At 48.5% G+C, this 51134-nt stretch overlaps 1 protein-coding gene and 1 pseudogene across 12 annotated transcripts; one reads left to right on the forward strand and one right to left on the reverse strand.

Annotated features, from left to right (window-relative positions):
- Nucleotides 1–2576: 2576 nt before the first annotated feature.
- Nucleotides 2577–40529, forward strand: LOC110318310 (tyrosine-protein phosphatase non-receptor type substrate 1). Of its 12 annotated transcripts, none has more exons than XM_029536090.1 (10): nucleotides 2577–2766; nucleotides 3477–3567; nucleotides 18170–18283; nucleotides 18801–19157; nucleotides 23544–23861; nucleotides 24321–24656; nucleotides 26588–26701; nucleotides 29339–29363; nucleotides 36093–36144; nucleotides 38216–40529. In XM_029536090.1, exons 2-10 carry the CDS (start codon nucleotides 3486–3488, stop codon nucleotides 38471–38473), a joined length of 1656 nt encoding a protein of 551 aa, XP_029391950.1. In that variant the 5' UTR covers nucleotides 2577–2766; nucleotides 3477–3485; the 3' UTR covers nucleotides 38474–40529. The 12 variants fall into 12 exon arrangements, with proteins under 12 accessions (XP_029391950.1, XP_021048919.1, XP_029391952.1 ...); XM_029536089.1 differs by lacking the exon at nucleotides 2577–2766 and adding an exon at nucleotides 2779–2948; XM_021193260.2 differs by lacking the exon at nucleotides 18170–18283 and having other exon boundaries at nucleotides 2577–2948.
- On the reverse strand, nucleotides 37497–37634 carry LOC115063780 (annotated as a pseudogene).
- Nucleotides 40530–51134: the final 10605 nt, after the last annotated feature.

Here is a 51134-nt window from a genome sequence, read left to right on the forward strand (position 1 = left end):
GAAGAAGAAGAAGAAGAAGAAGAAGAAGAAAAGAAGAAGAAGAAGAAGAAGAGAAAAAGAAACAAGAAAAAGCCCCTAATTGCTTAAGTCAAATCTCTTGTGTCTTAGCTTTGAAGTCCCCAATTCTTCCCCTCCTCTTGTTCATTCAAGTCTTCTCTCTGGCACGCTGCCCCCAGCACTGCAACACACACACACACACACACACACACACACACACACACACGGGAAGGGATGAACTTAGATCTTCACTGTATAGCTTCATATAAAAGAATTCCCTGGCTGCTGAGTGAGGAATGGACAGGAGGGAGGGAAGAAATGGGTACCAGGTGAGAGAGTACACATATCTCCCATTTTGCCTTTTGTAACTGCACTGCCCCTCTCTATGGTACCCTTGGCCCGACTCTATTCATCCCTTCCTGGAGCTCTGATACCCACCTGGCATGTGAAGCATTATGGGTTAATCTGTCAGCTCCTTGAGCACAGGGTCATGTGCCTGGTTTGTTCTTCCCAGCTGCCACATCTCAACTGCCCAGTGCACTGCTAGGCACACAGGAGACACTCAACGCACGCTGGTAAGTGCAGGAACCGTGAACGAATAACATCTGGATTAAAGCACCCAGACTGGCTGTTGTGATGGCTGGTTTGTATCAATTATCTGTCATAATCTGTGTGTGGACCCCAGGCAGGCTGTACCTTGCCCGTTTAGTTTTACACATTTGCCCACAAATCTCAGGGGACTCACAGCAACTGATGGGTGAGCACAAATGACTTTTATGTGGACAAATGTCAACTCCCCCACACTCAGATGTGAGAGTGAAGAGGGTAGTTTGGAAGCTCTGCTGAGCGCCTTTGCCAAAGACGCTATATATAAACAGCAGGTAGTACAATTATTATTCCTCCTAATCTCCCAGTTCCTAATCCCAGGCAGGTCACTGTCTGTGTGTATGTGCCCCAGAGCAGCACAGGGCAGGAGCAGCACAGGGCAGGAGGTTGCATCATCTCTGACTCCAGCAGTAGACCCTTCCTCCTCCAACCCCAGGCAGATTTTGGAGGAGGGTTTTCACAAGGCTTTAGTGGACACCATGGTCCTATCAGACACAATTTAATGAAGCTCAGCTCAGATGCTAGAACCAAGTTTTCATTCTTGCCTAGCCCCCTGACTCCATATTCTCTTCCTTCCAGCCACCTCTTATTCCAAGTATAGTGGCCCCTTGAGTGTATCAATCAAGCACGGTAGGCCCTACTTGAATCTTGCCTGCAAATAGGGGTTCCTATTTGCAGAACCAATTCTCTTGGGCTTCGGGACAACCCTCCAGACATGCTGGCCACATACTGTTGCCCTTATCTAACCAAGCTAACACACATGTGCACTTGTAACCTACACTCCCTACAAGACCTCCTCTGTTCATTCTTTCGACTTGTCTTTCCCTGCGCCTTCTCCCAGACTGCAAGGGAGTTCTTGTAATCCTCTAGGTCCAAAGAAATACAACTAATCTTCCTGCTAGGGCTGCCCTGTGATCCCTCAAGGATTGCTGCTGCCAAACACTTCTCAAACACTGTCCTTGCCCTTGGTACATGGTAGGCTCTTCTTAAAATGCAGTGCAAATATCAGCTCATGTAACTCTCCCAGTGGCAGTTCTGGGTCGCTGCTCATGTTGGCCTGGTCTGCTTTAAAAGAAGCAGGGACACAGAAACAAGGTCTTTCTCCAAGTCCGCAGCTTTCCAGACCAGGAGGAAAGATCTAAGGCTTGGAAGTTGGGTCCTGGGTTCAACAGCCGCACCCTGCCTACCTCTCAAAAACAAACAAACAGACAAACAACAAAAGAAGAAAAGAAAAAAAAACTAAAAAACTCCCAGGCTTTTGGCCATGTGTACAGAGGAGTGTGTGTGTGTGTGTGTGTGTGTGTGTGTGTGTGTGTGTGCCATTGCATAAGGGGCTTTCTACACCATTAGGCAATCATCCTCCTCCTCCTCTGTGCCCAAACATCCTCTTTATTGAGAGGATGGGCCAGTAGGGCCTGTCTTGCTTCATTATGTCCCTCAACCACCATCGTGAGAAGCAAAATTTGCTATCTCTGAACTTCCAACTCAGAAACTCTCCAGTTAATAAGAGAGGGTCTTGATTCCCCTTCCCTGCCTTGGTGCCCAGCCTTCTGCTGATTAACCAAGCACCTGACCTAGCTCAAGGAAACCCAGAGCTAGGGTACATTTTGCACCCAGAGGCTCTGTCCTTTGGGATTGGCTCTCCTGCCTCTCCTCTTCCTCATTAGGGTCACTATTTTGCAGCCCAGGTCTCTCCTAGCACAGTGCTGCCTGGACCCTCTCCACCTCCAATCTACATGGCCTGACAGAAGGCTTCTGGTCATCTCCTCCCTAGGCCTCTGGTCCGTCTCCTCCCTAGGGCCCTGCCCCTCTCCTTTCCCTGCCACAGCATTTTTGCTGCTCCTCTCCCCCAGCGCGTCTTTACCAAGAGGCACTGAAGTCCTTCCTACACACACGCTATTTTTGTACCATCACTCTCTCCTTCCTCTCCCCCTTCCCCCTGCATTTACTTCCTGCTTTTGCTATACCTCGGGGCCAGCTAGGAAAGATTTGGGCCCCTAGGACCCACGCCCACCCGGAGGCCGACCTTCGGCTTTGGGACACACGAGCAGGGCCTCTCGGGGAGGGGCAGAAAGCAAAGCTCCCCGCCCCCTCCACTCTCCACCCTTGCCAGCTCGCCTGCCGCGAGCAGCCTCTTGCCCACTGGAGACTAGAACTGGCCGGGTGAGAGGCCGAGACCGGGGGCGATCGGCCGCCACTTCCCCAGTCCACCTTAAGAGGACCAAGTAGCCAGCCCGCCGCGCCGACCTCAGAAAAACAAGTTTGCGCAAAGTGGTGCGCGGCCAGCCTCTGGGCAGAGGGAGCGGTGCTTCCACCGCCTGGCAGCCCTGCGCGCGGCGGCGCAGGTCCGAGCGGCTGGCGGGGACCCGCACGGGCAGAGCGGGCTCGCGCAGAGCCGAGGCGGGCGGCGCAGCTCGCGGGGCGCACTGGGGCGCGGGCGGGAAGGTGCGGGCGCGAGGCGGGGGCGCTCGGCCGGGCCGCCCTCGCGCTGGCCTCGCGACGGCTCCGCGCAGCCCGCACTCGCTCTGCGAGCTGTCCCCGCTCGCGCTCGCTCTCCGATCTCCGTCCCCGCTCCCTCTCCCTCTTCCTCTCCCCCTCTTTCCTTCTCCCTCGCTATCCGCTCCCCCGCCCCCGTGCCTCTGGCTCTGCGCCTGGCTCCCTCGGGTCCGCTCCCCTTTCCCGCCGGCCTGGCCCGGCGTCACGCTCCCGGAGTCTCCCCGCTCGGCGGCGTCTCATTGTGGGAGGGGGTCAGATCACCCCGCCGGGCGGTGGCGCTGGGGGGCAGCGGAGGGGGAGGGGCCTTAGTCGTTCGCCCGCGCCTCCCGCCCGCCTGCCGAGCGCGCTCACCGCCGCTCTCCCTCCTTGCTCTGCAGCCGCGGCCCATGGAGCCCGCCGGCCCGGCCCCTGGCCGCCTAGGGCCGCTGCTGCTCTGCCTGCTGCTCTCCGCGTCCTGTTTCTGTGCAGGTAAGCACCCTCAGCTCCTACTGCCACCCTCCCCAAGCTGCGGGCTCAGGCCCCGCACACTGCCGCTAAGCTAATGTCGACAAATCCCTGTAACGGGGGTTACAGATGCAGAGTTGAGGCCCAGAGAGGGTCAGCCACTTGCCCAAGGTCACATAGCCAAAGCTAGAAGCCGGGATAGAACTCTTCTTATCCGGATCTGCCTTGTGGACTGTGACTGGGTAGTCCAACGTTGGGCTGCGGGGTATAGGAATGAGTTGGTTTACCGTACCCTTTGCCCAACCTGAATGGGGAAGCAGGCTGGCAATTGCTTTGGGCAATCTGGCTCCTGGTTTCCCCATATGCTCCCTTGCTAGACTTGATTGGAGAGAGGGTCGGGGCAGAGGTTGGGCGCACTGTTGGGCCGTTGGGATGGGGGAAGAGTGAGCTTTCGCCCTAGTACCAGAGCAAGCAGGGTTAGTGTATGGAGGTGGAGACAGAAAGAGAGGCCCGAGTAATCCACGGACCCTTGGGAGACACAGTGAATTTACCTGTGGTGGGCACAGCCCTCTCTGGATGGTCTCCTTCCCGCTACCCCCCTGCCTTCCTTAGTCAGGCTTCCAGTAGCTCCCTGCAGTTCCAGCATGTACCTGTGGCTCTGAGCTTGTCTTCTTTGTTGGCCTACATCAAACACCTGGCTGTCTCCAGCAGGAGGGCTCTGAAGGCCGGTTGGCCAAGGAGTGAGGTCACCATTCAGGAGAGCTGCATCTTAAAGGGGTTTTGCAAAAAATCCTGGGTCTCTTCTGGAAGGCTATGAAGGCTAAAGCCATAGCTGGGGAGGGACAGGAGGGAGCCTTATTTCGTGTCTTCTTGGATTGGTGCTATGGACATAGGGGTCTCGCAGGGAGGTAAATCCAGCCATAGCACCCCATTCTCACCAACATTTGCCTAGAGCTCGGCACCTGATGGCAGTGTAGACGGGAGGAAGAGAGAGTCAGCCTCAGGGGAGAAAGGATAGCAGGGTGGGAAAAGTGGGGTGTTCAGGAGTTCTCTCTGGACTGCAGTGCTCCCCCGAAACCCAGGAACCCACTGAGTACTCCCCAGGAAGTGCTCCCCATTAGGTGCTCCCCACCAAGTGCTCCCACCCCATTCACAGTTTTCAGTTACCCTTGGATCCTTTCAGAGCTAAATGATGAATTTCACCTCTCTGCTGTGAGTGGCTCTGAGGTCCGGTCTGTTTCCTCCTGCCTTACCAGTCCCAGCCCTACCCTGTCATGCTCCAGGGCTTGGGAATCTACAGGCATCTCTCCGAAAGCTGGGCCCAGATTAATATCTAAGTGTTGGCTCTAGACCTTTTTCTAACTAGGGTCCTGTGGCTCAGTTCCTGGCAAATGAATAGTTAACGAGTGTTCAAACTAGCAGTCTGCCCTCCTGGGTGGGGGTGGGAGGGTTGGGGGGAGGTGGGAGGAGTGGGGAAGGACAGCACCTTTCTTAAGAGCATATCTATCCCCCTTCCCCACCCTCACCTATAAAAACAATCTATAAAATGATAAAGATTAGACCTTCCGTTTCAATCCACTCAGCATCAATGATTTGAAAAAGTGGGAGCGGTGGAGGGGCATAGATTAACTTCATAGTAAGTAAGCCTTGGGAGGTGAGAATGAGATTCTGCGGGAGGAAGAGATGGTGTGTGGTCTTTGAGCACCAGCCTCCCAGTGTCCTGCGCATAGACCCCTGGGCCTCACCATCAAATCCACATCTCTGCCCCAGGAGGTATTTCAGCCCCTACTGGACTCAGCCACCCTTGCCCAGAGCATGGAATTTACAGCACACAGAAGAGGTGGGACAGAAGGACAGACAGATAGAAGGCAGTTGTAGGTGGGACAGAAGGACAGACAAGTAGGAGGCAGCTGTCCAGTTTTCTAGGAAAAACGGATTTGTTAGAGCAAGAACCTCAAATATCAGCTTAGAGATTGGATTGAGTGACTGCTGTCTCTGGCAGAACTGTCGTCGTCCTATGAGGTGTCATGTGATCACTGGGCTTCACAAGATCACTGCTTGGGTGAAGGGAGCTGGTCATGTGAATTATTGCCTCCGGGAGGCAGGAGAGGAAGTTTCTAAAGATTGCACTCGACAAATGATGCCAAAGGAAAATTCTAAAAAGATTCTGGTGAAGTCACCACCGTGGGTTCTTGCAGCCCGTGTAGGGCTGACCCTGCTATTCTGAACGAACGAGATGGTGGCAGGCTTCACAGGATGCTTTCCTGGCCCTGGCTGGGCCAAGTTGAGGTTCCAGCTTAGAAGAGCAGGGAGCCCCTCCAGGGAGCCCTGGGACCCTTGGGTAGTCAGTAGCATGCTGATGGTGCCACTGTGCTTTCCTAAGCACTGTAGCTGACCTCACTTCCTCTTTCCTAGGAAAAAGGGGGAGGGATGGAGGTTATCTGGTATGTCTAAGGTCCAGAGGCTTTTACAAGGCCCATTGAAGGCTCAGTATTCTCTGGGCGCTTTGTGGCCATTAATCATCCGATTTTAGAGAAGTCCTGTGTGTTGAGAAAGGGAGAAGAACCCGTGTTTGTTGAGTGGCGAGCTGCATTCCAGGCCCAGTGCTTTGCCTGCAGTCTCATTTACCAGCAATGTGCTGTTTGGCTCTTACTAGCGATGTTCAGATGAGGAAAACTGAGTCCAAAACTTGTCCCAGGAGTAAGCAGTGAAGGAGCCGGAATTCTGGATCCGGCTTCTGCTGAGAGGAGTGAGTGTCTTGGGCGTATGCAGCCCACATTGTTGGGGTGAGAAGAGCCACCTGTAAGCAAAAGCTTTTGGTCAGGTTTTCCCGAAGCCCACTGAGCGAAGAACTGGTAGCCTCTTGGCTTCATGGGGAGCGATGTGGTTTGAACAAGAGGCCCCATCTGGGCTGGTGAGCTCTGGATTCCCTAACACTGGAACGTTCCTCCCTGCATCTTGCCCTTTGCAACAGATGGAGAACAGTGGGCGAAAGGAAGGGAGTCTAAAAGTGCCGAGTGGATCCCACACGCACCACCTCGCTACTTGCAGAGCCTGCGTGTGACAGCGTGTGACAGGTTATTTCTTATTTGTCATCATGAGCTGATGGAAGAGGACCCTCCTTAACTGTTTTCAGACTCCTGGCTGTGGACACAGCTCTGACTATATCATCATGTCACACCCCAGCTCAAAACTGGTGATGCCTTGGACCAAGTTTCCTTAAAAAAAAAAAAAAAAAAAAAAAAAAAAAAGAACAGCAGGGCCTGGGTGTCCCCCGTCAGACCTCAGTGACATGTTTTCCAACAAACATACATGTTCATATGCTATGAGGTAACAGGGCTTCTTCACTGCAGACTGAAGCCTGGTTGAACACTCATATACCCAGAAGTCCAGGGAAATTCTATGTGGGAGATTCCCCCCCCCCCCAAGCTGTTCCAGTGTGTTAGTAACAAGAGGCATTTGATTTATGCAATGTCTGTTAATATGCAAGCTAACCCAGTTTGGCTCTAGACAAACCCATGCCCCCCAGCCAGTCTCTTATCTCTCCACTTTTGCTCCCGCTGTTCTGCCAAGATGACCTTTCCTGTACTTCCTTGCCTCCCTTTGTCTCAATCCCCATCCCTCCAGGTTCCCTTCCCTTGCCTCCTGCTCAGGGGAGCTAATCCCCCTGACCCTCTCCCACGGTTTTATCTGTTCCTCTCGGAGGCTCCTTGTTACTTGTCCTTTGTTTTGTGACTGTGTGCATTGCGTGCTTACCTCTCAGATCTGCTTCTGCAGCCTCACTGACTATTAGCCTCACCATGTACACACAACAGTGCCAGGACCCCCTGGGAGGCAGGCTTGGTTCTGCCACCTACTTGAACAATTTGCCGAACTTCCCTGGGTCTCCTTTTTTTCTTCATCTATAAACCAGAGATGTCATTAACAGCTCTTTCTCAAGGAGTAAGTCAATTAATGCAAATTGAGATGATGTTTGGAGCATGCCTGGTATCTGTAAGCTATCAAGCAATCACTGCCTTATGCTTTGTGACTTGCTCATCCTGGTACCTGTTAGCTATCATGCTGTCATTGTTTTATGTTGTTGGACTTGCTCGTACCTCGAACTGGAATGGACTTTTGCAAAGCAACCAACTTAGCATGGCTCCTGCACATAGTGGGCATTCAGAAAACGAGGACCATGGGCTCAGAGAGCTCCTTTCCCTTGAAGCTTTCTCCTGGGGGATGGACAGGTTGTGAGGAAACCAGCTCTGCGATCTAATTGCCTTGTTAGTGCCAATGAGCTGTGGACCCAGCCTGACTCTAGGTGTCTCCCTCTGGACTCACACGTCTGAAATTGTGGCTTCGCAGCCCTGGAAAGCTGGAGGGGCTTGGGAGATAGCTGTTCACTGTGCAGAGGGATAGAGGGCTTAGCACAGGTCTCCAGACCCAAAGTCAGGTCGGGTCAGGCCACGGAGGGAGATGGCAGACCTCCTGCGATACGTGCGGACACTTTTAAAATAGGGCTGGACATTTCTACCGTGAAAGCCAGAGTTCTGACAGGATCCTGAGCTCTGTGAGAAAGTGCTAAAAATAATCATCACAACACTGGCCTCCGACCAACTGTGTGTGATCCTAGTGGGTCTCAGAGCTACCCTGGAGTATGCACCATTGATGATTGATCATCTAACCCCCCTGACCAGTGAGGGGATGATGGCTCAGCAAGGTGTCTGCATCAGATGGCCACCCAGATCAATCAACCTGAGCTTCAAAGCCCGTGCTTTAGATGTCTCCTTGCTTTGCCTGACAAGTACGGAGGCTGAAGACCAGGGCTTTTGGCACCCTGCTCTCTTGGGACATCTCTTATCTAGTGTTTATCGATCAGTGTATCCTCCAGGAGATGAGGACAGCAGATGTTTCCAAGATGTGCTCTCCCATCCACGTGTTGGAGAGGGTCTGTTACGCTGGCTGATGCTGTTTAACTGCTCACGAGGGCTTCCTGGAACCCTGGCAGGATGGGTTCCCTGCTGAGTGGCTTGCCAAGCTTTTGGTCCAGGAAGATGTGGAACAGCAGAGGCAGAGGTGGAGAACATACAGCCCGGTCGTCTGTGCCAGCTGGGTTTTCTAGCACATCCATTTGGGTCTCCAAAGCTACAGATCAGATCAGCAACTGGGGGTATGCAGTGCTGGGGTCGGGGGAGATTGGATGCTGGAGTGAACAGCTGGGGGACCTGGCTAGAATAGGTGATGGCCATACCAGGACTATAGAGCCATTGGCCCCATCTCTAAGCCAACTGTCAATGTCTTCTAGAACTGGGAGCATAAGGTTGCAGAGTATGCTCTGTGTACCCTGCTTTGACACAGAACACATGGTGTCTTCCCATAGCCTTCCACTTTTGGAAACTTCAGACATGTGCAGAATGAGAAGGACTGATAAGTGACCCAAGCCTTCACACTGAGGGGCTTTCTGCCATGCTTATTTCTCAGTCTAACTGGGTGATAGGAGCTGGCACAAGGAGCCTTGCACAGTGAACGCTAGACACAGCCATTCCTCATAGATGCTTAGATTGCATGTCTTCCTTTGGATTGTTATCTGACCCTCACAGAGAGCCAAAAAGGATACATTTTACCCATTTTTTAAGCAAGAAGACTGAGGTTCCTGAAAACCACCGTGGGCTTTTCCCAAGCCACTCAGCCAGAGAGAATTAAGTCTAGAACCGAAGCCAGGGTCTGTCTACTCTTGCCTGCTGTGCTGTCAATATTAGGGTTATTCTAATTATAAATATTTGTGCGGTGATTTTGAACATTGATAGATGCCAGTAGATCTAATGGCTGCTGTGTGCATTGGGTACCTGGAGATAGAACTGTGAACAAGGTAGGCACATCCCCTGCTCTTATGGAGCTGACATTCTAACGAGGAAGCAAAAACAAACTCAAGTCAACAAATGATGTGTTGTCTCCAGGCTGTTTCTTCCTCTGCTCACTGTTTAATTCTTTCTGCCCTGAATCCCCCAACTAGGATACAGGCTGTGTGAGGGTAGACACAGTGACCTGGGCCTCCTGGGACCTTAGCGCAGGACCTAGCCCACAGTGGGTGGGTTAATCTACGATAGTGAAATAATGGAATTGCATGACTAGGAAAACCTCCTTTTAAAGAGAAGGTTTAAAGATGGTGTTGAACAGGCAAAGACAGTTTCCCTAGCTGCCACCAAGTCTCTCCTGCAGGGCTCAGGCCATGGCTGCTACAGATCTCTTCCAACGTGTTGAGTTCCCAGGAAGCCCTTGCCAGTGCAGAGGAGTAGCCCCAGAACTTGGGATTAGATTCCACTGTGCACATCCTCCCCACTACAGACTCCATGGTGGCAGTGACCTCGCAGTTGCTGCCATGATGGTGTGGCATGGGAAGAACTGAGCATTTCAGGCCAGATGTGGTTAGGAGGACCCCATTCCTGTCTGACTTCCAACCAGGCATTCTATTAGTTCATCTGTCGAGGAGTAGTGAGGATGGACAGAAAGGGTGAGGGAGGCCCTGCAACCACCCTGCGGCCTGGACCATGTTTTTGTTCTCCCTGTCCCAATGGTACTTCGAAGTTGGGTGACGATGGCTCTGTCCTGCTGAGTCCATGCAGAGACTCCATATTTGAGGTCTGCCCCTCTCTGTTTAGCTTTGATGGTCTTTAGGTGCCTTTATGGCCCTGTTATATGGTAGCCTTGTCATGTGCTTTGGGGTTCTAAAGGGCAGGTAGTGTCCCCACCCCCCACCTCCACTGAAGGTAAACAGAAGGCTTCAACAGATCTCTCCAGTGGTGGTTCCCTGGCCAACTTCTCTGGCACAGGAGGCCATGCACCAGACACCCTCTCTGCGCACTCATTTCTACCTAACAGAGGGCCACGTGTCTCCTTTCTTCTCTGTGCACTGGCTTCTCCGTCTGCAATCTGGAAGCTATTCTCACTCTTCTCTCCTGCGGAGGCTGCAAAGGGTTAAGGGAACTACTAGCCGAGCTGGAAAAGCTCTATGAAAGGAATCAGTGAATCACATCAGCTTAGCTGGGGAGAAATCCCATCCGGAGAGCGCCTTGTGCTGGCTCAGTGCATGGTAACCACGGTAGATGATGTTTAATAGGTGTGTGTTGCTTTTAGAGAGGGCTTTAGTCTGGCCAGGGAAATGCCTGCATATCTTTGGCGGCCCAAGAATGTAGAAGCCTGAGTTGAAGGCCGCATCTTGAGAAAATGACCAGCATAGGGTTGTGCCAGCTCCCAGGCTTGAGGGCCCCATGTCCTCATATGGAGGAAAGACTGGTAGCAGCAGCTGTTGTCTTGTGGGGCCTTCTAGTCTGTCTATTGCCCTAGGAAGGCATGCCGGGCAGCACGGTGCTTGTTTCAGGGCAAGTCAGGACTGGAAGCTGGGAGGAGGCCCGTGGGTTCCTGACCCCCACCCTCACTCCCGGGTGGGAAGAAGGCTCTTAGGTTTCTCAGACATCACTCCAGTGGATGTGGCAGTAGTCAATTCAACCTCTCTCAGCTACTTCTGGTCCCCAGCAGTCCATGACAGTTCAAAGGGCCCTCACAGTACACAGGTGTTTGTAGTTTCTGTGTCCTCACCCCTGCCCCTGGGCAAACCACTGGGCAAGCCACGTGCGTTGCTTTGTCATCTTCAAGTTTTGCGTGACCCGGCTGCTGCTCATCCACAGACCCTGCGTGTGCATTCTGCACAATGTTTTTCGTTTGTTTGTCTGTTTGTTTGTTTGTTTGTTTTTAATGTATGTTAAGGCAGAGAGACCCTGTAGCCCACCCCCAGCTGAAGGACACATCCATGGCTTCTCTCCTCCACCTTTAAACACCAGGATACATGGGAGTCACTGCCTTCATTGAGCACTTGTCCTGGTGCTAAGTTCCCCAAGTGTGCGGGCCCCTTCCATCTGTGGCATAAACCTAGAATCAACACCATCCTCATTTTACAGAAGACAAGCCAGAGGTCCCCAGTGGTTAGGATGCTAACTGAATTCTCATGGGTAGGAGGATGAGAATCCAAACCAAAACAATAACTTTTAGCAAATGCCAGGTACTGCCCTAAGACTGAGAAATGAAACAGCGTCTCCTCTCTGAAAGTCCTTGCAAGTCTAAGGTCGGACACTAAGAACGTTAAATAAGTGTACAGTGTGTTAAGTAATAGATGATACTTAGAAAAACCAGCAGGGCAAAGCGTGGAGTGTGCCGTTTTATGCAGGAGGTAGGGAAAGTGCCAGATAGGCCTGATCGAGGGGACAAGCCATGTTTGTAGACAGCTAAGGAATGAGAAATGGACAGAGGCTCTGCGGTGATCAGAGTCTGGTCTGATTGCAAAAGCGCAAAGATCTGGGATCCTGGAGGCCACTGTAAGGGTCCTGGGTCTTGGTGGAGTGGGGGCTCAGCAGAAAGCAAAGGGAAGATGCCCCCGATTCAGGCCTAGAGGCTGCTTTGACCTGTGGAGAGATGAGGTGGAGACAGGGAAGTCATGGGTGGGGTGGGGTGAGAGGAAGGCAGAGTCCACTGTAGCTTGAGACTTGAGCCAGCAGGATTAGCTAATGGGTGGAGTGTGCGGCTTGGGAGGGAAGGTTGAGAAGCCATGTGGTTCTCCACTCTGCCCTCCACCACCGAGCGTGTGTTTTCAAGTAGGAACAGGACAGGATCGCTGCTTACAGATGAGGAAAGCTGCTTGGCCAAGTCACCGTTCTGGGGACAAGACATCCAGGCCTCTAGCCCCAAGCCAGAGCTCGCCACTGTCTGGGTATCTCGGGAGTCTGCTGCCTCTCAAAGAGGCCACCAGGGATGTGGCACAGTGCCCAGTCCTCAGAGATGCCCGTGGTGGAGATAAATTGGAAGCCCTTCCTGTTGACCAGGCCTCCTGTCTCTGACTCTGACGCGTTAGCGTGGGTGGTAGCTCCTCCTGCACCATCTGGCCACGTCCACCCAGTGCTCTGTCCAGTGGTGTCAGCAGAAAGTCCAGCGGTGGTCTGTCCCCCAGTCGTGTACAGGAAGTCATCCTCCAGGAATCTGGGTTGACCCAGCTCCTATCCCAGTTTGTCCGGGTCCCAAAGACTGTGCTCTGGTCCCAGGTGGAAAGGCCCTTGCCTCACTTCCGTGGCTTCTCCTGGAAAGCCTCCCATTACCTCACCTCTGTCAACCTGGGTCAGAGGCTGCCACCTCTAGGAGGTCTTCCTGGATTCATCGCCTTAGCATCATTTCATGACATCTCTTACTGATGTATAGTCATTGCTTGTGTCCAGGATACCCCCCCAGAGTAAGTGATCGGAGGGTAGGCCCATCTTCCTCATTTTCCTGTGGCATCTAGGACAGGCCCTGACAGTAGAGGAAGCTTTGTAAGCGGGAATAGATGGATCACTGGGAGGAAAACCACACAGCCACAGCTGCCAGAGCCCTCAGTGTGTCTGCCCTCAGTGTATATATGTATTCTTTTCTGTACAGTTACCATGCTTGCATTCACATCTTGTTTCTCTCTGTGTGTGTGGTGTGTGTGCACACACATGTGTGGTGCTGGGCACTAATTGGGGGCCTTAAGTATGCTGTGAAGCGCTCTACCACAACCCCAACCCTTTGTATGCTATTGCACAAGTACTGGCACCAGGGGCTTTTCTACCCTGCCGCTACCAAGTCGCAGCAGAAGGTATGGACAATAGCACTAGTGAAGCACACGCTGATTAAGTTCGCATTGCAGAATATCTGAGAGCAACACAGAAGGAGGAAAAAAATTGTTTCAGCTAGCAGTGTCAGAGACTAGGTCCATGGTCACTCGGCCTGGGCACTTGGCAGAGCAGCATGGCAGTGGGTATGTGTGACCGAGGAAGTGCCATTGATAGACAGAAAACAAAGGAACGCTGCTCTTGACTGGTTCTGTCCACCACCCCTTTTCCTTTGGAGTCCCTAGCCCAGGGGGCAGTGCCACCTGCATCCAGGGATGGGCTTGCTCCTTGGTGACTCCTGTCTGGAAATGTCCTCATACGCACACCTGAAGGTCTGCCTTCCAGCTCTTGCAATTGATTCTAAATCTAGTCAAGTTGACAGTGACAATGAACGGCTGCAAAGTGCTAGAGGGCAGGCGAGGAAGCACAAGTGACATAGTGACCCAAGGGAGGGGTAGCCTGCTGTTGTGGTGGGGGTTAGGGAGGGGTGGCCTGCTGCTGTGGTGGGGGTTAGGGAGGGGTAGCCTGCTGCTGTGGTGGGGGTTAGGGAGGGGTGGCCTGCTGCTGTGGTAGGGGTTAGGGTTATTGGGATACGGAGCTCTGGACTGCTGCTATGGTTTCTTCTAGGGATGAGGTTTTGGGAGAACTCACATCCTGGGTCACTAGGCCCTGCCTTCCTCCTCAGCTTCATTTCTGAACTGAGTTGGTTTTCTCACTAGAAACAGCACAGTCTCTTTTTCTTTCCCTTCTTATAAGATTGTTTTCATTTTTCTTCATCTTCAAGGCCTCATCCAAATATTGCTATTTTAAAAAGTGAAATATGTTTTCTAAGCCCATTAGTCAGGTCTCAGCCCACCTTACTGCATAGGTTGGTAGCACTTAGCACACTGGTTAAGCCTTTGACCCTTTGGCCAGTAGAAGAAAAAAAAAAGATTCCAGTTGACAGGACAGGGGGTCACTGGGAGTGGGTGGGGCAGAAGATGTAATCAGAGTAGCCAATCAGAGTAGCTAGAGCTGTTTCATCCTTCGGATCCGAGTTCCTGCTGAGTGCAGTCACGTGACTCCTTCCAGTGACTTCATAACTAGTGTGCCAGAGACACAGCCACGTAGCCCTCGGTCCATGTCCATGGGGATCCCATGATTCATCAGTGCCTTCCACAGCAACAAACACACAGGGTAGCTACCCCTCCCTAGAAACACACTCGGGTTCTCCTCATCACTTGCGTCTTTCCCTAAAGCATCACATGTTAGTTACAAAAAGGAAGGCTACTCTATTCAATGTAGTACTTACTAGAAAGTGATAAGAGAGTGGCTTTCCAGCCCACCCTGCCTCACTCTGGCTGCACTTGGAGCCCTGGCTCACAGAGATGCTGATCTTACCGATCTGGGCCGGTTCCTCTAGACATGTGGCTGCTCAGTCTACCAGCGGATGTGTGTTGAGCATCTGCTTTATCAGAAGCACAGTTATCAGGAGCTCTAGTCACAGTGATAATGGGCTGAACTGTCTAGGAGAAGTTCATTCAAAACACAGACATATATGGAACATGTGTGTTACGTGTATAGTTTTCTTTAAACAGAAGGAGACACCGTGTGTATTCTTTTGGACTTGTGGCACCAGAGCTTGGCCTCACACCAGCTGGACAGTACTCTTTCACAGAGTCAGGCCCTCCCACATCACCCAACCTAGAAAACCTGAAATTTATCCAAGGTAGAAATTAAAAAAGAAAAGGCAGCTTTATCAGTTTTTAGGTCTGTAGTCTAAGACAGTGGTATACTTAACAGTTACTCTTTACAGAGCCACAGCCACACAGAAAATACTGGCTTCTTAGACTCTTACTCCACGCAGGAGCTACAAATAGGCAGTACAAACCGGAAGTGAACCCCACGGAAGTCATCACTCATAAAAACCTACTCCCCTTGAACTTCAAGGTTTGAGATCCAACCAGATGTTACTTGTTAACCCTGATGGCCAGCATGGTTTGGTTGTGGTTCTGCAGTCTTTCAGGCCTGTGCTTTGAGCCCTCTGATGGCTTTACAGTAGGATCAGATGTTCCCTTTCCTTGGGCGTGACCCCCTGAGGTTTCCATTGCTCCACTAACACCTGAGTGAATGCGAAGTGTTTGCACGTTCCTTAGTTATCAGAAGGTGTGATTTTATGTTGTTTTCATTCTCTTATTTTAACTATAGCACATCAAAGTGTTGCCTGCAGTTATCTTTGCTAGTCTCTGTGAGGCTTTTTTAAAGGTTTTATTTTAAATTATGTGTATATGAGGTAAGGGTATGTGTATGGGAGTGCAGGTTCCACAAGGAGGCATCAGGTCCCCCTAGAGTTGAAAGTGGTTGTGAGCCTCCCCGTGGGTGCTAGGAACCAAAGCAGGTCCTCTGAAAGACGGGTACCTACCCAGACTCTGAGCCATCTCTAACCCCAATATTATTATTTAGTTTTCAGACTTTTTGTTTCTTTCAAATGCTTTACAATAGCTTGTTTGTTGGTTGGTTGGTTTGTTTTTACATAGCCACCATGCTATTTTAAATAGAGCCATGAAAAATGTTCACATTATCACAGTGGTTATCTATATAATTCATCTGTGGGATAAGGGGTCATCCACTTCCTCACTCCTGTCAGTTGCCTTTTGGGTTGTTTCCCACATTTTCAAGGTGCATAGAGGAGACCTACCTGTATCTGTGATCGGGCCCCTGAGGAAGTGACTAGCATGTGATGCTGGTCCACCCTGAGTACCGTTCCCCACCACCTGATCAGCAGTGACACCTACGGGGATGCTGTCTGGTTTAGGCCCCAGAAAGGCTATGCTCTCTGACAGGATGCCAAAAGGAGCAGGGAATGGTTTCATTGGCAATGCCAGTGTGCCGGCCCTGGGCTTGGCCCACAGGAGTAATTTTTACAACTTTGGCTCACAGAACTGAGCCTGCAGAGCAAAAGAAAAGCAAGCAAGCAGGCAAAAATAAAAGAAGAAGAAAACAAAACAACAACAAAAAAAAAAAAAAAAAAGGAAAAAAAAAAACCAAAAAAAAAAAAAAAACCTGTTGAAAAATACACATGGAGATTAAAATAATGTTTGACACTTACATCACACTTTTAAAATTCTTCAAACGCTTTAGAAACACTAGCTAATTAATTAAGCTGCCTAAATCTGCTTGTAGTTGGTTGAAATCTCCAGAGGAGCTAAAAAAAAGAAGGGGGGTTAAGGGGAGGAGCCAGCCCTCCCCAACCCCAGATTTTATTGTCACCTGCCTGGCATGTGATTATAGGCCTCTGGCTGCACCACAAGAATAGCCCTTCTCCAACTTGTCAGCGCCCAATTCTCAAGCTCCCGTGAGCGAGCGCAGCTCCCTCATCAACTGCTGACTCACAGTTGTGCTCCGTTGAGGATGGAGATAATAATAACTGAGCACCAGCTCCTGGGTAGCCACGGATGTGAGCGCCACTGAACAGATGAAGGAAGAGGCTCGGGGTGTTGCCAGGGTCACAGTGCAAATAAAACCTGTTCTTTCTCACTTCATCAATGTGTTCCTTCAGCATAGATGTGGTTTGGGGACAGGGTCCTCCTAGCTGGGATGGAAATCACAGAGATCTGCATACTTCTATTGGGGACACAGTATATACCCGGCAGAAAGAAGGCAAGAAACAGTTTCTAGTGGATCTACTATCCTAACGGTGGGGAAAATAGCAGTTGACAGCAAATTGGATATATAAAGGATACAGCAATGCGATGTTAAGTTTTAGAACTAGAAATACCAGCAAGTATACAGCAGGTGCTTATGCATAGCTTTGGAGCAATCTTCATGACAAAGCAGAGGGTACACACCAGTTCCCTGCTTATGTCTGATTGAATAGGAATCCACTTATGAATGCTGAGCTGGCAAGGGGCCTCTTTCTCTCCCTGGCCTGTGCACGTGGTGGTTCCAGTTCAACCGGTCTCACATGGTTAACTGTACACCCACTGGAATAGTCATGGCTCCCTGCTATTGGCAGTAGCTGGTGGTGTCACTGATGCTCTTGGGAGACTTCTGTCTCTTCAAGCCTGTTCCCTCCTTGTGTCTGTCACTTGCCAGGCCACCGGCCCTATCCTTTCTAGGTTGACTGATGCCGGCTGAGCCCCTGTTTCCACAGATCTCATTTCTTTCCCTGTAGAGTGAGAGTCAGGTTGTAACCAGGCTCATACTTGTAGGCTCTGTTCACATCTGCCATGAAAATTGGATCTCAAGGCAAGCCCTGGCTGGGGAAGGAGGAGAGGCAGGACAGTGAACAACTGATGACAGGCCCATCCCAGAGCTCTGAGTACCTGCAGTGACAGCAGAGCTGATCCACGGACCTCCCCTGCCTTAGGCTCTCTCCCCTTGACAGTGCAGCAACACCAGGCCATTGGCAGATGGGCAAACACAGTCTCTTTTACCCTGCCAACACAAGAGGGGCTACCCAAGGATCCTGCTACAGCCCAGTTTAATAGATAGAGTCACATTAGAAGCAGGTGGGGATCCCAGCTGGGGACCAAGATCACCTGACTCACTGTTGCAGTCTGCCACTCTTGCTGTCCTCATCCTCCCTCTCCTGTCCTCCCATCTGGGCCACTGTGTCTCTAATGTCTAAGTGCCTGAATGTTCATGGTCTACAGCCATAAGTTCAGCAAACCATTGTTCAGGAAGGTAGTTAGACCACTGTGCTTGGATGGCAAGGACTTTATCCATTGAGTCATCCCCTAGATGCTGCTTTATAAAAATAACTTATTTTATTTTAATTATGTATATCTATTGGTATATGCATGTGTGTGGGCACTTGTGAAGGCTAGAAGGCCCTGGATCCCCTGCACTTGGACATACAGACCACATGATATAAGTGCTGGGTATCGAACCTGGGGCCTGTGGAAGATCAGCAAGTGCTCTTAACTGCTGACCATTTCTCCAGCCCAAATACTACTTTTTAACTCATCAACTTTGTTTGTTTGTATTAGAAGTACATCAAGATGGGCTCATGCTACACATTTCACAGAAACGAAGGCCAAGGACCATCAAAAGCCCTGTCCATGCTAAAGCCACATCCACATCTCCGCAACACTTGGCAGAGGGTGAGCACCTGGGCTTAATGATGACTCCAAGTGATGCAGCCATATGCTACCGAGCCACACCTAAGACCCAGGTTCTCAGCTCTCCTTCCACTAGACTACTGAGACTGACTGCTCTGCTCAGGACTCAGGACTTTCCAGTATAGAGTCTCCCTCTTTGAAAAGTACCACACATCCTGGGATCTCCTCCATCTGCATCTCTGCTGGGTTTGTTCCCTCTGTGGGGAATTCAGCCTCCCATTATAACTGACAAATTCAGATTTGAATTCCAGAGCCCAGCTCAGACATGACACTTCTCCAAAGGGCTTGGGCACTCCACTATGCTAAGCTATGTGGCTTAGCACTTTGTGCTTTAGTTTTCTTATTAGTCTTGAGTTACAGGCTCATGTGGGGAATAACACATGCCGAACATTGTGCTGAACTCAATAGCATTGTGTATGTTCAATCAGTGAAAATCATTGATAAACTTGAGCCTGCAGGATCCCTTAAGGTGAATCATGGCTGCCATCTTTCTTTCCAGGAGCTACAGGGAAAAAAGTGAAGGTGATTCAGCCTGAGAAATCAGTGTCTGTTGCTGCTGGGAATTCGACCGTTCTGAACTGCACTGTGACCTCCTTGTCGCCGGTGGGACCCATTAGGTGGTACAGAGGAGTAGGGCAAAACCGGGAGTTGATCTACAGATTCACAGGAGATACCTTTCCTCGAATTACAAATGTTTCAGATGCTACTAAGAGAAACAATATGGACTTTTCCATCCGTATCAGTAATGTCACCCCAGACGATGCCGGTACCTACTACTGTGTGAAGTTCCAGAAAGGACCATCAGAGCCTGATACAGAAATACAATCTGGAGGGGGAACAGAGATCTATGTGCTCGGTAAGTAAGCCTGTGCCTTCTTCATACCCTGATGTGTAGCATCAGGTCAGAGAATAACATCTCGGATCCAGTGAGTGTGGCTCACAGCAGGTATAATGGGAGATCAGGTTCACGATCTAAGCTCAACCTTCAACAGATCAGAGAAGCTGAGGCCAGTTGTTAGCTCAAGGTTCCAATGCTAGCAAGTAAGAGGGCATCTTCATCCCTCATCTGTCTGCCCCACAGCCCTCTCTTCCTTTCACATGGTTCAAGTACCAGTGAGTACCAGAATGCAGATCCCGGCAGGCTCCTTGCTGCCCAGGCATTAAGCATCCCCACAGGTGAGCCCAGGACACAGGAGATGCTGAGAAAGTTCTGAACCTCTAGGAAACCCAGACTCTCCACCATCACTTTCACAAAGACTCAGGATGCCCCCTCCATTCAGAACCCGGGGCCTGTCAGTGACTGGGAAAGCTCTCCCAAATGTCAGTCAGGACACAAAGCGCCCCTCCATTATGTAAATGCCTCCATTTTACTCTGGCATCTAGAAATTCCACAATTTATTGTAGTCTTCTGTTGGTAGCGAATTCAGTTCTTCCAAACTGTGGACTTTTACAATAGTGCTGCCCTGGATCCCACCTGTCTAGGACAGAGACAGACGCCCACTGCGCAAGGCCTGCCTACATCACATAGGTGTGTTCGTTTTAATTTGTATAGATGGTATAGTTTTCACTCCAGGCAGCAACCGAGTCTCCTTGTCACCTCTGCACAGAAGCAGGGCAGGTAGCTTATCCTGATATGACAGACACCGAAGCTCCCAGGTACTGTGTCGCTTGCCCAGGCAACTACAACTAGCAAGGGGCTTCCTGCCCCATCTTCATCACGTGTGGCTTTGTGCTACATCTTCTTCATAGCATTTTCTCCTTAAGCCAGAGCGTACTCATACTCTAACTGTTCAGAGTGTATGAGGACACTGAATAGCCCCTTAGGAAGTCATGAGGAATTGCCCAAGACCTTGCCATTTGGAGCAAGGCTTGGCTTCTGTCAAGTCCTCAGTTTCTCTTTGTGTAAATAACAGTAATGGTTCCATTCTGGCTTCTATGAGCATCATGATGTTAACAAAGCCCTAGATGGGGTGGGGGTGGGGGGGGTCAAGGTCATTACTGAGGATGAGAAGTACAGTGGCCAGGAGGACAGGGAACAGGGTTTTAACTGGAACCATATCATAGATAAGCCACTCCTTTGCCTGTGTCCTGGGACAAATCCCTCCTTGTAGCTGCCTCAGTGGGCTCCTATGTCCATACCACTCTCACAGAGTATGTGGACAGAAGCAGTGACATCTTATCAAACCTTAGCCAGCACCTGGCTTGTAGGAAGCATCCCACCAGTGGGAGCTGTCCTGAACTGTGTCCATGTGACCTTGGGTGGGTCACTTTCCCTTCCCAGCCTCAAGTGTTGGTGGGGTTGGGGTGGGGTAAGTTGGTTTCTTTCCATCTGTCTGTTCATGTAACTCATCCAAGAGGCTGAAAAGCACTGCACACCTTGGATCTGCCATAGAGATTCTGCTGTAATTGTCCTGACATGGATCTGAAGTTTCTAAGTGAGTGTGTGTGCATGTGTGTGTCATCAGCAAGTGTTCTTACCTGCTGATCTGTCTCTACAGCTTGTGTCTGATGTTTCTAACCACAACCAGGCTGAGCTACGTGTCCTGAAACCACAGAAGAAAAGCTATGACTTTTATTGCGCCCCTAGCAAAGGTAGTGCCCATGAAGCTGGTACCTAAAAACCTTTTACGCTTTGGAAGAGCATGTGCTCTCTGGGTCCCAAGGATGAGCAGAAACATCTCCAGGAGCTGACCTCAGGATCCTGGAGATGCATCCCACACAGCTCTGACAGCTCTGCTTGCTAGGAGCAGGGGCGGGGTGCTGACCTCTACACATCTGTGTCTGAACAGAGACAAATTCTCTATCTCTAGTGTATTCCCTCCCTGCCTTGATGACCTCAGATGTCACAGATCCTTCCTCAGTTCTCCAGGCTTCCTAAATAGCTTATTTGGATGAAGCACCTGTGACCCCATTGGAGTTTTGAAGCAGCTAGCCTAACTCAGGTCCTGAGGGGATTTCTACCAAAGAGGAGAAAGCCATAATGTGGTGGCCTTATTGTGCCTTCTGGCTGCCAAAGAAGAAATGTGTGGTCTCAGAGCTAACTATAGTAGCCACTGCTGTTATTTACTAGGCACCTACTGTATTCCAGAAGTCATCTTTATGTCATCTTCCCAAGGTGATGGGTTTTTTGTTTGTTTTTTTGTTTTGTTTTATCAACTTTGTGTAAAGGAAACACAGATAGATTCTTGAAAGATTTTTCTTTTTAATTTTATGTATGTGAGTACAGTGTAGTTGTCTTCACACGCACCAGAAGAGAGCTTAGGATCCCATTACCATGGTCGTGAGTCAACATATGGCTGCTGGGAATTGAGCACAGGACCTCTGGAAGAGTGGTCAGTGTTCTTAACCACTGAGCCATCTCTCCAGGTCCCAGAAGATAAATATTTTTTAAGTACTAAATTAGTCATCCCAGTGGAAGAGTTGAAACCCACCCACTATGCTTTTGGCTAGTCCCACTCTCCTCTGAGCCTTGTCCTACAGAAGGAGTTCACCCTAACTACCTCCTCATGAGCTGGCGAGCACAGAGGGAACAGCCAGTGTCAGGCTCTAAGAACTCAATAGATGGTGACTTCAGCTTTTCCCTGGTATCTGTAGGATACCCAAATCCAAAGATGCTCAAGGCCTTCATCCAGGATGGGGGAAATTTGCGTGTAACCTACACACATCCTGCCATCTATTTTAAATCATCTCTGGGTTTCTTATAATACTTAATACGATGCAAATGCTATGTAAATAGTTGTTCTATGTGTTGTTTAGGGAATAGTGACAAGAAAAAGTCTGTTACTATTCAGTACAAATGCAGCTTTTTCAACAATATTTTACATTTGCAGTTGGGTTAGATTTAAGCACAGGGAGTCCCCAGGGCCTGACGGATGACTCTTCACTGCTGCTGGTGTCCTGATGACTTGACTTCTTCAAGTGACACCTCCTTTCTGTGCCCTCGACATAGTAGGTGGATATTAAGGATCAAGTATGTGTTGGCAGATGGAAACCTGTTGTGTTTGCTATCTGGAAGTGATGCTGGTTGCTTATGAGCAGTTTGAATTAATCCCCAAGGGACACTGCCTCCCTCCTAGTCACCCAAGGGTCCATTCAGGACCAGAAGAAGCATGTCTGCTTGCTTGGTGGGGCTGCTCACTGTCTGTCTCTTTACTAATTAGAAATCAAGAACCACCTTTGGCTTTCTTAACATAGAAGTGATCTTTGTTTCTAACTCTAAACAAAAGCTCTCCAGATTGAAAACAAAAATTCCCTTTACCCTCTCCCTTTCAAATATGGGACTTGGCATAGGTAAAGCCTACTAGGTTGTAGAGAGAGAAGAAGAGGAAAGCCCACATAGTGAATTCCTAAGTTCTTACAGGGAGAATATAAGAATAAAGTGCAGGGCTGGAGAGAGGATCACTGATTGAGGAGCTTGTACTGCGCTTACCATGGATCTTAGTTCAGTTCCTAGCACCCATGCAACCAGGTGGCTCACAACCGCCTGTGACTCCAGCTCCAGGGGATCCAGTGCCCTCTCTGCTCTCTTAAGGAACTCACTCATATACATAGACACATTAAAAAAAATAATTTTTAATAAATACCCGGGTCAAGGTCAGATCTGTGTGTCTTGTTTGAGAAGCATCTCTGTGTGTCTGTCTGTCATCTGAAGCAGGAAGTCTCCAGGGCCTCATCTCTTCCTCACCGCATCCAGAAAGCAGAAACCTTGCCTCCCGCTTCATACGCGTGGCTCTGGGACGTGCACACATCTCAGAGCAGCCCCTGGGATCCGACTGACTGTCCTACAGTGTTATTTGTTTCCTGTATTTACTTCTGCAGACACCTTCTCTAGGTTGGCAGAGTTTCCAGGAATGCAATTAAAAGTAGTTAAAGCAAAGCATGAGATAGGTCAGCAATCTTGGAAATCCCTGAAGCAGAGACGATTTAGACCTCGGGCCTGGAGTTCCTGGCCTTGCCTTACTGCCTGACCCCTCCATTTCATGAACCCTTTGCATCCTCCTCAGATAGAAGGCTAAGGACATGGTCATTCCAGCTTCATCAGGAGGGAGATTAATAAATAGCGTCACCAGGCTAGAGACACCATACAGTTTAGTAGTAGAATATGCACTTAGTGTGCATAAAGCCCTGGGGCCAATCCCCCATGTTCCAGTAATGATGACGGTATCTAGGCAGGCGACTTACACCACCAGTTCATTTGCTTGGCCATCACAATCATATTTCTTGTCTATAAATGCTCCTTTAGCCAAACCTTCTCCACCGGAGGTATCCGGCCCAGAAAACAGGGGCATACCTGATCAGAAAGTCAACTTCACCTGCAAGTCTCATGGCTTCTCTCCCCGGAATATCACCCTGAAGTGGTTCAAAGATCGGCAAGAACTCCCCCACTTCGAGACCACCGTGAACACTAGTGGAAAGAATGTCTCCTACAACATCTCCAGCACAGTCAGAGTGGTACTAAGCTCCAAGGACGTTCATTCTCAGGTCATCTGCGAGGTAGCCCACGCCACCTTGGATAGAGGCTCTCTTCGTGGGATTGCTAACTTGTCTAAGTTCATCCGAGGTAGATGTCCTTGACTTCTAGCCCAAGTACACAGCAGCCATTACCCTATGACTAGCACCATGCTGGGAGTTACATTTCAATGGCAACTATAATTCCTGGGCACCCAGTGTGGGCCACACCCCCTTTGCCTGCTAGTTTTCATTTATTTTGTTGTAGGTACTGCATGCATTGACATCATTCATTATCACCATAACAGTAGCTACCAGTTCCCAGACATGGCACCGATTGTGTTCTGGGTGCTGCGCTTAGTGCTACCAGTTCCCAGACAAGGCACCATTTGTGTTCTGGGTACTGTGCTTAGTGATTCCATTCACATGAGACCCACACTGTCTTGAGTACGCAACGCATGCCTAGCAGTCTTGTTTGTTTGCTGTGATGGTGGGAGAGGCTCAGCCCTGCAGCCCCTCCCCGGGATCACAGTGCAGCTTAAGGTGAGAGCTTTTCCCTGTACTGTTTCAGTTTCACCCACCGTGAAGGTCACCCAGCAGCCCCCGACGTCAGTGAGCCAGGTGAACCTCGCCTGCCAGGTGGAGAGGTTCTACCCCGAGGATCTGCAGCTGATCTGGCTGGAGAATGGAAACGTATCACGGAACGACACGCCCAAGAATTTCACAAAGAACACGGATGGGACCTATAATTACACAAGCTTGTTCTTGGTGAACTCATCTGCTCATAGAGAGGACGTGGTGTTCACGTGCCAGGTGAAGCATGACCAACAGCCAGCGATCACCCAAAACCATACCGTGCTGGGATTTGCCCACTCGAGTGATCAAGGAAGCATGCAAACTATCCCTGGTGAGGCCTCCACTCCCGATCACTGGCTTTCCTTTTTTTTTTTTCTTTTTGAATCTTTTATCATGATTTTATCTGTTTTTCAATGTTAAAGTTATTATATAATGCTTATTATAGAGAAGTCTAGAAGCTTATAAGCATAAACACCGTTTTAGAATGAGAACTGCTTCTCCAGCATTTAAGCTCCTAGATTCAGCACCAGTAAGAGTTTGGCTCCTGTGTGGATGGGTCTGATGACACAGTGGACCAGAGAGGAGGAGAGGGAGAGGGAGGAGTCTGTCTTTGCTTGCATCCTGCCTCCTGCTTTCTCCACCTAACAATTGTTTTGTCCCCATGGCCCCTCCCCTACCTCTCACTCTTTCTGGCCTCTGCTCCTTGCTGTGCCATCGCTTGTACCTCCTCTAATGTCTCATAGAGGCTGGCGATCTGGCTCAGGGACAGCCAGTACTGCAAAGAGTATCCTCGTTCATACCTTCTCCTAGTGGCCGTCTCCCTGGGACAGTCCTCCCGTGACTATTTCTAGACCAAGGTGCGTGTGTCTAGGACAGCTGCCATGCTCCACTGTCCTGTGACAGTCGGCATGTCAGCAGTGCCACCTCAGCCCCTCCAGTGTGCCGTCAATCAAGAGCTCTTCTTTTGAAAGTGGCCACGTGGCACCAGCTCTTTAGCACTGTCTCAATGTTTGCCGGCTCTACAGCTGATGCTGTGTATATAGCAGAGCCTCTGAAGGGGAGAGAACAGGGACCGTCTTTCCACTCATCCTTCAAAGGTGCTTCAGGAGTCCCTTGGGCCTGTGTTGTGTTCCTTTGATTTTACCCATGAATGATTCTCTAAGGATGTATAGACCGTGCAGGTAGGAAATGTCCATGATGGCTTTATCACTGATTGTGTAGCACTGTGTGATCTTGGACAAGCCAGTGCCTCTCTCTGACTCTCTGCTTGTATATGGACATGTTAAAAGGGATAGGTTTGTCAATCCTTGGTTGGTAAGGACCATGACTGTCTTACTCAACACCAGCTTTAGAGCACACAAAACAGAGTAGGGAATCAATAAATAAATACTTTGCTAGAGGATGAAAGGTTGGGCAGGTGGTTCTTCAGGTCATCCTCATGCAGTTGAATGATGTAGAGATTAGTTTTGGCCTCAATAATAGAGGAAACCAGCAGGAGACCGTGGTTCCTCTGCTGTGGATGAGGACGAGTTGGAGCACTTACTTGAACTCACATTTCTTTGTCACAAAGCCCTGCTCTTGACTTTACTGTGCTGTGGACAGCGGTTCTCAACCTTCCAAGTGCTGTGACCTGTGACTATGTTGTGGTGACCCCCCCAACCATAAAATTATTATTATTGCTACTTCATAACTGTAATTTTACTACTGTTACGAATTGCAGTATAAACATCAGTGTCTTCCCATGTTCTTAGATGACCCTTGTGAAAGGGTCATTCGATCCATCAAAGAGTCATGACCCACAGGTTGAGAACCACTAGTTTAGAACTTTGCCTGTCCTCTACCAGAAACATACACACTGTGGGTTAGGTCCTGGGCACACGTGTGAAGCCCTGGGTGCTGTGCAGAGCTCGTGCCAACAGCAGGTCCTCCACTGTCACCATCTTCCCAAGTCCCTCCCGTGACAGTTGGTTTCCAGTCTGTTTGTCCTGCTGTCGTGGCTGATGAGAAGGGATGCGTTTCCATTCCTCAGGATCGGTAGTATGGTTTCTGCCTGTGGCCTGTGCCTACTTTGTCTGTGGCTGGCAGCAGTGTGCGTTTTGCACTGCTCACGAGTGACCTGAATGGATAGTTAGGCAAGCTTAGAAGACCCAGCCAGGTGTCTATAGCTACAGATGACTCGGGGTGGGGGGGTGGGGCAGCAGGCTTTCATTGTTTCCTTATGGGAGTGGCATGCATGAAGCCCTTCTTCCTTGTGGTCCTCAGGTGATAATGCTACCCACAACTGGACCGTCGTCATCGGTGTGGGCGTGGCATGTGCTTTGCTCGTAGTCCTGCTGATGGCAGCCCTCTACCTCCTCCGGATCAAACAGAAGAAAGGTGAATGGGGTCTCTGCTTTCTCTCAGGGCTGTCCTCACAGGATGGCCCCTGGGTTCTTAAGTATACATGGCTTCCAGTGACAAGCAGCCCAGAAGGTCGTCTTGGGGGGTTGATGGAACAGCTCCACCACGATGGGTCATTCCTCAGCCATCCTCCCTCCTGGCTGCAAAATGACCATCACCACCCCAGGTCTTATGTCCTCATGGACCTGCTACTGAGGGAGAAGGAAACCAGGAGCTGTTATGGTGGCAATGGGGAGGCTCTTCCTGCCAGCCTCCGAGAGGGGATGCCTGAGCTGCTTGCAGCCTTCTGTGTCCCTTATCTGTGTCCAGGCTCCATGTTAACAAGTTCTCCAGTTAGAACTCCCAACTACCGCCAAGGGAATCCAAGTGGGAGAGCAGGCAGAGTTTCCATGTAGGAGATTAGGAAAGTGCCTGACACACAAATGTTTAACAAGGGCAGCTCCTCCAGCCAGGGTCATACCTAAGCCAGGGAAGCCCCTCACAGCAGCATGGTACGTGTCACAACAGCACGGTACGCGACTCCATAAGGGAAGGAAGGTGTGAGTTCTAGGCCTGACCTTGGAGTCAGGCAAATAAGGCTGCCGACTGTTTCGTCCTCACCACCGCGGCCTCTACCAGCTTCCCTCTCCCCATCTGAGATTGGTGTAGAATTGTATTTGGCCACAGCAACATTAGAGGAAACTGGCAGGGGGGCGGGGGGCAAGCGGTTCATCTGACTTGTTGGAGGTCACATGGATAATCAGGGGCAGTGCTTTGAAGAGTAGTTACGAGGCCCAAGTGAACTGCTGTGAAATGGTAGGTCGGCCACGTCCTGGGGCCTCCCAGTACACATCACCATGCTGGAGGGGACTGCTTTATGCTGGTTTTCCATGTTTGTTGTTGTTGATCAAAAGCAATAGATGTAACATTTTATGTCTCAACTCAGTACACTATATATATGTATGTATATATGTATATATGTGTATATATACATATATGTGTGTGTGTGTATATATATGTATATATGTGTGTATATGTATATGTATATATATATGTACATATATAGGAAACTAGCTGTGACCCTCACAAACCACAGTGTAAAGACAAGCAGCATCCCAAGCTGCCATCTTGTAGCTGAGTGCCTGGCTTAGGAGGAACCGTGGGGACCACCGGTCTCCCATCCCTTTAGCACCCCTCTGTCTCTGTACCACGCTTTCTGTCCCATCTGGACCAACTGGAAAGACTTACCTTTGGAACCTCGGCCAAACCAAGTCCTGCCTGAGGACCTGAGTCCTAAGTTTGTTTTTGTTTGTTTTGCCTGACTGTTGCTAGAGTCCCTTCAGAGGGGCACACAGGAGGGGCTCCTGTTCCTGTCAGGAAAGCATGTCCCTGGGCCAGCACAGTGTAGAGCACTTCGGCAGACACTGGTGACACCCCAGCTGTCTTTTCAGAGGCCCAGCAGTGGGAACTTATTGTTGTGTGGCACTGCATCAGTGCCTAAGGGATCAGAAGAGGGACAGTGACCTAGAGGTCTGCGGTCACAGGAGACCACCCAGCCCCTGAGTAGTGTGTGCAGAGCCCGGCTCCCAAACGTAGGCTCAAGCAACAGTGACAGCCAAAATGTCCTCAGCCGGGGCCAACAGAACTCCTGATACTTTGCATGGGATAATGCAATCAGCCCTGGGAGTCTCACTGGCCCATTTGACAGATGACTGATGACAGATTGACAGGTGACTGAGACATGGCAGCATTACCCAAACGTGTTCAGAACCTCATGGCTAGGAGGCCAGAGTTCAAAGCCAGAGAGCTTGTTCAGATCTCCTCCACACAGCACATCACGTCTCCCTCCTTTACCCTGAAAAGTCACCCCTTCTCCTGTCAGCTAATGCGAGTCTGGGATGAGATCCATTGTCTGGTTTAAAGTGAGGACCGTTCTGTTGTGCCATGCTGGCTGTGGCCTCCCTCTAGCCTGGCTCACCTGCGGATCCAGTTCCCTCGAAGCCCCAGCCTGCCCCTCCTCCCACCCAGCCCCCTGAGCTCATCATCCTTGGGTGGCCTGCTCAACGTGCAGTGCTGAGTCTCTTTCAGTGCATATGTCTTAATTATAGCTTTGTAACAAACTGGGAATCAAACTGCTACAGATAAATATAATCTCCCAGAGATAATCTGTGGGATGATGCCCTTCCTGCATCCCAGACCTAAAAGCCTGAAGCAGACAGTCTTGGAAAATGAGACTAGGTAAATAATGGATGCCGCGTGAGTTAAGGAGCTCAGAGATGCGAAGTGACCCACCCAGGGTCACACAGCAGATTAGTCAGAAGCAGACCTGCGACTTCCCAACTCAAATTCCTGTTCGAATCTACTCTCCAACCATGTGGGACCTAACTGGGGACTGCCAAGATGTTGTGCTTAAGTGGAGAGGAGCCCTAGTGGAGAATGGAGGGCCCCTAGGCCCTCTGAGACTGAAGGCTACAAGGGACAAAAGGGGAACACATTAGCCCAGTTTAGCCCTCTGGCTTGGCCTTTCCTGGACTGAGTCTCCCCCATACCCCTGAAGGCAAACCTTGGTTCCAGGAAAATTACACAGCAACTTGTTTCTGGTTAAATAACATCCTTTTCTTTTTTTTCTTTCAGCCAAGGGGTCAACGTCTTCCACACGGTAAGTGCATCCCTAAGCCATATCATACTTACCTATTTTATCATTTTTAATCTCTGTGTGTGTGTGTGTGTGCACGTTTGTGTGTGAGTGCAGACATGTGCTTGCCACAGCATGCATCTGAAGGCCAGTAAATACCTTGGCCGTGTATCTGAAGGCCAGGGAATGCCTTGGTCGTGCAGTGAATAGCTTGATCCTTGCCTGCACTTCGGATGAGATTGAGTCTCTTGCTCCACTGTGTTTGCCAGGCTAGCTGGCCGATGAGCAGGGGACTCTCCTGTCTCCATCTCTCCTTAGGATCTCTGGGATTACAGACAGACATAAGCAGCCATGCCTGGCTTGATATGGACTGTAGAGATCTCAACTTGGTCTTCATGTATAACAGGCACTTTACCCACTGAGCCATCCTCCCAGCTGCCTCCTTGTACTTAAGCAACCCCAAAATACTATAAATCACTAACCCTCACTTATATCTGTCCACATTCTTCTTTCTCTTTTATCATGTCTATTTTTGATTATTGCCTTAAAGGAATAGGTTTCAGGGTACATTGGCATTGGTAGCCCAGGCCTTTGCCTAATTCCCAGTGAGAGCGAGGGCGGCCTCCCTCCTCTCGCCATCTGTGCTCATGAAGTCCTGCACACTCTACTGGGCTCACCTCTCCAGGCCTAAGCCAGGTTCCCCTCCTTCCTTCTGCCAAGCACATCAGTAGGGTGTAGGCTGAGTGATCTGCGAGGGTGATGATAAAGACCATTGGAGGTCACAGCCCGATCAGGGGCTCAGGCGGTGACTTCACAGGACACCTTAGTGCAGTTGTTTATGTTCAAGGGGGTCTGTGGCAGAACTCTGCTCTAGGAGCTAGGGTGCAACCTGGCTGGGCTCAGCCTTGGGGAGGGATCCAGGAAGTGAGTGTGGAAGCATAGTCATTGAGTGTGGCTCCACACAGCAGGGGTGGGTGGCCATGTATGAGGGACTTAGGCAGAGGAAGCCACAGCCTCTGAAGAGATGTGTGAGCAGGCACCTGAAGCTTGGGGCTCTCACAGAGGCCTGGCACGCTTTGACAAGAGAACAGGTAGAACCATGCCTGGGGTTGGGAGGCCCAACTAACTGGGCACAGGAAGGCAAGAAATGAGGATGCTCATGCAGCCATGTGAGCTTCACCTCTTTTGGAGAAAGGCTTTTCTGGCTTGTAAGATGGGCCCTGGTGCTCCCCAGAAGAGTAGAACAGCACCCCAGAGTCCGCTGTGTGAAGGTGCCAGAGTGAAATATAAAACTGCAAATGGCTTCGTGTCAACTCAGGTGAGGCTGTGTCCTCATGAGCTGGGCAGATCTTTCCGTCCTTCCTCCATCATCCTCTCAACCTCCCTCTGTCCCTTCCCCCCTCCCCCCTCCCCCCTCCCTCCTCCCTTCCTCCCTCCTCCTTCTCTTCCTTCTGGAGTTTAGAATTGAACTGCGGATCTGGAGCAGCGGAAGCCAGTGGTATAGAGCTTGCAACTGTAGAAGAACTCACGTGGTTCCATGGAGAGATGTGATCTAGCTTTTATTTTACAAGTATCGCCTTCTCAGTGTGTAGAAGCTAGGTGACAGGTGAGGTGGAGCCAGAAGGGCCAGTGAGGAATGACTGGGCTGCTCTGAGAAGATGGCAAAGGCTTGGGCCAGGGGGAATGTGAGCTAAGAAGTGGTGGTCAGACTCTAGCTGTACTTTAAAGATAGACCAAGATGACTTGCTGATAAACTGGTTGTAGCGTCAAGGACAACTCACGTTTGGGGACAGGGAGGCATCTGTGTCCTGGTTGGAGGACCATCAGTAGTAGAAACTGTGGTTACACGTAGCAGGAGTACCTCACCTACTTTCAGGGGCTCTGGGAAGCTTCACCTGCCTGTGTCTGCCCAACAAGAGAGAGTGCACAGTGCCCCTGGGATGAACCTGGCTCCTGTTTTGGTCTCCCTGGCAGCCTCCTGAACCGACCCTGTCCAGCCTCACCGCCTCCGGCCCTGAACATGCTCAACACTGTCCTGTTCCCCACTCCCCCAGGAATCCTGTTCTCTCACCCTTGCTCTGCTTGCTACAATCCTTCACCTGGCCCAGTCTTTTCTAGGAGCAAACCTTGTCTCTCTCATCTGCTCAGAAACCTTCGGTTGCTTGCTGTGGGCCTTCAAGGTCAAGTCCAAAGGCCTTGGGCCCATCCCCCGTGCATGCACACTGTTAGTTCTGGCCATTCCGGAGACCTCACACTGGCCTCTTCTCTCTCCTGCCTTATAAGGGCTCCAGCTTTCCTCCTAGCATACTCACACTGCCTCTTCACACACACGTGCCATCCCGGGGCTGTACAGGATCTAAGGACACAGTGGGTTCTGTGAATGACTCCTCTGGAGTTGGCATCTTTCTTTCACCTAATCTTCCTCAGTGATGCCAGTCCTCTCAGGCCTCCCATGAGCCTCTGCTGCTCTGTCCGGACTTCCTGGTATACCTGAAGTGGCTCTGGGCCTGTCTGTGTTTTCTCAACCACATCTCTTGAGCACGGGGACTATGTCCCTCCTGCTCACAGCCAGCAGCTACCGCTCTGAGTACCATCCCTGGGACAGGGTACATAAAGGCGAATGAAAGAATGACTAAGTAGTTTCTGTCCCTCACCACTGCAGCGCCTGCAAGTTCTGAGCCCCTGGAACGCCTTCCCTGTGGAAGGGGTCGCTGCCTGGTTTTCCTGTTGTTCTCACTTGCTTTACTTTGTTAGATAGTCAGTTCTGGCAGACAGTGACACCATGAGATGACAGCCGCAGTCACAGCTTCTGTTTAGTGAGCACTTACTGTGTCCCACGCCCATCTGTCCCTTTACTCATGTCATCCCACTGGTGAGCGTGAGTTTCTCTTGCTATCCTATCCTCTTCATATCCTGGAAGGACAGGGCTTCCCAGACTTGTGAGTAGCTGAAGCCTTGGGGCTGTTCACACACAAACCCAACCTGAGCCTGTGATCCAGACCCCGTGGCATCCTTTGGGAGCCCCTGCCCCAGGAGATTATCACAGCTCCCCTTCCTGTGGTCGAGGCAGGCAGGATCTCAGGTATCAGTGTGGTGCCGAGCTGGCCCAGGTCTGTGCAGGATTTCTGGTACCGACACCGGCATTTCCCCATTGATGCTCCGCTGCCTCCTGCCACCTGGTTCTTCCTCCAGGGAAGCAGGACATTTTCTGCCCTTTCATATCATTCCAGCGTTAGTCTACCCAGGGAGCTAAATCACTAGCTTCTTTCATGTCTCTAGACCAAAGTGATGGTGGGGAGCAAGCTTTAATGGTGGTTTCCTGGGCAGCGGTGGCTCTAGCCCAGCATGCAATCAAATACTTTCTGAAAGACATTGGTGCTGGTGTAGGACGAGGCCTAGCACCTCAGAGAGGGTGATGGGGATCCTATGTCTTTGAACTCAAAGGACCCTGCAGGCTGCTGGCTGGCCACGGGCCCAGCCTTCTGATAGAACACTGTTACCCCCACCCACACGAGAGTGCTGTCTGCTCTTTTATTGGGCCCTGGGGTTCATTTAGACGTCTATTGTTTAACTGTGACAGTTCACTGCATTTATTCTCAGAATACCAGGACTACCCCAATTGTTTATTTGTTTTGGATTGAGCTCAGCTCGGAGCCAGACTTGAGTGGCACTAGGGAAACCCAGTGAGAAAACACTCAACCATTCATTCAGCAAGTATTTATGGAGGGAGTTCTAACCCATAGGCTAGCCCAGGACTAGGTGCTAGGGTTTCGCCGTCCCTTGGGAGGCAGCTTGCCATGCAAGCTAGAAGGTTAATAATTGATGTGCAGCAAGAACTAGAAAAACAAAAACAAAAAACAAAAAACAAAATGACCAGAGCCCAGGGTCGATCAGGGAGCACTCCCTACGTAGGCAGCAGTGGATGAGAGGCTCCGTGTGGGGTTATTGGGCAGAGTACACTAAACAAGGAGTAGCTAATGCCAAGGGCTTGAGGGAGGAGCATTGGTAAGGCTGCATTATTAGCTGGAATGCAGGGAATGAAGCCTAGAGAGGGGCAGGAAAGGGCTGTGCAGAACCTCACCGGCCAGGATGTGGAAGTGGACTGCACTGCATACAGTGAGGTTTCTGTACAGACAAACAGTTGCTTCTGCTGATGCTTCTCCTTCTCCTCCTCCTTTTCTTTTTCTTCTCTTCCTCCTTCTCCTGTTGTTTTGTTTTGAAGTGGGAGTCTCAAAGCCCAGGCAGGCCTTGAACTTGAAACCCTGAGTCAGCCTCCTGAGTATTGGGGTTATGGGGATGAGCCAACACACCTGGTTTTCACTTATCCGTTATAAACATAAGAAATGGAGGCAGAGAAACCAAGACCTGTCACAGCCTGAGGACCTGGGAGCAGCGTGATAAGATAACCAAATAGCAGAGTCTGATGTAGCTTTTGGAGATGGCCAGTTAGCCCTGTGGTGCTTGTATAAGGAAGAGAAGAATCCAGGATGTATCCCACACTCGTCTGAATCCCTCGTGAGTAATGGTGGAGCCAATTTTAAAACAGAACAGACAAATGCTTACAGTGTGGAATACTGCTCTGAAAGATAGGAATGATCTCCTGAGAACAGAGTTTGGGAGTTCTGTGAAGGTTCAGATAAGGCTGCTTAAAATAGGGTTTCAGCCGAGCACAGTGGTATATGCTTTTAATCCCAGCACTTGGGAGGCAGGGGCGAGTGGATCTCTGTGAGTTCAAGGCCAACCCAGGCTACAAAGTGAGACCCTGTCTCCAAAGAAAAGTGTTATAATAGGATTTCAAAGATCTGAAGGGAGAGTTCTCTGTGCAGAGGCCTTGGGGCTGTTTGACCGGCGCTAGCTTCAAGGTTGGGTGCCTGTGTGCTAAGGCAGTGTGGCAAGGAGGAACAGAAAGCAGAGAGGAAGATATGCAAGAAGATGTGAGGTTGCCATAGAGAACCAGCCCCACCAACCCAGCACCACTGGTGAAGCCTTCCAGGGAGGAGACACATAGCTAAGTCTTAAAGGGTACATACACATTAACAGAGAGAAAAAATAGTAAGGACTTTGTCCTGAATAGTTTTGTGTCAGCTTGACACAAGCTCCAGTCATCTGAGAGGAGGGAACCTCAATTGAGAACATGCTTCATTACGATTGGGTTGTAGGCAAGCTTGTGGGGCGTTTTCTTAATTAGTGATTGATGGGGGAGGGCCCAGCCCATTGTGTGTGGTGTAGGTGGTTTTGGGTTCTACAAGAGAGCAGGCTGAGCAAGCCATGAGGCACAAGCGGGTAAGCAGCACTTTTCCATGGCTTCTACACCAGCTCCTGCCTCCAGGTTCCTTTGAGTTACTGTCTTGACTTCCTTCAATGATAACAGTGATGAGGAAGCATAATATCAATAATATCTTTCCTCTCCCGGTTGCTTTAGTCATGGTGTTTCATCACAGCGATAGTAACCGTAAGGAGGACAGAGTTAGCTGAGACTGTTGCTGAAGCAGAAAAATGCAAAGCAGTTATAGCACTCATACGTGGGACATGGGATGGAGTAAGAGTGGCTAAGTGAGCAGGCTCAGCAGAACATTGTGTGTGTGTGTGTGTGTGTGTGTGTGTGTGTGTGTGTGTGTGTGTGTGTTTGTGTGTATAGTGACTGGATATGAACCAAACAAGCAACAGGGGCTGCAGAAGGTGGGATCTGGAGACTGGGGTGAGATCAGCATGATCCCCTATCTTTGCATACTGGATCCTGGAGGACTGTTTGGCCACATGAGTTACCTTATGATCCAGGCAGTCATGACAGCTCTATCAAACACCCTGCTGCCAAGCCCCATTGCTCATTCTGCCATTGTTCATGCTTGAGTGCCCTGAGTTTCTGGCTTGAAAATTGATGTAACTCCTACAGGACCCATCTTGGCTCGTCACCTTCACCGTGACCCTCCAGGGAGCCACACCTGGTCTCTGATGGCGAGACCAGGAGTATATCAGTGGTTGCTGTTGTCTATTAAGCACAGCACCTTGTTCCTTTTCTTTTACCAACAATACGTAGGTATATCTCTAACGTAGAACACTTGGGAAATGTGGAACGGGAAGGCGAGGGCCAGTACTCTGCAGCTCACCCCTGCTCACAGTTTCTTTCCAGTCCCCACACATTTTCATTGAGAGTGCCTTGCTCAGTGACTCAGACACGCCACTCTATTAGCATGAACAAGGCACTGAACCCTGTCCCCAGCACCACAAAAATAAAATGGAAACTTGTCATCTTCTTTTTGAATACAGAAGAATTTAGTTTATGCTAATTTCCAAAAAATACCCCACTGCCCATCGGCAGAACCCCAGGATATAAACTTACTTCCGTATATTGTCCAGGGTGCAGGCCTCTGTATATTCAATCCCCTCACAAGGTGCAGTTATGGTTCAAAGGGAGAGTATTATCCTTGTTCGTGATTTGTCCACCACCTCCAGGAAGGATTGGCCTGGCTTGTCCCCACGGCAGCGTGTGGAAGCCCTCTTCATCCCACCCTCCCTACTGTGTGCCTTTCCAGCACTATCATTTCTAAAGATCCTTCCAACAGAAGCTTTTCAAAAAGCCCGTGTGCTTTGTTTAGAATTCCCTCAGTAAGACTGGCTCCTGTGTCCAGACATTTGATAAGCACTTACGGTCCCTCCTCCGCTCATGTAGGAAGTAGGTCCCGAATGTGGTTCTGGTTGATTTGCATAAGCTCTTCAGATAGATATTTTTATCTGAGTCTCTTTCCATTTCAGGTTGCACGAGCCCGAGAAGAACGCCAGGGAAATAACCCAGGTACAGTCTTTGGTGAGCTGCCCTTCCTGGGAAACTTGGGGTGTGATTTCCTTGCTTCAGCCGGAGTTGCAGATCCAGTTCTAAATTAAGACTCTGGGCTAGGGAGGAGGATCTGTGCATTACTGAATCACCCATGAGTCCTCCGCATCCTTCTCCAGCTCCAGCTGGAGAGTCTGGGGCTCCTGGGTTCATTGTAAACCATTGCATAACATGGGGTACCAGTGTCCCACGTAAACGATACCCGGAGTCACATTCCAGCCTCCTTTGTTGCTGCACATTCCTGCTTCTGGGCCCCTGCTCTAGCCAGTTCTACCACTGGGAGCCATCATCAGCTCACCTTACTCTTCCCTGCCTGTCATGGCCTTTCTCACCTCTGTGGAGGAGGAGGGAAAAACCCTGTGTCACCAGTGACCTGGATGGATGACAAGATGTCCTTGACCCAGTAGCTTCTCCCTGCTCATTGTTGAGGAGATTTCATAGGCAGTGTTATTCGTTTATTTCCCAGATCCCTGAGCCCTGTTGTCTCTGTCCAGCAGTGTCACATATGGAGACACGGGGTTCCTCAGAACCTTTTAAAAAAACAAAACAAACCCAGTCCTGAACCTGGCATGAAAGCCTCAGCTTTCCTGCCATTTCCAAAGCAGTTGTCACCACTTTAGACATAATCTGCTGACAGGGCCAGGCTTGGAGAGGTGTGGGATTTGTAGGCCAGACACCTTTTTGTGCCAGCCCCTACCAGCCTTAGGCATGAGCTGAGTGGTAAGTAGCAAATATGAGACCGTTTCTAGTCATGGCAACCAGAGTTCTTCCCCCCCTGTTATTTTGTTTTTGTGCTTCCTTCTGGAATCTTCTGGGTAAAAGAATTAGTTACTGAAGCCTGTGGAAGTTCACATTCCAAGACTTACTGAGTGTGCAAATAAGTGTCAGGCCCTGGAGCAAGATGACCACTTTTCTCCTGGGGAGCCCACAGACTTTTTCTTTAGGCCCCCAATACCTGCCTCTGTATCTTGCCAGGGAGAGAGACCAGTTCAGTCTCCATGATTTCCCCGACAGCAGGACTCAGGGTAGAAGTACCACAGTGTGGGAAGTCCACCATGTTAGGCTCCAACTGGCTTCACTTCTTTTTCTCAGCTGAGTGACTTAGACCAGATCACTGAATTTATATCTGCTCCCTAGGTCACTTTTTTTTTTTTAATCTGTAAAATAGGGTCAGTCATTATTCCTGAGCAGCGTTGTTGTCCAGCCTTCATGAAATGATTTTTTGACTGTGTGATTCCATCCATCTCTCTGTCTAGCCATCTACCCATTCATCCTCCCATCTATCTGTCTTCTATCCATCCATCCATCCATCCATCCATCCATCCATCCTGTCACCATGGACTGGGCCTCTGTGCCAGCCTTGTTGTCTACAGTACAACAAATGCCCAGTTAACGGAAAAAAAAAAATGTTGTGGAATACACATGTACTACACTTGATCTTAGCCAAAAGGCCGAGAAGCGGTGTGGAATGCACATGTAAATGAAGAGGTGTTCCCTATATTGTGGGAGATCACATTTGCTAAGGTTGCAAAACAGACATAGTCTTTGGTGGTAGATGCTATGCTAAGGAGATGTGAGCTGAATTGCTCAGAGGAGCTCTGGGTTCAGCCAGAGGTATTGAAGACCGAGAAGTATCTTAGGGTAGAACAGTGCTAGGGCAGAATTATATACGGTTCACTGGGGTCTCTTACGTGGGAGAGGTGAGAGTGGGTGATCCAGGCCAAGGAAAAGACATGGGAAGGGGGAGGGGAGAGCTACAGGAGGTTCCACCCAGAAAGAAAGAGGTGACACGAAGCTGGAGGAAGCAAGCTGGGACTGGAAAGGGACATGCGATAACCACCGGAGTGTTTCAGAAGACCCTGTGGGCTCTGTGAGGAGGAAGGTGGATTGGAAGAAGAAGAAGGGCTGGAAATGGGATACCATTGGCAGGGGAAGGGCCCGAGTGAAGGCTGAGCCCACTGGGAAAGAAGTAGGCCGATTTTGTTGCCAGTTGATGGGTCAACAGGCTGGGGCTCCAGAATGACTTTCTCTCCGTGTCTTTTAGATCCAGGACACAAATGACATCAACGACATCACATACGCAGACCTGAATCTGCCCAAAGAGAAGAAGCCCGCCCCCCGGGCCCCCGAGCCTAACAACCACACAGAATATGCAAGCATTGAGACAGGCAAAGTGCCTAGGCCAGAGGATACCCTCACCTATGCTGACCTGGACATGGTCCACCTCAGCCGGGCACAGCCAGCCCCCAAGCCTGAGCCATCTTTCTCAGAGTATGCTAGTGTCCAGGTCCAGAGGAAGTGAATGGGGCTGTGGTCGGTTCTAGGCCCCATCCCCACAAGTTTTCTTGTCCTACATGGAGTGGCCATGATGAGGACAACCGGCCAGCCAGGCCTGTCCCCAGAAGGCCAGGTGGCACAGGTCCTAGGACCAGGGGTAAGGGTGGCCTTTGTCTTCCCTCCGTGGCTCTCCAACACCTCTCGGGCACCCATGTCCCCTTCTTCCGGAGGCTGGGTGTTGCAGAACCAGAGGGCGAACTGGAGAAAGCCGCCTGGAATCCAAGAAGTGTTGTGCCTCGGCCCATCACTCGTGGGTCTGGATCCTGGTCTTGGCAACCCCAGGTTGCGTCCTTGATGCTCCAGAGCTTGGTCTTCTGTGTGGAGAAGAGCTCACCATCTCTACCCAACTTGAGCTTTGGGGCCAGACTCCCTTTAGATCAAACCGCCCATCTGTGGAAGAACTACACCAGAAGTCAGCAAGTTTTCAGCCAACCGTGCTGGCCTCCCCACCTCCCAGGCTGACTAACCCTGGGGAGAAGGAACCCTCTCCTAGACCAGCAGAGACTCCCTGGGCATGTTCAGTGTGGCCCCACCTCCCTTCCAGTCCCAGCTTGCTTCCTCCAGCTAGCACTAACTCAGCAGCATCGCTCTGTGGACGCCTGTAAATTATTGAGAAATGTGAACTGTGCAGTCTTGAAGCTAAGGTGTTAGAAAATTTGATTTGTGCTGTTTAGTTGTTGTTGGGTTTCTTTTCTTTTTTATTTCTTTTTCTTTTTTCTTTTTTTTTTAAATTTTTTTTTTCCCTTAAAACAACAGCAGCAGCATCTTGGCTCTTTGTCATGTGTTGAATGGTTGGGTCTTGTGAAGTCTGAGGTCTAACAGTTTATTGTCCTGGAAGGATTTTCTTACAGCAGAAACAGATTTTTTTTCAAATTCCCAGAATCCTGAGGACCAAGAAGGATCCCTCAGCTGCTACTTCCAGCACCCAGCGTCACTGGGACAAACCAGGCCCTGTCTTTACAGGGCCACACGGCTGGACCTTTGCCTCCATGGCTACGGTGGTAAGTGCAGCCTTGTCTGACCCAATGCTGACCTAATGTTGGCCATTCCACATTGAGGGGACAAGGTCGGTGATACCCCCCTTCACTCACAAGCACTTCAGGGGCATGCAGAGAGAAGGGACACTCGGCCAGCACTCTGAGGTAATCAGTGCAGGAGGAGTCCGTTATTGCCAGCAAACCTCAGCAGGATCACACTGGAACAGAACCTGGTCATATCTGTGACAGCACAGCCGTGAGCCAGGGCAAACCACCCACTGTCACTGGCTTGAGAGTCTGGGCAGGGGCTCTGACCCCCACCCTTCTAACTGGATGCCAGGGCCTGGGCCCAATGGCAAGCGATTATGGCAACCCTGGCTATCTGGTCTTAACATGTAGCTTATGAAGTGGAGGCGCTAATATCCCCAGTCCCTGGGGATTCCTGGTTCCGGCTATTCAAGTAAGCTGAGCCAACCTGCCTGTTTCTGTAGGTGCGACAGGGATGTTAGGAGCACAGCAAGGACCCAGCTCTGTAGACTGGTGACCTGATACTTCCCATAATAGCATCCAGGAGTTAGCTGACCCGATAGGCTGAGTTGGCCTCACTGGCCCAGCCAACCAGAACTTGTCTTTGGCCGGGCCATGTTCTTGGGCTGTCTTCTAATTCCAAAGGGTTGGTTGCTAAAGCTCCATCCCCTCCTCCTCTGCCTAGAGACATCACGTGTGTATACACACACGGGTGTGTAGATGAGTTAAAAGAATGTCCTCGCTGATGTCCTAATTTTGTCTTAAGTTTTTTTTGGAGGGAGAAAGGAACGAGGCAGGGAAGATGTGTACTTATGGCTTTAACCAGGCAGCCTGGGGGGCTCCCCCAGCCTACAGAACCCTGGTACAAAGAAGAGACAAAAGCGCCTTGTGAGGAGTGGGATGTGTTTATCTGTAGACCAGATGAGAAGGAAACAGGCCCTGTTTTGTACATAGTTGCAACTTAAAATTTTTGGCTTGCAAAATATTTTTGTAATAAAGATTTCTGGGTAACAATAATGCCTTGGGGTGTTCCACTTTTTCCTTGAAGCTCTGTCCTTGGAGTCTGACAGTTGCCTGTCCTTTGGGGCTGGGGGCGAGGATGAACTATGCCAAGGTATCAAGACGTTCTGTATAACTTGGCCTTCGCTAGGCTTTACAGATGTGAAAGGTTCTTGTTCCCTTGGCTCAGACGGAGTCATGGTTGCATCAGTTGTGCTGAAAATTCAGGCGCAGACTTTCTCCACTACTTCAGTGTTGTGGGGATTTTGGATTAGGCTTTCCATGGCTACAGTAAAGCACTGTGGCCAAAAGTGAATTGGAGAGGAAAGGGTTTATTTTGCTGACACTTACACAACGTTCCAGTTCATCATGGAAGGACAAGAACTAATGCTGAGTCCATAGAGGAGTTCTCCTGTGGCTTGGTGTTCCTTTAACCAGACTTGGACACGACCAACCCCCCCCCCCAGAAATTTGAACCCCCCTTAGTGTTCAGTCCCTAGACTGAGGGAGGCTTTAGTGCACCTTGTGTGCTCTTTGTCACCATGACCAAACACCTGAAAGAATAATAGCTTAAGGCTCTAGGTTTTAGAGATTTCTGTCTGTTGTTAGCTGGCTCCATCCCTATGGGTCTGTGGCAAGACAGAACATGGCAGTTGGGGAGGAGTGTGTCATTAGAGGTTCCTTACCAGGAAGAAGGGTGGAAGGTCAGGGCACACCCTTCAAATACATGCCTCAAGTTACATGCTTCCTCCACCCAGGCCCCACCTCACTGCTCCCACCACCTCCCACTAATGCCATCAAGTTATGAAGCTCAGTGGAAGAGCCTGTTGATTAGGCCATAATCCTCGTGGTCCATCACTCTCCAGTGATTCCATCAGCCAGCTGGAGGCCAAGCCTTTAACATATATGTCGTCTGGAGAGACATGTCATCTAAGCAATATAATGTGCCTGAGAGTCTTGTGATCTCTTGCATTCTTCAGTTCATGGAAACTTGGCAGATGGGTGCTGTGATGTCCATTTCACAGACAAGGAAATGAGGCTCAGAGAGGCCAAGTGACAAACTCCAGATTGTAGAGTTAGTAATTATCTCTCAAGCTCCTGCTTGGAAACCAGCCTTTTGCAAAATTCTGAGAATGCAGTGTTGACGAAGGATGGGCCACACCCATATGAGCTCATGGAGTGGGAGGAAGTGAGAGCGGCTGCCAGTCCTAACAGCAGTGCTGAGCCTGCCCATGGCTGCTTACAGAATGAGAACATCAGTCAGGGAACAAGGGTCCCCTGCGGGAGGGCAGCCCTGCTGCCAAGAGGAAATAGGTACCCTCGGGTTTTTAAGAAAGGAATGTGAGGGGAAAAAGTCAAAGTTTGAGATAGAAATTGTTAACATTCCCCACGGTGATAAACCAGACCTAGAGAGACAAAACTTACAAATTGAAAATATAGCCTAGCTTTATAAAATCCGGGCCCCAATCAAGCAGCATAAGGAAGCTCAGGTGTCTTTCTTGTCAGGACCGAGTGATGCTTTAAGCAGTGCTCCACTGTGGCAATAAGAACAAACACCCCCTCCTTTTGCCTTCTGAGTTTGGGATTTTTTTTTTTTTCTTATCAGATGGAAGTACGAGGGCTTTGCTAAGCCTGCATGAGGTGAAGCAGCTTCCCAGATAGGAAACCCTCAAGCTGAGGTCTAAATATCGAGTAAGGATGAGTCAGGTTGTGCAGGGGAGCCAGACTGAGGCAGACAGCCTTCCTGCAGGTCCTGGCCCCTATCAGAGCCGCATTCCCTTCCGCATTACTCTCCATCACCCCTGCACTCTATCAGCCTCCTGACAGATTCAAAAATGGGTCCCCGGGTCTTTGTACTTCAAAGCTCTGTCCAGAACACTCACTTCCTACTTGCCATCCAATCTGGAGACTGGGCCTAGTTCATTTGTTATACATGGTACAGCTGTCTCACAGTTCTCTGGAACCTCTATCACAGTTTGTAATTACACATAGACCTGGTGTTGGTTGAGTAACGTCCCTCTTCTATAGTGCCCTGGGTGCTGCCTGATAGTAGGTAGAGTATTGGAGTATGTTCCTTAAGGTAATTTCCATGACCAGCCCCTAGAGAGCATCCAGCAAATGTTTGTTTGAGAGTTGGGAGAATGGATAGAAGAGTGGGAAGATGGAGGATGAGCAGATGGATGAGTTAATGATGAGTAGATAGATTGTTAGATAAAAGAATGGTTGGGTAAGTGGATGCATGTATACATGTAGTATGTATGTATGTATGTATGTATATAGTATGCATGTATGAGAAGAAAACCCAAGACAGAAGAGAAAAGACTTACTTTGAAGCCTGCTTGGTATCTTAGGAACACTAAGATCCCTAACTACCAGGTTAGAAATTAGATTTAATCACTAGTCCCCTGACTTTTTTCATTGACTTTATCTGTCATTTGTCATGGTCCTGGGTACATTATCCCAACTGACAAAGAACCAATGATACTTATCTAAGCCTTGGGTGCCTCTTCTTGGGAAGCTGGGGCTATTCATAGAAACCAGGATGAAAGAACACAACCATAGTCAAATAAACTCAGGAAATATTTTAAAGGGCATGAAGGTAAACATTTGAGTTGATATTTTAAACATGATACTAAATACAAGACATATTGTTGGGATGGAATAGACGACCTAACAGTTAATGGCACTTGGTCTTCCATAGGACACAGGTTTGATTCTCAGCCATCAGTAGCTCCAGTTCTAGAGGGAATTAGTGCCTTCTTCCTACCTCTATGGGAACTAAGCATGAACTTGGTGTATATACACACATACAGACAAGATAGTCACACACAACAAATAAATAATAGGTTTTAAAGAAAGAAATTAATAAAATAAGGTTTTTCACTTTGCTTACACCATAGACAAAAATCCAAATGGTCAAAAAATCAGATGTAAGAGTTGACACTATAAAGCTCATGTAAGAAAGCATAGGAGGGAGGCTCAATGACTCTGAATATAACAGTGGCATTTTTGATATAATACAAAGCTCCAGACAACAAAAAGAATAAACCTATAATTTGAACTTCATCAAAATCAATAACTTGCTAAACATCATGGCACAAGCCTTTAATCCCAACATTGGAAGACAAAGGCAAGCAGATCTCTGAGTCTGAGGCCATCATGGTCTACATGGTGAGTTCTAGGACAGCCAGGATTGGATGGGAAGAGCCTATGTCAAAAAAAATATTGAACACTTATGTTCATCAAAGGACTCTATTAACAGAATAAAAAGTTAAAACTATTTATTATAGGAAAATAGTTAGAAGTTGTATATCTGCTATTAGTATATAGAATATATAAAGAACTCCTAAAACTCAGTAATAAAACTTTACACATCTAACTCCATGGCCTCGCCCAAGAAATCTCACTGACTTCCTTCTCCATGTCTTCTCTAAAATTCAGATTTTCTCCATGTCCTCTCCAGATTTTGCTCTCACACCTGGTGGCCCAGCCTACTCTAACAATGCCTGCCTGCACTGCACCCAACATAGATTTTCACCATGACCTCCCTGCCTGTAATAATCTACAGATCTCTTACAACCATCCTACCCACTCAGACATACCACTTCCTTCTCCAGGATCTACCTGTGGAGTCTCCCTGATCCCCTCTCCCATTCATGCTTTTACCACAACCACTCAAATCTAGTCTGAGGACCACCCTGCCTGCACTACAAATGATCTCTATGCTTCCGTCAAGACCTGCCCTACCTATTCCGTAACCCACAGGACCTTCTCATACAATATCTAATCTTTCCTCTAATATGCCCCCACAGTCCAGGCTTATACCAGGGAGCACATACTGTATACCAGTCCAGTCCCCTCCATGCACCTGGCATCATTCCACCCAAGTCATTTCCAACTTCTAGACCCAATGTCTCCACCCACCTTACATCCTTGCTTCACCCCCAATCTGCTCTGTACATATCAGACAAAGAATTAAGGATTAAAAAGTCCACATGCCCAGACCTTATTGCAAAAAATACCAATAATACAAAAGAGCAAGTCAACAGCTTCTCTTCAAAACCTACTAGTGCTGTAGACATGTCTGCCAATGAGCATTTTCTACGTGAACCCCAGAAGACAGAATTTAAAAGAACAGTCATAAACTTCACCAAAAAGTTTAAATTACACACCACACGCATGCACACACGCACGCGCGCGAGCAAACACACACACACACACCCCAAAACAAAACAACACCACCCAGTGAAATTAAGTAGAAAGGAATGACTGTGGCCAAATCTCTCACTGTGCAGATTGGTCAGCTGTAGGTCTCTGTGTTAGTTTCTGTCTACCAGAAGAGGAAGCTTCTCTGATGTTGACTGAATTGGGCACTGATCAATGCCTTAGATTCAAGGTATAATTGCTAGGTTTTAGAATAACAATCGTATTTGTTTCCTGTAGGCCTATGGCCTATCCATTCTCAAGTTCTTGGGTACCCAAGTAGTGTAAGCCACAGGTTCCATAATATGTAGTGAGACTTAAGTCTACTCAGAGAGTGATTGGATACTCCTACAATATTTGTGCCCACTATTGCACTGGCATTGATTTGGAGGAAGGGAAAACCATGATTAGAATATATTGTATGAAAAAAGTTTTCAATAAATAAAAAAGAAATTGAGGAGGAAGAACTTAGTGAATATAAATAACTGAGTGATGGAAAAAATTAAAACCCCACAAATGTAAGACAGATGGAAATGATGGTGACAATGAAGGATTTGACAGTGACCTTGAAGAGAACCTGAGCTGAAAGGAAGGTGGAACTAAAAAACCCAGTGATTTAATTGGAAAACTTGAATTCTTAGAAATAACCAAATATAACAGAGACTATCAGGACTCAAAGGTAAGTAAAGGATCTAGAAAGTAAGGGAGGAGTATAATATAATTGAAAGCCAAAAGAGGAAAAACACAAGTCACATAGAAGGAAAGCTCATCAGAACAACTAATTAATTTCTCAGTGGAAACTTTGAAAGCCAGAAGAGCCTAGAGACATGGATTCCAAGTTCTAAACAGCTATGATGGCCGACAGAGACTAATATACCCAGAAAAACTGTCTGCAATAATTGGAGGAGAGAGACAAGCTTTCTACAATGTAAACAAAAATTATAGTCAACAAACCAGACCTGTGGAAAATACGGGAAACATTCATTCAGTCTGAAGAGAGGAATGAGCATAGCAGCGAGACCATGGGAAGAAATATGAAGCCATGATCATCAAAGCACAAGATATCACCGAGGATACAAACAACCTCAAAAGTCAATGACACAATGACCATAATTAAAGCACACACATTCCATAATAACTTTAAATATCAATGGTCTCAATTCTCCAATCAGAAGACACAGGCTGACTGAGTGACTCAAGACACAAAATCCACCTGTTACCTAAGAGGTCGTCATTTTAAAATTAGACACTGCCTTAGAGTCAAAGGATGGACAGCGCTCCAATGAAAGCGGGGCAGGAGTCAAGCAGGTGTTGCTTCCTAACACATGACAAAATAGACTTCAAATAGAGCTAATAAGATGAGATAAAGAGAGACATTCTATTCTAATCAGGGGCACAGCTAAATATGAATGCACCAAAGTCTGGGGCACACAGTTTCATTAGAAAATCTGGTACTGGATTTAAATACACAGATTAACACCAGTCCATTAGCAAGGTGGTATCAATACCCCATTATCTCTAATACACGAGTCATCTGAACAAAAAAATAATTAGAAAAACATGGGAATTATTCAACATCAAATGGACTTAGCAGATATTTATAGAATATTCCACCCAAACACCAAAGAATACACATTCTACTCCCTGATACAAGGAAGCTTTTCTAAAAATAGACTACATCCTGGAACACAAAGCAAATATTTACAAACTCAAAAAGATACTTACCACTCCTTGCAAATGATCCTATCACAATGCAACAAAACTGACAGCAGAAAAGAAAAAAAAAAACCCTAGTAATACACCAACTCACAGAGATTAAGTAACTCCTAATTGAATGACGAACGAGTCAAAGGAATCAAGAAAGAAGAAATTTCCTGGAAGTAAATGAAAGTAAAAAGACAACACAACAAAACGTCTGAAACACAAGCAAAGAGGGAAATTTATACTGTTAAGTGTCTACATTAAAACGACAACTACAAAACACTGAAAGAAAGCCAGGTGGGGTACTGCACATCTTTAATCCCAGCACTGCAGAGGCAGACAGATCGCTGTGAGTTCAAGGCCAGCCTAGTCTACAGAGCAAGTTCCTGGACAGCCAGGGCTGTACAGAGAAACCCCATCTCAAGAACCAAAACCAAACCAAACCAAACAGACAAATAAACAAAACCACCAACAACAGAAAGAGCACAATGGCTTAATGACACTACTCAGAAAAGTCAGAAAAAACAAACCCAAGTCCAGTTGATGGTAAGAAATAACAAAAATCAAAGCAGAAATCAGTGAAATAAAAACAAGAAAACAACACAAAGAATCAACAAATCTCAGACCACTATTTTTTCTTTTTTGAGAAAATGACCAAGATTGATAGAGCATTGGACCAAATGAAAGAAAGGAACCAATTAACAGAATTAGAAATGATCAGGCATCATTACAACAGACACCAAAGAAATTCAAAATGTTATAAGGGAATATTTAAAAAACCAGTACTCCGGGGCTAAAGAGATGACCCAGAGGCTACTGCTCCAGAGCCCTGAGTTCAATTCCCAGCAAGCACATAGTGACTTAAAACCATCTGTAATGGGATCTGATGCCCTCTTTGTTGTGACTGAAGACAGCTACAGTATACTCATATACATTAAATAAATAAATAAATAAATAAATAGATAGATAGATAGATAGATAGATAGATAAATCTTAAAAACAAAAACAAAAAAAAACAAAAAAAACAGTACTCCATCAAACTGGAAAATCTAGAAGAAGTGGATAATTTTTAGATTCAGCCAAACCACCAAAATTAAACCAAGAAGTCAATACCCTGAACAGACCCATAACAAGTGAGGAGATTAAAACTGATATTAAATAGCCCAGGACCAGATGAAGTCTGGTCCTCACATAATTCTACCAGACACCCAAGGAGATTTCCATCCAATTGTTCTGAACTATTTATTGAAAAGCAGAAAGAGAAGGGACATCCCACACTTCTTCTACCATTCTGCTGCCCAACCCAGGTAAAGACACAACAAAAGAAAGAAAATTACAATATTCCTGATGAATATAGACTCAAAATTCCTCAATAAAGTACTTGCAAATAGAACACAAACATGCATCAAAAAGATTAATCCACCATGACCAAGTTGGCTTTATCCATGAAATTCAGCATAAATGTGTGTGTGTGTGTGTATGTGTATGTGTGTATAAATGTTATAAACCATATAAGTGAACTTAAAGACAGGAAACACATGATCATTTCAATAGATACAGAAGAAGCCTGTGAAAAAGCCTATCCTAAAATTCAGATGGAGCTACAGTATACCATGGAGAGCCAACACATTCCTGAGGACACAGAACAGTGCTGAAGGGATCACCACTCCAGGCCTTAAGGTACAGTAAAGAACCATAAGGAGAAAAGCAATATGGCACTGCTACAAAGACAGACATGTTGACCAATGGGACAAAACCAAAAAGACCCAATTAGAAGTGCATGTATCTTCAGTCACTTAATATTTGATAAAGTTGCCAAAAACATGAGCTGGTGGAAATGAACGTGATCAATACATGGTGCTGGGAAACCTGGATGTGCATAAGCAGAAGAGTGGAGTCTCAACCCATCTGTCAACTTGCATAAAAACTAATGCCAAATGGATCGAAGTTCTCAACGTGAGACCTGAAGCACAGACACTCCTAAGAAAACACAGACAGCACCGTGTATGATACAGTTGAAGAGGAAATGCAGCACCATATATGATATAGGTGAAGAAAACACAGACAGCTCCATATATAATATAGATATGTGGGAACAGACTTTCTGAATAGGGCTCCATTTGTCTAAGAATTGAGGCCAACAATTGTCGAGTGGAACTTCCTAAAACTACAACGCTTCTTCACAGCTACTTCCAAAACAAAAAACAAACAAACAAAACCAAATCAACTGGGTAAAGAGGAAGCCCACACAATGGGGCAGAATCATTGCCAGCTGTCCATGTGGTAGAGGATTAATATCCAGAATATATAAAGAGCTCAAACAGCAACAACAAAGAATCAGAAAAAAAATTAACTATTCCAAAAATGGGCCTGGCATCTGAATAAGAGTTCTCAAAAAGAAGAAAAAAAATTTGCTAAGGAATATCTCAAAAAAAAAAAAAAAAAGTTCAACATTCCTAGCAATTAATGCAATGCAAATCGAAAAGACTTCACCTTACCCCAGTCAGAACGGGGAAGATCAGCAAAGCATCTAGCTACAATCGCTGGAGGCATGTGGGAGGAGGGGAACTTCACTCACTGCTGCTGAGATAGTGAACTGGTACGGCCACTGTGGAAATCGGTAGGGAAAATTCTCACAGAGCTAAAATCAAATCTACCGCACGCCACAGCCGCGGAGCTCCTTGGCGAATTCGCATAGTGCTTCACGTCCTATTGCCCACACACTCACTCGGCCATGTCCACTGTTGCTCTTTTCACAATAGCAAAGAAATGGAAACAAAATAAATGTCTTCCATCCTATGTATTGATAATGAAATGATGTAAAAAAAAAAAATCCCTAAAATCAGGAAATTTGCAGATAAAAAGATAGACTAAAAAAGGTCCTATTGTATGAGGTACTCAGACCTAGACAGACAGACATTGCACGCTTTCTCTCCTAGCTCCAAATCCTTAGATACGAGTCCATATCTCAGAGTAACTACAGAAAGCAAGAAAGTAAGGGGGGGGGCGTTCCTGAAGAAAGGGGTTGGTATTGATATAGAGGGACTAGCAGGGTACAAGTGATCTGCTCAGGCTAATGGGAAGGGAATTTCATTACTGAGAGTGGAAGGGGGTAAATGCCGCAGAAAGCAGGGGGAGTGGAAAGAGGAATAGCAGGAATAGAGCTCATGGTGGAAATGGAGAAGGAGTGGGCGCTTCAGGGAGGGAAGAGGGTGAAAAAAACAACAGGGTGTCTTAAAAGGACTTTTTAAAATTTAATCTTTTCGTATTTATTTATTTATTTATTTACACTCCAGATTTGATTCCCCTCCCTGTCCACCCTCTGACTGTTCCATGTCCCATACCTCTTTCCCGTGCCCTCCACCCCATCTCCATGAGGATGTCCCCACCCCACGAGACCTCTAAACTCCCTGGGGCCTCCAGTCTATTGAGGGTTAGATGCATCTTCTCTGACTGAGACCAGACCTGGCAGTCCTTTGCTGTATATGTGTTGGCCTCCTATCAGCTGGTGTATGCTGCCTGATAGGTGGTCCAGCAGTTGAGAGATCTGGGGATGGGGGTGGGGGTCCAGGTTTATTGAGGCTGCTGGTCTTCCTACAGGGTTGCCCCCCTCCTCAGGTTCTTCCAGCTTTTCCCTAATTCAACCACAGGGGTCAGCAGCTTCTATCCATTCTATCCATTGGTTGGGTGCAAATATCTGCATCTGACTCTTTCAGCTGCTTGTTGGGTCTTTGGGAGGGCAGTCATGCTAGGTCCCTTTTTGTGAGGGCTCCACAGCCTCAGTAATAGTGTGAGGCCTTGAGGTCTCCCTTTGAGCCGGATCCCACTTTGGACCTGTCACTGGACCTTCTTTTCCTCAGGCTACTCTCCATTTTCATCCCTGTAGTTCTTTCAAACAGGAACAATTATGGGTCAGAGTTTTGACTGTGGGATGGCAACCCCATCCCTCATTTGATGCCCTGTCTTCCTGCTGGAGGTGAGCTTTATAAGTTCCCTCTCCCTACTGTCAGGCATTTCATCTAAGGTCCCTCCCTTTGAGTCCTGACAGTCTCTCACTGCCCAGGTCTCTGGTGCATTCTAGAGAGTCCCCCCCAATTTGCTTGTTTCCATTCTTTCTGCTGGCCCTCAGGGCTTCAGTCCTTTTCCCTCACCCAGTACAAGATCAGGTTCCCTCCCCCACCCCCATCCCCACCCCCCACCGCTCTGGTCCTCTTTCCCTCCCAGATCCCTCCCTGCCTCCCTGTTTGTGATTGCTTTCTTCTCCCTCCCAAGTGGGACTGAGGCATCTTCACTTGGGCACTTCAGCTTGTTGACCTTTTTGAGTTCTGGAGACTATATCTTGGGTATTCTGTACTTTTTTTCTTTTTTGGCTAATACCCACTTATTAGTGAGTACCTACCATGCATGTCCTTTTGGATCTGAGTTACCTCACTCAGGATGATATTTTCTAGTTCCATCCTGCAAAACTCAGGATGTCCTCATTCTTAATAGTATTCCATTGTTAAATGAACCACATTTTCTGTATCCATTCTTCTGTCCTAGAACACTGTCTTAGTCAGGGTTTCTATTCCTGCACAAACACCATGACCAAGAAGCAAGTTGGGAAGGAAAGGGTTTATTTGGTTTACATTTCCATACTGCTGTTGATCACCAAAGGATGCGGGACTGGAACTCAAGCAGGTCAGAAAGCAGGAGCTGATGCAGAAGCCATGGAGGGGT

The sequence above is a fragment of the Mus pahari genome, chromosome 3, assembly GCF_900095145.1.
Source record: "Mus pahari chromosome 3, PAHARI_EIJ_v1.1, whole genome shotgun sequence".
NCBI classification, from domain to species: domain Eukaryota; kingdom Metazoa; phylum Chordata; class Mammalia; order Rodentia; family Muridae; genus Mus; species Mus pahari.

Excerpts from the sequence above, each read along its gene's own strand:
- LOC110318310 (XM_029536090.1), top strand. The coding sequence starts at position 3,486 with ATGGAGCCCGCCGGCCCGGCCCCTGGCCGCCTAGGGCCGCTGCTGCTC. Across the intron at positions 3,568-18,169 it reads CGCGTCCTGTTTCTGTGCAG|AAGTACATCAAGATGGGCTC; the intron begins GTAAGCACCCTC and ends TGTTTGTATTAG. Across the intron at positions 26,702-29,338 it reads CCGGATCAAACAGAAGAAAG|CCAAGGGGTCAACGTCTTCC; the intron begins GTGAATGGGGTC and ends TTTTTCTTTCAG.